General features: G+C 47.3%; 1 protein-coding gene across 1 annotated transcript; it reads right to left on the bottom strand.

Moving 5' to 3' along the window:
- Positions 1 to 3,439: 3,439 nt before the first annotated feature.
- Positions 3,440 to 12,971, bottom strand: LOC541777 (CENPCA protein). The gene is made up of 14 exons (NM_001111463.1): positions 12,834 to 12,971; positions 12,334 to 12,518; positions 12,147 to 12,232; positions 11,976 to 12,075; positions 11,460 to 11,647; positions 10,788 to 11,383; positions 10,508 to 10,690; positions 10,396 to 10,426; positions 7,549 to 7,631; positions 6,267 to 6,366; positions 5,372 to 5,445; positions 4,935 to 5,043; positions 4,735 to 4,842; positions 3,440 to 3,696 (listed from the first exon to the last, which is right to left on the bottom strand). Exons 1-14 carry the CDS (start codon positions 12,969 to 12,971, stop codon positions 3,572 to 3,574), a joined length of 2,106 nt encoding a protein of 701 aa, NP_001104933.1. The 3' UTR covers positions 3,440 to 3,571.
- Positions 12,972 to 72,089: the final 59,118 nt, after the last annotated feature.

The following is a 72,089-nucleotide window of genomic DNA, read 5'->3' on the forward strand; positions in this document are numbered from 1 at the left end:
ATCACAACTACAAGCCGGGTTAGCGTTAGAAATAGAAACGAGTCCGCGAGAGAGAAAGGGTGCAAAACAAATCGCAATCAAATAACGAGTGTGACACGTGGATTTGTTTTACCGAGGTTCGGTTCTCGCAAACCTACTCCCCGTTGAGGAGGCCACAAAGGCCGGGTCTCTTTCAACCCTTCCCTCTCTCAAACGGTCCCTCGTACCGAGTGAGCTTTCTTTTCTCAATCACTTGGAACACAAAGTTCCTACAAGGATCACCACAAGATTGGTGTCTCTTGCCTCAATTACAAGTGAGTTTGATCGCAATGAAAGAATCAAGAAAGCACGATTGAAAAAGCCAAGCGACAAGAGCGACAAATAACACACGGATCACTTTCTCTCTCAAGCCACTAATCACTAATGATCTCTTTTCTCAATTGTGAAACTTGAAGAGATGGAGGCTTTGAATGTGTCTTGGAATGGGTTGCTAGCTCTTGTATTGAATGTTGAAGGTTGGAATGCTTGGATTTTGTGAATGGAGGTGGTTGGGGTTGTATTTATAGCCACCAACCACTTCCTAGCCGTTGCTCCATTCTGCTGAGCGCGGACGGTCCGCCCGCCTGGTCCGGACGGTCCGCCCCTGTAGATCAACGGCTGAAAACGCAACGGTCAGCAGTAACGGCTATATCAACGGCTATATTGCATTTAATGCGTCGTCAGATGTCAGATAAAGCCAGTCGCGGACGGTCCGGTCGTGCACCCCGGACGGTCCGCGCCTGAGACCGGACGGTCCGCGCGGGGTCTCCGACGGTCCGCGCTCATCCTCCGGACGGTCCACAGTGCAGACTCGGATTTTTACATTGGTTCTGTCCGAGGGTCATTCTTGTGTCGCGGACGGTCCGCCGCAAGGGCCCGGACGGTCCGCGCTTGGCCTGTTTTTCCAAAAAGCTTCTCCTGTCCGGAATAATCTACGGTATTCCGGACAGTCGATTTAGTATAGTTATAGATGAACCTTTAGCACCTGTAGAACATATAATCTAGAGCAAACTAGTTAGTCCAACAATTTGTGTTGGGCAATTCAACCACCAAAATTATTTAGGAACTAGGTGTAAGCCTAATTCCCTTTCAAGTGTATAGATGAGACATTCTTTAAATATAGGATAGAGAAACAATTCACATAACTCCGCTAGAATCACTCTAAAAGTTAGTTTGGAAGCCACAAAACCAGAGGGGAACTAGCACTAAATGATGTTTTAGAATCTTCCTCGGAAACCAATAATCAAGGTTTTTGAATAAGTAGGGGATTCTAGCCCCTCTAATCCCCTCCGGGTTTTTTGGCTCCCAAACTAGCACTAAATGCGTTTTGGAATCTCTCTCGGAAACAAATAATCAAGGTGTTTTTAGTTTAGCTGTGAAAAAAAATGTGAGAAAAAAACTGAAAGTCGTTTGGTTCAAACTATTGTGAGTTGTCCACTGTAAACAAACTATATAGTGTTTATATATTCTGTTTAACTATATCTCTTAATCAATTTATCTAATTTAAAAACTGATTTCACATTTGCGTTCTTAATATTTTTATAAATAAATAAAATTTTGATTCCATTTATAATAAATTTTGTATTAAAATATTTTATTTCATTTACTATAACACTTAATTATTTTAATCGTATTTTAGTTTAAATTTATTATGTTTGTTTATTAATATAATGAACTTCGATAAGCACAAAAAATAGAGTCCAAACTGCTTTTAAATTTGTACCACAGAAAAGTTGTTTTTTAAAGTACATGCGGAAAAGTTAAACCTTTTAGTTCAGGTTTCAAAAGCAGAACCAAACACACCTTAAAATTTACCTCCCAAAGACCTATATTTAAATGACGTTTATACATCATCTCTCCAAAACTAATTAATGTTGAAGACCAGAATACCTCTGAGGAAATAAAGACGGACATATATTAGAAAAAGATAAAAATATATTGAGAAAAAACGACAATGTATTATAAAATATTATCTATCCACATTAAAAAAAACTCCCTCTATCTCTAAATAAATATATTCTTAGATCAAAGATTTTTGTCTACAAATAAACCAATCCCACAAAGGTTGAATGCTTCACCAACTCATTTATTTTTCTCGAAGTCTCCTCATATTTGGTCTTCCGATATAGTAGTGAGTTTCTGTAGTTGAATGTGTTTAATAAATGCAAACAGTGTATTTTTGGAGCAATTACCGATTAATATGTAACCACTCTAGTTAATAGAGGATAATATGATTTTTTTTTTCTTTGTCCAAAACTTGCTATGGATCTATTTATTTAGGAACAGTGAGGGCAAGGTCAATTATCTTTTAAGAAAATTTTAGGACGGGGAGAGTGCATATTTTGCTATTCTTTTTTTAGGTTGCCATACCCCTAACTCATGGATTCACTAATGCAAGACACGCTTTAGACCTCAAAAAAGATAGTCAAGTGTTGGCGGTTAGACAATGCTGCTAGCGCTGCTCAATGTCCCATGGTCCAGGCTATTGGTCCCTCACACCGATCCTTGCAGATATGTTGGCCAATGCTGCTAGTGCTGCTCAATGTTCCACGATCTAGGTCACTGGTGGTCTCACAGACCAATTTAGGCGCGGGGAAAGTGCGGGAGCAACTCGCGCTGGAGCAACTCAAGGAAATAACCTGATAAATGATGAAAAAAATGAAGGCGCGGTACCAAGCAGGGTTGGGGGTTGGGGCCAAGGACGAGACCGAGGTCGACACGGCTAGCGGTGTGCGCTAGGACTTTGGCCGATACCATGTCCATGCTTAGGTTCAGTGACCGACAGCGTCCGCGAACCGGATGATGCAGGAACAACGACCGACACAGGTCAATCGACACGCGACATGAGTGGAAACGGGCAGCAGTCGCAGGCCCAACAACAGTACAGCACGCAATGACCGAGGGACCGACAATACAGTAAGCAAGCTCCAACAAGCAAGGGCATAGCACCGTGGCCGGTGAAAGGAAGCTACGCACGGTCGAGGATAGAGAGAAACAAGAGAGAAGAGGATTAGTATAGGTGAGCGTCATGATCTATAATGCTAAGATTGGCGCCACAATCCATATTATTAAAGCTTGGTGCTATAAATATTGGCATCGACGCCACAGATCTTAACATCAAGATACTATCACACCACATGATACCTTGACGGCATGAGCCATAACACTGAATAAAAAAATCATAACATCATTATGATATTTAGGTGTGCTATCCTTTTTTTTACCTCCAATTACCCAAGATTTTTATCTGTGGTATCGCATCTTAAATCTGAAAACGAGAAGACAAACAAAATCAATTTTCAAGAGTCTGAACCTAAAACTGTCTTACTATCAAGTACCAATGTCAATTGACACCCTAGACTCCACGTATCGAGTAGCCGAATGGGTAGTAGCGCATCCAAACTAGATAGATACTCATCCATTTGATACCTGCCTAAGTTAACATGCATTTCGTTGTGCAGTACTGCAGTTCTACCAATACATGTCAACATCCCATAGTGAGGTGACAAAGCAACAGGTCACAAGGCGTGATCCTCTTTGGAAAATCTTGGCTTCAGTACCTTGCAGATTTAGCAACAAGATCTGAATACTGTTCAGGCACGAAAGATTTCACTTTCAATGATCTCTTGCCATCTTGGCCAGGAGAGTATGCTTTGATGCCAATAGCTCCATGCAAATCTGTAAAAAATATAAGTATTTGATTAGAAATATAGCTGTTCTATTATACACAAAATGAACATAGGGCCAACTGGTGAAACGCATAACAGAACTTTGAATAGTGTTATGTGATTATCAGTATTGAGGATGTCCATTCATTGATAGTAACTGAGAAATGATTAACAAGTCGTTATCCCCGCCCCCACCAATGCCCAACCTCACCGCCCTAATACCCCTCGTTGCCGGTCTCTTGCACCACGGCGACCACCTCCGTGGCTGCGGCTTCCCTCCCAGCAGCTTCTCTACCCGCAGCGCCGGTTTCCTCCTTGTCTCCACTTGTCCAAGTACCAGCGTTGGGTGGTGGATAGCCCAGCTTCTTCTGCCGGGGGGGTCCAGGGGGCCCAACCTCGTGGACGTGCTTTTGCAGCCTGCTCCTACGACCCTGCCTGTGCGAGCTGCTACGGCTTCTAACGCCCCCCCCACCAAGATCAAGTTGCGGACCGGCTGCTCTACTCCCACACCTCTGTCTCGCCACGCCGACAACGATGGACCGGCTGCTCTACTCCCATACATCTGTCTCGCCATGCCGACAAAGATGGATGGCACTGGCAGGTGGTTGTAGGCAAGAGCACGAGGTGTTTGTTGCTTAGTATGGATCAGTTTTTATATTCCTGTTTTTGGCCTCCGTAAGTGGCCTCTCTTTGTATTTGTCCATTTTAGACCTTCTTTACCTTCATTATTAATGTAATGAAGTGCAGTTCACTTGCGTGTTCGAGAAAAAAATTATGTCAGTATTAACATGGTGCCCAACTGGGATTTTATTGTTTGTTTCCACCACTGTTTTTTGTCTACAAGTACAGAGCAGGTTTCAATTTATTGAGTATCAAGAAATCTAGATGCACAAAGCTACTAGCTGTATTAAAATGACAGTCAGATGGCATTTTCCAAGTTGGTATGATGAATTTGCTGTAATATATTTGACCATAAATTCTGATACAAGTCTTGGTCATAAAAAAAAAATGTGCATAGCTGACACAAGTGCTAGATCAGTGTACGTACTGTCATGTATAGGCCCATATAGTAATCTTTCACCAAGCCAATACTCCAAAGGCCTTGAGCGTGTTCTTGAGCTTTTTCTCACTCCAGGCTGGCATGCAAGGTCAGCATCTAAGGATAGAAGTCCATGAGAATAGAAACGTAGGCCATCAGTATCCTTCTGAAAACAACTTTAAAAGTATAGAGTGTGAAAAAGTAAAGACCTCCAAGGATTTTTCTTTGATTCCTTTTTTTGGTCTGGTTTCTCCTTTGAGCTCCCTTTTGCCCCTTGGCACCATTTGGTGAGAGTGTGCTACTCGTAATTGTCTGTTTCTGAAAAACCAAACAAGCGTATGAATGTCGAGCTTCAGAGTAAAACACGCACATTATTAAAAAGGTGCGTGGAATATCTATGTTTGTTGCTGACTCCTGTGCTCGTCAGTGCATGCAACTTGAATAAAAAAAAATAGGGCCCTACACAAGTCATAGTCTGACCACATCTACAAAGTTCGACATGACCACTCATCCCTCATGCCCTGAATAATGCATGATTATCATGGTAAACGAGAAAAAAAACTACCTTTTTTGGCCACTCTCAGTATATTACTTCATAAGATTTTAAGACAAGAATTTCAGTATAGAAGCTAAAAAAGAAGTCTACCTCAATGTTGACATCGTCATTATGAGGTTGATTCTCCGATTCAAAATTTGTTTGGGGTATTTCCAGGGATTCACCTGTAAAGAAAATACACTTCATCACTCTAGACAAAAAGATTAAGCCGTTATACATAATCAAGTAATTTAACAAAGCTAAGTAGATAAGAGAATAATCAAATACAAAGGTATGCCACCAAGAAATGAAAAAAAAAAACAGAGAATAAGGCCCAGGTTGGCCAGGTGATGATGACCTTCAGCTGTATATACGCAGTTTTCCCCATAAGAAAACCTCGCTAGTAAAGGAGTGATGTGTCCCTTGAACGCAAGGAAATCCTAGCCCAAAAGTAGGTAAGAGAAGCATCCGATCATCTTTGCTATTCTCGCTGGCAAGGTTGTTGGGTATAGGATCCAAAACATGCTCTAAAAATGCTGCCCTTGTATAAGATTTAATCTAGTGGTACATGGAAGAAATGGAACATGATTGATCAAACACAACAAAAGCATGATTATGCTTATTTAAAGACCCCCGAACATCTCTAATACACCCATGCAGGTATCAGCCTAGCTAAGAACAATCAACAGTAATGGCCAATTAATAACTGAATGATGGTATTACAAGAATCCTCGTGGTGCACATGCATTATGCATTAGAAACTGCCCCTCCTGGTTCCAGATACAAGTCATTTAGCACTTTGATTTACAATTTCTGTATAACTATATAATATTAAACAAAGAAAGTCAGATACTATGACGATATTTTCCATGATGAATCTAGTAACACCAGCCATTAGTCAATCTATGTAATTTTTATACAATATTGATATTGACGAGCCAAGTATACATAGAATCGGAGGGAGTAACAAAGTATAAATATAAAGTAGAATTAGAAGAAGTAATACCAGCCACTTTCTTGCCCCTCTTTGACTGTTGCTTCCTTTTCCTTTCTTGAACTGCCTGTTGCTTCTTCTGTTTGGTCGGGGATAGATCAGGTGCCGATTTCTGAAAGTTCAAAGAAGACATGGATGGAATTTCTGGAACTTATCATTTATTTCTATAATAAAGCGTTTTAGTATTTTGGGAAAAATTAAGGTATAATTTGACAATTAATTTCTGTTAACAAAATCTGTTGATGCATCTGCTGTGATCTAAACATACATATGCTTTGAGCAATTGATAGAAAAAATTTGCTTTGGAAAATCCTAATACGCCCTACATTTGAGAACAGAGGAAGTATTAGAGCAAGGTTAATAATATATCTAATGACGGGCTTTATGATGTTGTCATATCACATATAGCCAACTAAAAGCCTATTCATATAATAACTCTAATGATATAAGTTGTACATTTAATAATGGGTCCAACTCTTTCTCTCACAAACTGTCTTAGAGTTTGTGATGCTTTCAGCTGGCTACTAGTGAGCAGCCCGCTTTCCTCCCCTCTTCATTTCTCTTTCTCCCATGTCATCGTAAATCTAACATGGTATCTCTTGTAGCCCGCCTACATCATCTTATTATACTTGCTCTTATACAACAAAAAATGTGACGAAGAATTGCACACAGGGTAAAATAACTACATCCCTGACGGTTGCTGCTTCACCTATGCTCATGTAAATAGAAGCATATAAAGGATGGCATCAAATGTTCAGATGAGATGTGACTATATTTAGGTACCACTAAGTGAACTAAACGCGCTAAGGTTATCTCCAGTAGCTTAGAGCTTACTCACCTTCATCTTCTATTTCAAACTCCACTATATAAACAGTGCAGTCTACAGTGCAAAACAATATTTTGTATGGCCATGTCCATGATCTGCTGACCATACCCTAACTCATCCCTCAGTGATGATCATTGCTGCTCAAGTGCTCGCCAACTTTAGCGGTTTGAATTTATTATTAAATATATTGGCATTTCTCCCTTATCAATTCTTGCCTAAACATGCTAACAGGACAGAAGCTCAGAACGCTAGTTTGGATTCCTTGTCTAACTTTGCTATTGGGTTGTGAGAGCAAATATTTCCTTGCTACTCAGGATAGCTAAATTAATCTTCTGCACCATCAAGGATGCTCATAATACATGGAGTGGTATTTATCTATATAACAGTGTAAAAATTAAAGCTCTTGACTAGGTTATTTACAGCAACAGTGATTCAAGAGAACATCGTCTAGGGTATATAAGAATCTACCTTAGTGCTTCCACCATGCATCTGAGCCTGATTCAGTGGATTAATATCTTCCTGAGGCATCTCCAACAACTGGCTTGACTTATCTGTGGAGAAAAAATATATGCTACAAACCTCAACAAACATGCTACAAATTTGACACTCATTGCCAGAATACCAAACAAAGATTTTCTGTTCCTACAAACTGCTATACATTGAAGTACTTGAATTTGTCAGTGAAAATTAAATTAATATTATAGCTGAATGGCAGGCCCGGTGAAGCGGTGACAGCTGTCTCATTGAGTCACCAGGTCTGCAGGTCACGAACCAAGAGTCCGAGGCATGCATGTATTGCCCCTCTCCTATCATTGTATGAATAGCTGGTCAATTCTTTAGCTGGAAAGTGAACCAATTGTCTCAGGTCGGTCAGAGAGTTTTGGTTCAATATGTACTCATCTATGTTAGTATACTCAGACATGGCTTTGGATCTTCCGCGATGAGCCATTAAGGTTATTTGATAAGATACAAACGGGCTTTCCTTGCAAGGGAAGAACACGAAAAGTGGACATAGTAAATAGTATTGTAGGTTGGTATTTCAAATCTTCAAAACTTGGGTTGGGCACTTCGAATGAGGTCGGTTTGCTATAGTTACAGAAAACAGAGCCTAACCGACCCTGGACAATCTTTCTAATTCACCTTCATCAATCTTTCCATGTTTTTTTTCTCCACAAATAGATGGATCCATGGCCGAATAACAGTTGAACCTGCAACCATGTCTTTGCACATGTGTCTAAACGTAGAGCAAACAAGAGAACAGTTGTAGATGCTTTAATAGACAAAAAATGGGTCTCTGACATTCAGGGAGCTCTATCTGCTAATGTCGTTGACGAATACCTTTATTCATGAAATCTCCTTGCCTACGTGTTGCTGCAGCCAGTGGAGGATGATTCTTGTATTTGGCAATTCTCTAATTCTAGACAATGTTCAGCAAGTTTTTCTTATAAAGGCTGTTTGGAATAGAGAAACAGATCCATTTCTACTGAGAAACACTAGAAACAACGGCAAACAGAATTTCTGGCGATAGAATCGGAGCCGAAATGTTTCTTGTTTTGTATGTGACCACGAAGATGGCAAAGGCTGGTCTCTACCCTCTAGTGATCCTAATTCCACCCCCGCCGCCCCTCCCTTTTCTAGTAGCGATTATTTTTTTCATAAATCCTTTTCTAGTGTAACAAGTTAAAATGGGTTAGTTGGAGTTGTTCGTCCACAAAAAAAATGAAATTCTTATAGCATACTTTTATTATATGATTTTTTATTAAAGTTTTGTTTGAGAAGAATCCAGTTAACAGCGAAATAGTTTTATGAAGTGTGAAGTGATTATGATTCATCATCTTGAGAGAATCTGGATTTAAAACGTTTAGAATCTGAATACCTACCTAACATATCCTAAGTGCAAGTGAAGCAACAGATGGTCAGGTTGAAGAAGGGATTCCCTTGTCATCTTAGGGTCTTGGTCGATTTAAAAGAATATCAGTTGATGCATTTTTATGGTATTTCTCCAAACCTAGCTGAAGCGCTTCTGCTAGCTAGTAAGAAAATGTACTTATGAAGTATGTCCAGGGCTCGATGAATTCCATATCTCTTTTCCCTTGCAACAGATTGAGGTTAGTTGCGTAGGTTGAGTTTGTTGTTTTGATAATCAAGCGTGTGAATGTAATCTAAGAGTCTCTAGCATGTGTGGTTGTGGGTATTTTTAAAGGTTCTTACCCCACCTTCCTTTAATATAATGGTGCACACGTCTCTAGCATGTTCAAGAAAATACGGAACAACTGCCAACAAGTATGGAACTATGGAAGACAGCATCAATAACCTAAACTGGTTAGTACTTTAAAGAAAGGAACCATAGGTACTGAGACATAATATTCCACCACGTGGTGAATATTGTGATAATGTTCATGATATATCTTTCTAACAATTTAGCGAATGCTAAATAGTTTATTTCCTTAATACTCCCTCCATTTCAAATTATAGGTCGTTTTGCCTTTTCTAGATACATATATTTTTATTATGTATCTATAGTTCTAGATAGTGTATAATCGTATATCCAGGTGCATAGCAAAAGCTATGTACCTAGAAAAAGACAAAACAACCTAGGCAGGAGTATGTGCTTTTGTGCTGTCTCTTTAAGCAGGGAACAATGTTGGATTTTCTTCTGCTTTAGGGTCTGTTTGTAATGGATTATTTTTATTGTGCGTGTGACTGAGCATTCAGGCGTACATGTGTGGACTGTACACAGTTGGCTGCCAAGCCCAAGAGGTTGGAGTAGAACAGGAATTGTTCTGAACTTCAGAAAATAACCACTCCAGACTTTAAAAATATCCCCTCCACGGAAAAGATGCAGTTCTAGAATAATGTTAAGTCAAATGATCTGAAATTTGATCAGATCTATATAAAAAGATACTAATATTTATCGTACAAAATAAGTATCATTAGATTTGCCATGGAATATATTTTCATAGTACACCTATTTGGAATCGCAGTATCGTGCAAGTTGAAATTATAATTATTATTTTCTACTCCATTCCAAATTACAAGACATTTTCACTTTTTTAGATACACAAATTTTACTATGTATCTAAACATAGTATATATCTAAGTGAAAATCTCTAAAAAGCCAAAACATTTTATAATTTAGAATGAAGGAAGTATAAACTTAATCAAATCTAAGATAAGACGGTGGTAGTAATAGTGCAAACTTTTAGCACAATGGTTGTGGGGTTTGGATACCAAAAAAAAACTGTAATAAATATGTTGCCTTTTCATAAGTCCTGGGGGTTTTGTTTAGCTGACATTTTCATAGAAAACAAGTACCTTGTAGGACACCACCCTCTTTGACCGCTTCCTGTGCCATGAAGCAAGAACCTAATCTCAGGATACATTCAGTAATCTATATTTTATAATAATAATTTGTACAGGCACTTACTAGATGTTGAATGCTATCCTCAGCTGCATGTGAAGTCCTACAGATACCATCTGGAGCCGCATGTCTACCTGGTTTAGTGACCAATTCTTCTGTCGAGCTGCCCTCCAAAGGATGAGAAGAAGAAACTTCTGTTTCATTAGTAGACCTGCCAATAGTTATATAGTCTATTGGCACATCATCTTCCTGCAGCACGAAGTAAATCGAGATATGTCATAGTCAATGGACCAAAACTTCAGTAATGAAGAAGTAAAAGGTGAAAAATGAGTTTAGTAACAAGCACCTCCACAGATATATTGCTCCTGTTACATGTCTCATTTTCTTTGGCAACTCCAACTTCTGTGTCTCTGTACAAACCAAGTGAGGAACCTCCAGGTTGCCTTTCATATGCATGATCAGGCAAGTTTGGTTCAGGATCAAGAACAGGGTCTGCTGCTCTGGCACCCAGATTTGGGGTCTCCCTGTCAACGTCACTTGCAGTAAAGTTCTCATCAGTCATCAGAACATCAGAAGAATAATGCACCAATGATGGTTCACCCATCACAATATCTGGTGACCCTTCAGATTCATCATCTGTGCATTTAGCATTTGCTGCACCTCCAGGAAACAAATGTTTCTCTAACTCTGAAATTCGATCTTGGCGAGTCTGAGGCAAATGACTTTCTGGAGGGTGGACCTTCATTGAACCTTTTTGTTCAGTATTGCTTCTTAGGGACCTAACTCCAAGAATGGAGTTACGAAGACTAACTCTTTCTTTCCTTGTTTCTTTAATCCCTAAGGTCTTCCGGATAAACTCTTCCTCTTCAGATTCATCTAAATCTTGGATTGAGGTCAGTATATAAGTCAAATCGTCACGGCCATCCTTCTCAGCTAATGAAACTGTAAATATGGAATTTACATTAATAAAATTTAAGTACAGATAATGGCAAACTAATTTAAACGAATGTTGTTTAACCTTCTTTCTCTGAAATAGCTTCACTAGATCTTGAGGAAACAGATCGTCCATTTTTGCCCGCAACAGCATGCATAACATCCTGTGACAACTGAGATCCTGTCATAGTTGCTGTTTGGGAAGCCGGTGCCTCATTGGGATCTTGAGTACCAACATCCTCAATTACCTTGAAACTGCGGACTGATTTTCTCCTGTCAATTAATAGGAATAATCATGGATCAGGTCATATTTCATCATGGATGCTTTTGAGCACATTGCAGGTAGGTTGAGAGCATGTTGGGTAAAGAAAAAGCAAGTATAATGTTTCCACATTGTCTGCCTCAACCAGTAGCAATAACATGTAGAATGAACGATATGGACGCACATACATCCAAACAAGCATGTTGCATAACACAAGTGAACAGAGAATATAGGTGAAATTTTATCTCACTCTCTTGTGAATAATCCTCTTACTAAGAAATAATACCTAATCGTTCACTCACAGAATATAGAAAGAGAGATAAGCAGCATACTGCATACCCACGTAAACCAGGCTGTCTAATGGGTTCATCTACAGGATCAAAATTCAATGTGCGTTTTTCTGCCTCTCCATTTAGCCGTTTGATCTCCTCCTCGGCTTCTGCAATAATGAACCGTTATTAGTGCATGCTTAATGCTGATCAATGAATCAATGGAAATGGTAAGAGTGACCTTCAAGCCGATCCAAGGTCATGAAGAATGTGATTGGATCTGAAATATTTGATAACTTAGATTGGTCCACAACAGGCACCGGTTTGCTGCGAAGAAAACGCATCAAGACAAGTCAGATGAATGATATTCAAGCTCACACTGCTCCTGGAGATCTATAGGAAGGTTGTTTGCCTAGCAAATAGCTTGCCTTCCAGTGTCCTTCATAGCAAACCGAGCCCGTTTACGATCCAGTGCTGGCCTTCTTCCCTGTTGCTCTTTGCTGCCATTTGCAGGAGGCCAGCCTTTCACTCCATCATCATGGTAGAGAGCCTGGATGTCCCCGTGCTCCTTCGGCACCATTGTAGCCTGCTTAACCAGCTCCTCAGACCCTTTCTACACGGAACGTTGTGAAACGCTGAAGTTAGCACTCAAGCAAAAGTAGTACAATGTTTATCCTGTTTGGCGCGATGAGGTATTTCCCTCTAAGGCAATATAAAGAAGGTAAAAACAGCTAGTAAGACCTAGAAAGCGGACATATCTCATCTCATGCTCTAAATGGAAAAAGGAATGCAGAACCCTAGATCCCTAGGGACTTTCGAGATGGACCTCCTTGTCATGCCACCCAGACCAAGCAACCGCAAGCACGCGTGGCGGCAAATCGAGCCTGGCTGTGGGTGCATGCCTCGAGCGAAGGGCGAGCGCACGTACCAGAGACCGGGCGAGTGCGATGGCCTCGAGGAGCGCGTCGCGGGGGTTCGAGGGGGAAGGCCCAATGGCGGGGCCAAGGGTCCGCGGAAGGAGTCGCGCAGTCGAGGAGATGGCGCAGAGGGGGTCGGCGGCGTCCATGCGGCTTTCTGAAGGGGCAGCGCCGCGCGTCGGTCACGCGGTCCCGCCGCCGCGCGGAGATTCGAAGCGATGCCGGAGTGAGTGGAACGCTGGCTGGGGAGGGTTGCCGGACCGGGAGTTCAAAAATTGAAACGGTAGGCTACTAGGCTGGATGACGGGAGAGTGAGGATGGGGAAGGGTAAGGCTATCCGCAACCGTTACCCCTAAATTTTTCCCCCTATATCACTTTTCTCCCCTATGTTTTTCCATATTTTTTCATCTCCCGCAGCGGTTCCCCCTAAATACTCCCATATACCCCACTACAACTATAAAATATCATTTTCTATATCAATTATTAATTTTTTATCTACTAACAATTACTCGTGGACCCACAGCACAGTGTTTAGGGTGATGAACAGTGACACGCTAGATCTTGGGGGGAGAGAAGGGGACCGACGCGTAGAGGGCACCGCTGCGACCGTGGGGTGCCCCCTACAGCGGGCATGCAAGGGAAGGGGGATGGCTAGTGTTTACCGCTGCGCACACCCTAAGGCCGTCGCTCCCCGCGAGCATCACCCTCCCCTACCACTGTAGCCATTGTCAATTTTATCATTATTATTTATGAGCATCGTTATATTGTCATCAAGTCCACAAATCATAGACACGTATGGTCTTATCAGTCATACACACGGGATGTCATAATAACAGACAACTAAAATTAAGAGTGGCAAAATCACAAATTTCTCCCATAGCGTGAGACTCCACTAGGGGTGGATATCGAGCTGGCTCGGCTCGACTCGACTCAAACTGGCTCGTTAAGATAACGAGCTGGCTCGGCTCGACTCGTTTGACAACTCGAGCTGGCTCGTTTAGCTCGCGAGCTAGTTCGATAATATCATGTCTAATGTCTACAAACGTATATAAAAACATGTAGCAAAAGAAAAAAAGGAGATCTATGCAGAAAAAAAGAATAGAGTTTGCAACTTAATATTCCACACTCAACAAAGAACAATATTAACTATAGTAGAGTACAAGATTAACTATTTTGGATCGGAGATTATTGTAATTTGACTAATTACTCTAACTCGTTTGTCTCGCGAGCCAGCTCGAGCTGGCTCGTTATCGTAACGAGTTGAAATACAAGCTCGACTCGTTACAAATTATAAATGTCGGAGAGGAAATTCTCCGACCGGGTGGCGGGACGCACCCGCCCTAAATCCTAAGATGAGGAGGGGCCTAAGCGTTTTGTCTGCTAGATGGATTCGGGATGAACACAAGAACACACAAGGGTTTAGAGTGGTTCAGGCCGTCGGAGCGTAATACCCTACTCCACTGTCTGTGTATTGTATCAGAGTCTGAGTAAATCTGCCTTGTAACGTCGTGTGCCCTCCCTTTTATAGCTCAAAGGGGGCACGTACAAGGGTGCTTGTCGGGGACCATAATTAGGGGTACCCCCAAGACTACTAAACTCAGCTGGTAATCACCATCAGCACAAGCTGCAAAAGCTTGATGGGCGCAATTCAGGTAAAGGTTCCGTCCACTCAAGGGACACGATCTCGCCTCACCCGAGCCCAGCCTCGGGCAGGAACAGTAAACCCAGACGGACTCACGCCTCGCCCGAGGGCCTCCTCAAGCAACGGGCGCACCTTCGACTCACCCGAGGCCCAGCTCGGGCAGGCTTCACGGTGAAGCAACCTTGGCCAGATCGCCTCGCCAACCGACCGTATCGCAGGAGCATTCAATGCAAGGATCGCCTGACACCTTATCCTGACGCGCGTTCCTCAGTCGGCAGGGCCGAAGTGACCGCAGTCACTTTGCCCCTCCACTGACTGACCTGACAGGAAAACAGCGTCGCCTGCCCTGCTCCGACTGCTGTGCCACCCGCCAGGGTGAGACTGACAGCAGCCGAGTCCAGCCTCAGGCGCCATAGGAAGCTCCGCCTCGCCTGCCTCCGGGACTCGGCCCCCGCCTCGACCTCGGAAGACGGTCTCCGCCTCGCCCGACCCCAGGGCTCGGACTCAACCTCGACCTCGGAAGACGGTCTCCGCCTCGCCCGACCCCAAGGCTCGGCCTCAACCTCGACCTCAGAGGAGTCACCGCCTCGCCCGACCTTGGGCTCGGACCGACCACGTTATAGGGGGTACATCATTACCCTACCCCTAGCAAGCTCAGGCTACGGGGACCAAGACCGGTGTCCCATCTGGCTCGCCCCAGTAAACAAGTAATGATGGCACCCCGCGTGCTCCCATGACGACGGCGGTTCTCAGCCCCCTACGGAAGCAAGGAGACGTCAGCAAGGTCCCGACAGCCCCGACAGCTGTGCTTCTATAGGGCTCAAGCGCTCCTCCGACGGCCACGACATCACATGCACAGGGCACTAACACCTCTCCAACAGCCACGTCGGCATGTACATAGGGCTCTGGCTCCTCTCTGTCGGACACGTTAGCATATTGCTACACCCCCCATTGTACACATGGGCCCTCTCCTTACATCTATAAAAGGAGGGTCCAGGGCCCTCGTACGAGGAGGTGGCCGCGCGGGAGGACGGGCTGACGGACAGGCTCTCTCTCTCCCTCGCGGACGCTTGTAACCCCCTACTGCAAGCGCATCCACCCTGGGTGCAGGACAACACGAAGCCGTGGTTTTCCCCCTCCTTGTGTTCCGTCTCGCGTCGACCCATCTGGGCTGGGGCACGCAGCGACAATTTACTCGTCGGTCCAGGGACCCCCCCGGGGTCGAAACGCCAATAGTTGGCGCGCCAGGTAGGGGTCTGTTGCGTGTTGACGAACAGCTTCCCGTCAAGCTCCAGATGGGTAGTCTCCAGCAACCTCTCCAGCCCGGGACGCTGCTCCGTTTCGGGAGTCTCGAGTTCATGTCCCTCGACGGCATCTACGACATGGTACTCCTTCCTCCGTCGCGCGACAACGACGGCCGTCAGCCCGCCCGATGGCGGCGGAATCGACGACGTCTTCCCCCCATGGCGAAAGAGCAGCATCCGGGTCTGTTCTGTCACCTTCCCCGCCGCAGGAGGAGGAGACGGGGCAACCATGCTAAGCAGGAGGCGGCACCTCGTTGGCTGTCGAGCGAGTCGACGACGCCGGCGCCCCAGCGGGGGACACGTCGGGCGTTGACCTCGCGTCTAAGACGAATATGAGCGCCATTTCCCCGCAACACGCCAACCCCAAGCGGACGGAGGACGCCAGCACGCCCGTGAAGGACTTGCTGGGTGTTAGCCTCGTACCTGAGATAACGGTGCAGTTCGTCCCCGACGCGACTTCGTCACCATCCGTCGATCAAGAGGTATCGTCCGTTTTCCACCCTGTGCCTTTTAGATTCAGCTTCGACCCACCAAGCGACCCCGCTTCGGTGGACGCTTTCATAAAGGCATATCCTAACCTTCCAGGGTACCATATGTGGTCAACCTGGGACCGACTGACAGCCGTCTCGACCTACGGGCCCCCTGGTTCCAAGGAAGATGACGAGCCCGACTCTGGTTGGGATTTCACCGGGCTCGGTAACCCCAGTGCCATGCGAGACTTCATGGCCGCGTGTGACTACTGCCTCTCCGATTACCCCGGTGGTGGCCACAGCCTTGACGACGAGGATTGTGGCCCAAGTCGCAAATGTTTCCACGTCGAACTAGGGGGTCTCGACGAAGGCAACCACCTTGGTATGCCGGAGGACGGCGATCCCCCTAGGCCTACGCCTCGCGTTGACATCCTTCGGGAGCTAGCTGTGGTCCCAGTCCCTACAGAGGGTCAGGACACACAGCTCGAGCAAAACCGTGAGATGCAGGCCAGACTTGACGAGGAAGCAGGATAACTTGTGCAGCTCCGGCAGAACATCGGGCGGGAGTGGGCAGGCCGAGCACCAGCTACAGAAGCGCGTCATCTGGCCCAGGACGTCCAGCACCGCATCGCTGACGATGCCAGGGCAAGGCTGCCCCTGGCTTCCAGTGGGGTCGGCCAGAACCTGGCAGCAGCAGCAATACTACTCCGAGCGATGTCGGAGCCATCCACCACCGAGGGGCGGCATATCTAGGGAGAACTCAAGAATCTCCTGGAGGATGCCGCGGTCCGACGGGCCGAAAGCTCTGCCTTCCGAAGGCAAGGGTACCCCCGGAGCATCGCGTCGCGACTTCCCTATTCATGCGGGAAGCCTCGATCCACACCGGGCGCACGCGGGACGCGACGCCTGCAGCCCCGGGTCGCCTCGGCAACGAGCACCACCGTCGCGACCGTCGAGCCCACCTCGACGAGAAGGTGCGCCGAGGCTACCACCCCAGCCGTGGGGGACGCTACGACAGCGGGGAGGATCGAAATCCCTCGCCCGAACCACCCGGTCCGCAAGCTTTCAACCGGGCCATACAACGGGCGCCGTTCCCGACCCGGTTCCGAGCCCCGACTACCATCACCAAGTACTCGGGGGAAACAAGGCTGGAACTGTGGCTCGCGGACTACCGGCTGGCCTGCCAGCTGGGTGGAACGGACGATGACAACCTCATCATCTGCAACCTCCCCCTGTTCCTCTCCGACGCCGCCCGAGCCTGGCTGGAGCATCTGCCTCCTGCGCAGATCTCCAACTGGGACGACCTGGTCAAAGCCTTCGCCGGAAACTTCCAGGGCACATACGTGCGCCCTGGGAACTCCTGGGATCTCCGAAGCTGCCGCCAGCAGCCAGGAGAATCCCTGTGGGACTACATCTGGCGATTTTCGAAGCAGCGCACCGAGCTGCCCAACAACACCGACTCGGATGTCATCGGCGCGTTCCTCGCCGGCACCACTTGCCGCGACCTGGTGAGCAAGCTGGGTCGCAAGACTCCCACCAGGGCGAGCGAGCTGATGGACATCGCCACCAAGTTCGCCTCTTGTCAGGAGGCGGTCGAGGCCATCTTCCGAAAGGACAAGCAGCCTCAAGGACGCCAGCAGGAAGACGTCCTGAGGCGTCCGCTCAGCAAAGAAGAAGGGCAAGAAGAAGTCGCAAGCGAAACGTGACGCCGCCGACGCAGTTCTCGTCGCCGCCGCCGAGCACAGGAACCCTCGGAAGCCTCCCGGAGGGGCCAACCTGTTCGACAAGATGCTCAAGGAGTCGTGCCCCTATCATCAGGGTCCCGTCAAGCACACCCTTGAGGAGTGCGTCGTGCTTTGGCGCTACTTCCATAAGGTCGGGCCCCCGGCGGAAGGTGGCAAAGGCCGTGACAACGACAAGAAGGAGGGCCACAAAGCAGAGGAGTTCCCCGAGGTCCACGACTGCTTCATGATCTACGGTGGGCAAGTGGCGAACGCCTCGGCTCGGCACCGCAAGCAGGAGCGCCGGGAAGACTGCTCGGTGAAGGTGGCGGCGCCAGTCTACCTAGACTGGTCCGACAAGCCCATCACCTTCGACCAAGGTGAAAGGGAATTAGGCTTACACCTAGTCCCTAATTAATTTTGGTGGTTGAATTGCCCAACACAAACAATTGGACTAACTAGTTTGCCCAAGTGTATAAATTATACAGGTGTAAAAGGTTCACACTAAGCCAATAAAAAAACCAAGTTTTGGATTCAACAAAGGAGCTAAGTGGGAACCGAAGGCCCTCTGGTCTGGGAGCACCGGACTGTCCGGTGTACACCGGACAGTGTCCGGTGCACCACCGGACAGTGTCCGGTGCACCAGAGGACTCCAACTCGAACTCGCCACCTTCGGAAATTTCCAGAGGCGCTCGCGCTATAATTCACCGGACTGTCCGGTGTACACCGGACAGTGTCCGGTGCGCCAAGGAGAAGCGGCCTCAGGAACTCGCCAGCTTCGGGAAACTCCAACGGCTAGTCCGCTATAATTCACCGGACTGTCCGGTGTGCACCGGACTGTCCGGTGCAACTCCGGAGCAACGGCTAGTCGGCGCCAACGGCTACCTGCGGCGCATTAAATGCGCGCGCAGCGCGCGCAGAAGTCAGGCGCGCCCATACTGGCACACCGGACAGTAAACAGTACCTGTCCGGTGTGCACCGGACACCCAGGCGGGCCCACAAGTCAGAAGCTCCAATGGCTAGAATCCAACGGCAGTGATGACGTGGCAGGGGGCACCGGACTGTCCGGTGTGCACCGGACTGTCCGGTGCGCCATCGAGCAGACAGCCTCCCAACGACCACATTTGGTGGTTGGGGCTATAAATACCCCAACCACCCCACCATTCATTGTATCCAAGTTTTCCACTTCCCAACTACTACAAGAGCTCTAGCATTCAATTCTAGACACTCCAAAGAGATCAAATCCTCTCCAATTCCACTCAAGTCTTTAGTGACTAGCGAGAGAGATTTGCCGTGTTCTTTTTGAGCTCTTGCGCTTGGATCGCTTTCTTTCTTTCTCACTTGCTCTTGTGATCAAAACTCAATTGTAACCAAGGCAAGAGGCACCAATTGTGTGGTGGCCCTTGCGGGGAAGTTTTGTTCCCGTTTGATTGAGAAGAAGAAAAGCTCACTCGGTCCGAGGGACCGTTTGAGAGAGGGAAGGGTTGAAAGAGACCCGGCCTTTGTGGCCTCCTCAACGGGGAGTAGGTTTGCGAGAACCGAACCTCGGTAAAACAAATCCGTGTGTCTCACTTACTTATTCGCTTGCGATTTGTTTTGCGCTCTCTCTCGCGGACTCGTTTATATTTCTAACGCTAACCCGGCTTGAAGTTGTGTTTATATTTGTAAATTTCAGTTTCGCCCTATTCACCCCCCCTCTAGGCGACTATCAATTGGTATCAGAGCCCGGTGCTTCATTAGAGCCTAACCGCTCGAAGTGATGTCGGGAGATCACGCCAAGAAGGAGATGGAGACCGGCGAAAAGCCCACTACAAGCCACGGGAACACCTCATCGGAAGAGTCCCGCACCAAAAGGAAGGAGAAGAAGAAGATCTCCTCCAACAAAGGGAAGGAGAAGAAATCTTCTTCTCACCACAAAGAGAAGAAGGAAAAATCTTCTTCCCACAAGTCGCATCGGAAAGGTGACAAGCATAAGAGGATGAGGAAGGTAGTCTACTACGAGACCGACACTTCATCAACATCGACCTCCGACTCCGACGCGCCCTCCGTAACTTCTAAACGCCAAGAGCGTAAGAAGTTTAGTAAGATTCCCCTACATTATCCTCGCATTTCTAAACATGCACATTTACTTTCCGTCCCATTAGGCAAACCACCAACTTTTGATGGTGAAGATTATGCTAGGTGGAGTGATTTAATGCGATTTCATCTAACCTCACTCCACAAAAGTATATGGGATGTTGTTGAGATTGGTGCACAGGTACCATCCGTAGGGGATGAAGACTATGATGAGGATGAGGTGGCCCAAATCGAGCACTTCAACTCTCAAGCAACGACAATACTCCTCGCCTCTTTAAGTAGAGAGGAGTATAACAAGGTTCAAGGGTTGAAGAGCGCCAAGGAGATTTGGGATGTGCTCAAAACCGCGCACGAGGGAGATGAGCTTACAAAGATCACCAAGCGGGAAACGATCGAGGGGGAGCTCGGTCGGTTCCGGCTTCGCAAAGGAGAGGAGCCACAACACATGTACAACCAGCTCAAGACCTTGGTGAACCAAGTGCGCAACCTCGGGAGCGTAAAATGGGATGACCATGAAATGGTTAAGGTTATTCTAAGATCACTTATTTTCCTTAACCCTACTCAAGTTCAATTAATTCGTGGTAATCCTAGATATACTAAAATGACCCCCGAGGAAGTAATCGGGCATTTTGTAAGTTTTGAGTGCATGATCGAAGGCTCGAGGAAAATCAACGAGCTTGACGAACCCACCACATCCGAAGCTCAACCCGTCGCATTCAAGGCGACGGAAGAAAAGAAGGAGGAGTCTACACCAAGTAGACAACCAATCGACGCCTCCAAACTTGACAATGAGGAGATGGCGCTCGTCATCAAGAGCTTCCGCCAAATCCTCAAACAAAGGAGGGGGAAAGATTACAAGTCCCGCTCCAAGAAGGTTTGCTACAAATGTGGTAAGCCCGGTCATTTTATTGCTAAATGTCCTATATCAAGTGACAGTGACCGAGGCGACGACAAGAAGGGGAGAAGAAAGGAGAAGAAGAGGTACTACAAGAAGAAGGGCGGCGATGCCCATGTTTGTCGGGAATGGGATTCCGATGAAAGCTCAAGCGACTCCTCCAACGACGAGGACGCCGCCAACATCGCCGTCACCAAAGGGCTTCTCTTCCCCAACGTCGGCCACAAGTGCCTCATGGCAAAGGACGGCAAAAGGAAGAAGGTAAAATCAAGATCCTCCACTAAATATGAAACCTCTAGTGATGAAAATGCTAGTGATGAGGAGGATAACTTGCGTACCCTTTTTGCCAATCTTAACATGGAACAAAAAGTAAAATTAAATGAATTAATTAGTGCTATTCATGAAAAGGATGACCTTTTGGATTCCCAAGAGGATTGTCTAATTAAAGAAAACAAGAGGCATGTTAAGGTTAAAAATGCTTATGCTCTAGAAGTGGAAAAATGTGAAAAATTATCTAGTGAGCTAAGCACTTGCCGCGAGATGATTGACAACCTTAGGAATGAAAATGCTAGTTTAAATGCTAAGGTTGATTCACATGTTTGCATTGTTTCAACTTCCAATCCTAGAGATAATAATGATGATTTGCTTGCTAGGATTGAAGAATTGAACATTTCTCTTGCTAGCCTTAGAGTAGAAAATGAAAATTTAACTGCTAAGGCTAAAGATTTTGATGTTTGCAAAATTACAATTTCCGATCTTAGAGATAAAAATGAGATTCTTCATGCTAAGATTGTTGAACTTAATTCTTGCAAACCATCTACATCTACCATTGAGCATGTCACTATTTGCACTAGATGTAGAGATATTAACATTGATGCTATTCATGATCATATGGCTTTAATTAAACAACAAAATGATCATATAGCAAAATTAGATGCTAAAATTGCCGAGCACAACTTAGAAAATGAGAAATTTAAATTTGCTCGTAGCATGCTTTATAATGGGAGACGCCCGGACATCAAGGATGGCATTGGCTTCCAAAGGGGAGACAATGTCAAACTTAGTGCCCCTCCTAAAAGATTGCCAAACTTTGTTAAGGGCAAGGCTCCCATGCCTCAGGATAACGAGGGTTACATTTTATACCCTGCCGGTTATCCCGAGAGCAAAATTAGGAGAATTCATTCTAGGAAGTCTCACTCTGGCCCTAATCATGCTTTCATGTATAAGGGTGAGACATCTAGCTCTAGGCAACCAACCCATGCTAAGTTGCCTAGAAAGAAAACTCCTAGTGCATCAAATGATCATAATATTTCTTTTAAAACTTTTGATGCATCTTATGTTTTGACTAGCAAATCTGGCAAGGTAGTTGCCAAATATGTTGGGGGCAAGCACAAGGGCTCCAAGACTTGTGTTTGGGTACCCAAAGTTCTTGTGTCTAATGCTAAAGGACCCAAAACCATTTGGGTACCTAAAGTCAAGAACTAAACTTGTTTTGTAGGTTTATGCATCCGGGGGCTCAAGTTGGATACTCGACAGCGGGTGCACGAACCACATGACTGGGGAGAAAAAGATGTTCTCCTCATATGAGAAAAACCAAGATCCCCAACGAGCCATCACATTCGGGGATGGAAATCAAGGTTTGGTCAAAGGTCTTGGTAAAATTGCTATATCTCCTGACCATTCTATTTCCAATGTTTTTCTTGTAGATTCTCTAGATTACAATTTGCTTTCCGTTTCTCAACTATGTCAAATGGGCTACAACTGTCTATTCACTGATGTAGGTGTCACTGTCTTTAGAAGAAGTGATGATTCAATAGCATTTAAGGGAGTGTTAGAGGGTCAGTTATACTTGGTAGATTTTGATAGAGCTGAACTCGACACTTGCTTAATTGCTAAGACTAACATGGGTTGGCTCTGGCACCGCCGACTAGCCCATGTTGGGATGAAGAATCTTCATAAGCTTCTAAAGGGAGAACACATTTTAGGACTAACAAATGTTCATTTTGAGAAAGACAGGATTTGTAGCGCATGCCAAGCAGGAAAGCAAGTTGGTGCCCATCATCCGCATAAGAACATAATGACGACCGACAGGCCACTGGAGCTCCTACACATGGACCTATTCGGCCCGATTGCTTACATAAGCATCGGCGGGAGTAAGTACTGTCTAGTTATTGTGGATGATTATTCTCGCTTCACTTGGGTATTCTTTTTACAGGAAAAATCTCAAACCCAAGAAACCTTAAAGGGATTCTTGAGACGAGCTCAAAATGAGTTCGGCTTAAGGATCAAGAAAATAAGAAGCGACAACGGGACGGAGTTCAAGAATTCTCAAATTGAAGGCTTCCTTGAGGAGGAGGGCATCAAACATGAGTTCTCTTCTCCCTACACCCCACAACAAAATGGTGTAGTGGAGAGGAAGAATCGAACTCTATTGGATATGGCAAGAACCATGCTTAATGAGTACAAGACATCGGATCGGTTTTGGGCCGAGGCGGTCAACACCGCTTGCTACGCCATCAACCGGTTATATCTTCACCGAATTCTCAAGAAGACATCCTATGAACTCCTAACCGGTAAAAAGCCCAACATTTCATATTTTAGAGTCTTTGGTAGCAAATGCTTTATTCTTGTTAAAAGAGGTAGAAAATCTAAATTTGCTCCTAAAACTGTAGAAGGCTTTTTACTTGGTTATGACTCAAACACAAGGGCATATAGGGTCTTTAACAAGTCCACTGGACTAGTTGAAGTCTCATGTGACGTTGTGTTTGATGAGACTAACGGCTCTCAAGTAGAGCAAGTTGATCTTGATGAGACAGGTATTGAAGAGGCTCCGTGCATCGCTCTAAGGAACATGTCCATTGGGGATGTGTGTCCTAAGGAATCCGAAGAGCTTCCAAATGCACAAGATCAACCATCCTCCTCTATACAAGCATCTCCACCGACTCAAAATGAGGATGAAGCTCAAGTTGATGAAATAGAAGATCAAGCAAATGAGCCACCTCAAGATGATGGCATTAATCAAGGGGGAGATACAAATGAGGAAGACAAGGAGGATGAGGAACAAAGACCACCACATCCAAGAGTCCACCAAGCAATTCAACGAGATCACCCCGTCGACACCATTCTCGGCGACATTCATAAGGGGGTAACTACTCGATCTCGTGTTGCCCATTTTTGTGAACATTACTCGTTTGTTTCCTCTATTGAGCCACACAGGGTAGAGGAAGCACTCCAAGATTCGGATTGGGTGGTGGCGATGCAAGAAGAGCTCAACAACTTCACTAGGAATGAGGTATGGCATTTAGTTCCACGTCCTAACCAAAATGTTGTAGGAACCAAATGGGTCTTCCGCAACAAGCAAGATGAGCATGGTGTGGTGACAAGGAACAAAGCTCGACTTGTGGCCAAGGGATACTCCCAAGTCGAAGGTTTGGATTTCGGTGAAACCTATGCACCCGTAGCTAGGCTTGAGTCAATTCGCATATTATTGGCCTATGCTACTTACCATGGCTTTAAGCTTTATCAAATGGACGTGAAAAGTGCCTTCCTCAATGGACCGATCAAGGAAGAGGTCTATGTTGAGCAACCTCCCGGCTTTGAAGACAGTGAGTACCCTAATCATGTCTATAAGCTCTCTAAGGCGCTTTACGGGCTTAAGCAAGCCCCAAGAGCATGGTATGAATGCCTTAGAGATTTCCTTATTGCTAATGGCTTCAAAGTCGGTAAAGCCGATCCTACACTCTTTACCAAAACACTTGAGAATGATTTGTTTGTATGCCAAATTTATGTTGATGATATCATATTTGGATCTACTAACGAATCTACATGTGAAGAGTTTAGTAGGATCATGACACAAAAGTTCGAGATGTCTATGATGGGGGAGTTGAAATATTTCTTAGGATTTCAAGTAAAGCAACTCCAAGAAGGCACCTTCATTAGCCAAACAAAGTACACTCAAGACATTCTAACCAAGTTTGGGATGAAGGATGCCAAGCCCATCAAGACACCCATGGGAACCAATGGGCATCTCGACCTCGACATGGGAGGTAAGTCCGTGGATCAAAAGGTATACCGGTCGATGATAGGTTCTTTACTCTACTTATGTGCATCTCGACCGGATATTATGCTTTCCGTGTGCATGTGTTCAAGATTCCAATCCGACCCTAAGGAATCCCACCTTACGGCCGTAAAACGAATCTTGAGATATTTAGCTTATACTCCTAAGTTTGGGCTTTGGTACCCTCGGGGATCCACATTTGATTTGATTGGTTATTCGGATGCCGATTGGGCGGGGTGTAAAATCAATAGGAAGAGCACATCGGGGACTTGCCAGTTCTTGGGAAGATCCTTGGTGTCTTGGGCTTCAAAGAAGCAAAATTCGGTCGCTCTTTCCACCGCCGAAGCCGAGTACATTGCCGCAGGCCATTGTTGCGCGCAACTACTTTGGATGAGGCAAACCCTGCGGGACTACGGTTACAAATTAACCAAAGTCCCTTTGCTATGTGATAATGAGAGTGCAATCAAAATGGCCGACAATCCCGTCGAGCATAGCCGCACTAAGCACATAGCCATCCGGTATCACTTTCTTAGGGATCACCAACAAAAGGGAGATATCGAGATTTCTTACATTAACACTAAAGATCAATTAGCAGATATCTTTACTAAGCCACTTGATGAACAAACTTTTACCAAACTTAGGCATGAGCTCAATATTCTTGATTCACGCAATTTCTTTTGCTAGATTGCACACATAGCTCATCTATATACCTTTGATCATGTCTCTTTTATATGCTATGACTAATGTGTTTTCAAGTCTATCTCAAACCAAGTCATAGGTATATTGAAAGGGAATTGGAGTCTTCGGCGAAGACAAAGGCTTCCACTCCGTAACTCATCCTTCGCCGCCACTCCGCGCTTCTCTCCATCTTTAGGGGGAGAACTCAAAGCAAAAGGACTTCGTCTTTGGGGAGAGAGTAAGCCCAAAGCAAAAGGACTTCGTCTTTGGTATAATCTTAACTCATTTATTTATGACCAAAGAGGAAGATACCACTTCGAGGGCTCTAATGATTCCGTTTTTGGCGATTCATGCCAAAGGGGGAGAAAGTAAGAGCCCAAAGCAAAAGGACCGCACACCACCACCAAATTCAAAAACTTAAGTGTTGAATATTTTTCAATCGATATCCTTTTGTGTTCAAAAAGGGGAGAAAGTAGTATTTCAAAATGATATATCAAAACCCTCTTGAACACTAAGAGGAGAATCTTATTTAGGGGGAGTTTTGTTTAGTCAAAGGAAAAGCTTTTGAAATAGGGGGAGAAAATTTCAAATCTCGAAAATGCTTTGCAAAATCTTATTCATTTACCTTTGACTATTTGCAAAAGATCTTTGAAAAGAATTTACAAAATGATTTGCAAAAACAAAACATGTGGTGCAAGCGTGGTCCAAAATGTTATATAAGAAAGAAACAATCCATGCATATCTTGTAAGTATTTATATTGGCTCAATTCCAAGCAACATTTACACTTACATTATGCAAACTAGTTCAATTATGCACTTCTATATTTGCTTTGGTTTGTGTTGGCATCAATCACCAAAAAGGGGGAGATTGAAAGGGAATTAGGATTACACCTAGTCCCTAATTAATTTTGGTGGTTGAATTGCCCAACACAAACAATTGGACTAACTAGTTTGCCCAAGTGTATAAATTATACAGGTGTAAAAGGTTCACACTAAGCCAATAAAAAAAACCAAGTTTTGGATTCAACAAAGGAGCTAAGTGGGAACCGAAGGCCCTCTGGTCTGGGAGCACCGGACTGTCCGGTGCACCACCGGACAGTGTCCGGTGCACCAGAGGACTCCAACTCGAACTCGCCACCTTCGGGAATTTCCAGAGGCGCTCGCGCTATAATTCACCGGACTGTCCGGTGTACACCGGACTGTCCGGTGTACACCGGACAGTGTCCGGTGCGCCAAGGAGAAGCGGCCTCAGGAACTCGCCAGCTTCGGGAAACTCCAACGGCTAGTCCGCTATAATTCACCGGACTGTCCGGTGTGCACCGGACTGTCCGGTGCAACTCCGGAGCAACGGCTAGTCGGCGCCAACGGCTACCTGCGGCGCATTAAATGTGCGCGCAGCGCGCGCAGAAGTCAGGCGCGCCCATACTGGCACACCGGACAGTAAACAGTACCTGTCCGGTGTGCACCGGACACCCAGGCGGGCCCACAAGTCAGAAGCTCCAACGGCTAGAATCCAACGGCAGTGATGACGTGGCAGGGGGCACCGGACTGTCCGGTGTGCACCGGACTGTCCGGTGCGCCATCGAGCAGACAGCCTCCCAACGGCCACATTTGGTGGTTGGAGCTATAAATACCCCAACCACCCCACCATTCATTGTATCCAAGTTTTCCACTTCCCAACTACTACAAGAGCTCTAGCATTCAATTCTAGACACTCCAAAGAGATCAAATCCTCTCCAATTCCACTCAAGTCTTTAGTGACTAGCGAGAGAGATTTGCCGTGTTCTTTTTGAGCTCTTGCGCTTGGATCGCTTTCTTTCTTTCTCACTTGCTCTTGTGATCAAAACTCAATTGTAACCAAGGCAAGAGGCACCAATTGTGTGGTGGCCCTTGCGGGGAAGTTTTGTTCCCGTTTGATTGAGAAGAAGAAAAGCTCACTCGGTCCGAGGGACCGTTTGAGAGAGGGAAGGGTTGAAAGAGACCCGGCCTTTGTGGCCTCCTCAACGGGGAGTAGGTTTGCGAGAACCGAACCTCGGTAAAACAAATCCGTGTGTCTCACTTACTTATTCGCTTGCGATTTGTTTTGCGCTCTCTCTCGCGGACTCGTTTATATTTCTAACGCTAACCCGGCTTGAAGTTGTGTTTATATTTGTAAATTTCAGTTTCGCCCTATTCACCCCCCCTCTAGGCGACTATCACAAGGCAACCACCCCGACCGCGTATCGAGCCCAAGGAAGTACCCGCTCATTGTCGATCCCGTCATCGGCAACATCAGGCTTACCAAGGTCCTCATGGACGGAGGCAGCAGCCTCAACATCATCTACGCCAAGACCCTCGGGCTCTTGTAGATCGATCTGTCCACGATCCGGGTCGGTGCGGCGCCCTTTCACGGGATCATCCCCGGGAAGCGCGTCCAACCCCTTGGGCAACTCGATCTGCCCGTCTACTTCGGGACTCCCTCCAACTTCCGAAAGGAAACCCTCACGTTCGAGGTGGTCGGGTTCCGAGGAACCTACCACGCGGTGCTGGGGAGACCATGCTACGCCAAGTTCATGGTCGTCCCCAACTACACCTACTTCAAGCTCAAGATGTCGGGCCCCAACGGGGTCATCACCGTCGGATCCACGTACCGACACGCGTACGAATGCGACGTGGAGTGCGTGGAGTACGCTGAGGCCCTCGCCGAATCCAAGGCCCTCATCGCCGACCAGGAGTGCCTCTCCAAGGAGGTGCCAGATGTGAAGCGCCACGCCGGCAACTTCAAACCAGCAGAGACGGTTAAGTCCGTCCCTCTCGACCCCAGCAACGACGCCTCCAAGCAAGTCCGGATCGGCTCCGAGCTCGACCCCAAATAGGAAGCAGTGCTCGTCAACTTTCTCCGCGCGAACGCCGAGGTTTTTGCGTGGAGTCCCTCGGACATGCCTGGCATACCGAGGGATGTCGCCGAGCACTCGCTGGATATCCGAGCTGGAGCCCGACCCGTGAAGCAGCCTCTGCGCCGATTCGACGAAGAAAAGCGCAGAGCCATAGGCGAGGAGATCCACAAGCTGATGGCTGCAGGGTTCATCAAAGAGGTATTCCATCCCGAATGGCTAGCCAACCCTGTGCTTGTGAAAAAGAAAGGTGGGAAATGGAGGATGTGTGTAGACTACACTGGTCTAAATAAAGCATGTCCGAAGGTTCCCTACCCTCTGCCTCGCATCAATCAAATCGTGGATTCCACTGCTGGGTGTGAAACCCTGTCATTCCTCGATGCCTACTCAGGGTATCACCAAATCAGGATGAAAGAGTCCGACCAGCTCGCAACCTCTTTCATCACACCTTTTGGCATGTACTGCTATATTACTATGCCATTTGGTTTGAGGAATGTAGGTGCGACATACCAAAGGTGCATGGACCACGTGTTCGGAGAGCACATTGGCCGAACGGTCGAGGCTTACGTCGATGACATCGTAGTCAAGACGAGGAAAGCCTCCGACCTCCTCTCTGACCTTGAAACGACATTCAAGTGTCTCAAGGCGAAAGGCGTAAAACTCAACCCCGAGAAGTATGTCTTCGGAGTCCCCCGAGGCATGCTCCTGGGGTTTATCGTCTCCGAGCGGGGCATCGAGGCCAACCCGGAGAAAATCGCGGCCATCACCGACATGGGGCCTATCAAGGACTTGAAAGGAGTACAGAGGGTCATGGGATGCCTTGCGGCTCTGAGCCGCTTCATCTCGCGCCTCGGCGAAAGAGGCCTGCCCCTGTACCGCCTCTTAAGGAAGATCGAGCGCTTCACTTGGACCCCCGAGGCCGAGGAGGCCCTCGGGAACTTAAAGGCGCTCCTTACAAGCGCGCCCATCCTGGTGCCCCCCGCTGCGGGAGAAGCCCTCTTGATCTACGTAGCCGCAACCACTCAGGTGGTCAGCGCCGCGATCGTAGTCGAGAGACGAGAAGAAGGGCATGAATTGCTCGTCCAGAGGCTGGTATACTTCATCGGTGAAGTACTGTCCGAGACCAAAACCCGCTACCCGCAAATTCAGAAGCTATTGTACGCGGTAATTCTGACGCGGCGAAAGTTGCGACACTACTTCGAGTCTCATCCGGTGACTGTGGTGTCATCCTTCCCCCTGGGGGAGATCATCCAGTGCCGAGAGGCCTCGGGTAGAATTGCAAAGTGGGCGGTGGAGATCATGGGCGAGACAATCTCGTTCGCTCCTCGGAAGGCCATCAAGTCCCAAGTCTTGGCGGACTTTGTGGCTGAATGGGTCGACACCCAGCTTCCAGCAGCTCCGATCCAACCGGAACTCTGGACCATGTATTTCGACGGGTCGCTGATGAAAACAAGAGCGGGTGCGGGCCTGCTCTTCATCTCACCCCTCGGGAAGCACCTCCGCTACGTGCTGCGCCTCCATTTCCCGGTGTCAAACAACATGGCCGAGTACGAGGCTCTGGTTAACGGGTTGTGCATCGCCATCAAGCTAGGGGTTTGGTGCCTCGACGCTCGTGGCGACTCGCAGCTTGTCATCGACCAAGTCATGAAGAACTCCCACTGCCGCGACCCGAAGATGGAGGCCTACTGCGACGAGGTTCGGCGCCTAGAAGACAAGTTCTACGGGCTCGAGCTCAACCACATCGCTTGACGGTACAACAAGACTGCGGACGAGCTGGCTAAGATAGCCTCGGGACGGACAACGGTTCCCCCGGACGTCTTTTCCCGAGACCTACATCAACCCTCCATCAAGACCGACAACACGCCCGAGCCCGGGGAGGCCTCGGCCCAGCCCGAGGCACCCTCGGCCGCCGAGTGTGAGGCGCTGCGCATCGAGGAAGAGCGGAATGGGGTCACGCCTAATCGAAACTGGCAGACCCCGTACCTACAATATCTCCACCGAGGAGAGCTACCCCTCGACAGAGCCGAAGCTCGGTGACTGGCGCGGCGCGCCAAGTCTTGCTGGGTAACGAAAATGAGCTCTACCACCACAGCCCCTCAGGCATCCTTCAGCGATGCATATCCATCGCCGAAGGTCAGGAGCTATTGCAAGAAATACACTCGGGGGCTTGCGGTCATCACGCAGCACCTCGGGTCCTCGTTGGAAACGCCTTCCGACAAGGTTTCTACTGGCCAACCGCGGTGGCCGACGCCACTAGGATTGTACGCACGTGCCAAGGGTGTCAATTCTACGCAAGGCAGACACATCTGCCCGGTCAGGCCCTGCAAACAATACTCGTCACCTGTCTGTTTGCTGTGTGGGGTCTGGACCTCGTTGGTCCCTTGCAGAAGGCACCCTGGGGCTTCACGCACCTGCTGGTCGCCATCGACAAATTATCCAAGTGGATTGAGGTCCGACCCCTAAGCAGCATCAGGTTCGAGCAGGCGGTGGTGTTCTTCACCAACATCATCCATCGCTTTGGGATCCCGAACTCCATCATCACCGACAACGGCACCCAGTTCACTGGCAAGAAGTTCCTGGACTTCTGCGAGGACCACCACATCCGGGTGGACTGGGCCGCCGTAGCTCACCCCATGACGAATGGGCAGGTAGAGCGTGCCAACGACATGATTCTATAGAGACTTAAGCCGAGGATCTACAACGACCTCAACAAGTTAGGCAGGCGATGGATGAAGGAACTCCCCTCGGTGGTCTGGAGTCTGAGGACGACGCTAAGCCAAGCCACGGGCTTCACGCTGTTTTTTCTAGTCTATGGGGCCGAGGCTATCTTGCCCACAAACTTAGAATACGATTCCCCGAGGACAAGGGCGTACGACGACCGAAGCAACCAGACCAGCCGAGAGGACTCATTGGACCAACTGGAAGAGGCTCGGGACATGGCCTTACTACACTCGGCACGGTATCAGCAGTCTCTGCGATGCTACCACGCCCGAGGGGTTCGGTCCCGAGACCTCCAGGTGGGAGACTTGGTGCTTCGGCTACGACAAGACGCCCGAGGGCGCCACAAGCTCACACCTCCCTGGGAAGGGTCGTTCATCATCGCCAAGATTTTGAAGCCCGGAACATACAAGCTGGCCAACAGTCAAGGCGAGGTCTACAACAATGCTTGGAACATCCGATAGCTACGTCGCTTTTACCCTTAAGATGTTTTCAAGTCGTTCATATACCTCGTTCTCTTTACATACACAAATAGAGTCTAACCGTCAAGGAAGAGTCAGCCTTGCCTCGGCAAAACCCGACCCTCCCTCGGGGGCTAGAAGGGGGGAACCCCCTCTGCGTCAAATTTTTCCTCGAAAAAAGTCTTTCTGCCAGAACATCTTTTGCGCTTTTCGACTACTTCGATAGTGGGATCCTGAAAACGACGGAGTACACAAAAGCGGCAAGGCCAACCGAGCCGAGGGACTCCTACGCCTCCGGGATACGGATACCTCACTCATCACCTTCTGCGATAAGTAACTCACGCTCGGATAAGCGATTCTACTGACCGAACAAGTCTTAACGCTCGAAAAGTCTTCTACCAAAACGACTTTCGTGTTTCCCGACTATATCAGTAACAGAGCCCCGCGAAACGAATAAGAGCGCATGTAAGCGGCAAGGCCGACCGAGCCGAGGGACTCCTACGCCTCCAGGATACGGATACCTCACTCGTCGCCTTCCGCGAAAAATAACTCTTACTTGGATCAGCGGTTCTGCTACTGACGAACAAGTCCGGATACTCGAAACAGGAGGAAAAGAAACACAACTTTATAACACGACAATGATATGTTTGGGCCTCGGCGGCCGCAAAAAACATACGCACACTACAGACAAATTGTTCCTGCAGGTTCAGACATCAATAGAGGGAGCAGCAGCACCCTCGGCGTCGACTCCACCTTCGGCGGAATCTGACCCGGCCTCGGACAGCGACACGGTCGGAGGATCTCCACCTCGAAGGAAGATGTCAGCACCGCGCCTGGGCCATCGCCGCCAGGGTCTCCTCTAGGAACCCTGTCCCAGCAGACGGCTTGACCGGCCGCTCCGTAGCCTCAGCCAGATGTCCCCCGAGGACATCAGTCCGGCTCATGGCCTCGGTAGCCCGACTCCGGGGTTGGTCCTGCCAGTGAACAACCTGGTCGGGTTCCAGCCGCCGCTGCTACGCCTCCTCGGCCTGGGAAGTCCCCTGCTCCTGGGCCGACGAAGCTTCTTCTCGAGCCGACTCCGCCTCTGTCCATGCTGACACCGCTGCCTCCGGCTCCGGCTCATCGCAGAGCGGCCGAGGGTTTCTTTAACTAAGCAAGAGAAGCCTTGGGTGGCAAGGCCGGCCAAGCTGAGGGACTCCTATGCCTCCGGGATACGGATACCTCACTCATCACCTTCCGCACAGGGCAACTCACACTTGGTTAAGCGGTCCAGCTAGCCAACAGGCGAGTCCTGGTGCTCGAAATGAGGAAGAAACACGGTATTGCACTCAAATACCTGGATGTTCAGGCCCTGACAGCCACAATGAACAGACACTGGCACTCAAGGTGCCATTACAAACGGAACTCTGGTTCCACTCCCGCGGGTATGAACAACCTCCACATCGGAGGGCCTGCAGGACGACAAACTCCGGGTGACTCGCCGGCGACCTCTGCAGCAGCAGCGATGGTCCCAGGGCGAACGCTACCGCTGGAAGGCTCTCGTTCGCGTCCCCTCGCGGAGGACGAGAACCAGATATTAAAGCCAAAGAGCCGGAGGCCCGGAGCGCAGATGGCGCCGACGATCTCGTCGGCGGAGCAACCTTCTCCGGCTGCCACCACCTCAGCACCGACGGCGGCGTCCACCTGCCCACCAACACCGCACCAGCAAGCGCCGACCGCCCCAAAGCGCACCGGCAGGTCCTCACCCCCGTCCTCGCCACGAAAACGAGAGCGGGGCCGTCCCAGAACACGATTACCGCCCTCACGGCGTACGACGTGTTGTGAGACCCTCCGGTGCGGCCGACCACAGTCGCCCGGACAGAGGATGAAATGCTGCACCCTGGCCGAGCAGCAGAAGTTCACCTTCCCCCCGCATGGCTGGAGGACGCCTCCTCCGCAGAGCTGGAGGATGGTTTCCACCCCAGATGCTGGAGGAAGAAGCGGGACGCCAGCCCACGCGAAGGCAGGCCCCGGCTCGCCCCCCCGCCCCGGCAAGGATGCTGAAGATCCTTGAAGCTGAGGGCGGGGCAGAGGCCGCAGCCCGGCTTGCTTCTCCCCACCATCGAACCGGTGGTCACCCTCCTGCATGACCATTGGTGAGGGGATGCAGCCGGGCTGCCTGATGAAAATCCTTGAAGCCGAGTAATGGCTGAAAGGTGCCAACCTCCGCGAAGTTGCGCTCCTCCAACAGCAGCAAGACGAAAGCAACACGGGCACTCCCCATCTGGGGGCTCGGAAGGTGGAAGGGCGCAATGCATAATGGGAGTGCGAAGGCGTGGCTACCACCTAGGGGGTCGATCCCTTTTTAAAGGCGACTCTCCCCACTCGCGTCCTCAGGCGTCACGGACTAAGTCTCCACCAACGCGCTCCAGGGTCCTCCCCCTACGACACGGGGGCTGGGTCCCACACGTCATGCAAGCTGGCCCGGACAGAAGAAGCCAAACCGCCGCGCGCGGAGCGTGTAACCGCCCAGCGGTTACAAGCACTCCTCCATCTTCGCCTAAACCAGCGGGTGAAAGGGCGGACCGCCATGCAGGCGGCATGCAACTGCACCACGGGGACGCACCCTTTCGACTTCGACGCATCCAGCACGGAGGCCCAGGCCCACACGTCATGTAACCGGCGCGCCGGTTACTACGTGCGAAAAACTGCACCGCCACTTGCGCCAGTACCGCGCCTTCTCGACTGCGGAACCGGTGCCGTGACTCGAGGCAACCCTGTGCATGGCCCAACAGTGCCAACCAAGCACATCGGTCACAGGTCAGTCAGCCGCGGGAGAAGGCGCGACGATCGATATGGCCAAAAGTGGGCCGGTAGTAATGGCGACAGCAGGCGGGCGAAAGCAGCAACCAAATCGTCTGCAGGCTCACGTCCCCTCCTGGAGCAACAGGGGAGCCCTCTCCCACGACGTGAAGACGACGCGCCCGTGTTCCGTCCCTCGAACGGCTCGCGCAACGGCTGCCTCGCGAACCACCCGTCCCGTGGTATTAACTTCGCGGCAGGGCAGGCGACACCTTTGGCAGGTGAAGCAGGCGACGTTTCACCTCCGCCATGATGACCGCGTCAAAAAAAGGTGTGCCACATCGTTTAATTTCGTATCCTTTTCCTCTTCCCCTTTCTCTCTCTTGCTACAGGGACCGGGAAAGGGGATACTCTGAAAGGGATCCTTCTCCGCGAAGGAAGCGGGCCCCGAGCCCTCCTACTGATCGGAGGTTCGAAGGCTGACCCCTCGGAAGGGTTCGACAGCCGCCTCAGAGCACTCGGGCTCCGCGCCCACTACTGATCAGAGGTTCGAAGGCTGGCCCCTCGGAAGGGTTCGATAGCCGCCTCAGACCACTCGGGCTCCGCGCCCACTACTGATCAGGGGTTCGAAGGCTGGCCCCCCGAAGGGTTCGACAGCCGCCCCAGAACACGCAGAGCGAGGGATGACTCTGGGTACGTTCGATACATGGCCGAGGCTCGGGCTACGCTCCTGAGGTACCCTAGGACATTTCCGAGACCAGCAGGAGCGATTCTGTAACGAAATCCCATCAGAGGGAGGCATCGAGCCCTTGGACCCTATCAAATGGGACCGGGTCCGGCAAATCACCTGTAGGTACTTTTGGAGCGCACCTCTGGGCCACTAGCCGACCCTTATCGAATGAGGCACGGGCGTCCACTCGGATCACCCGTTAGCAACTCACTGGAGACACCATGTTCGACGCCCTCCGAGGGCAACATGGCGCTTTCCCCCCTCCTCCTTGCGGAAAGGCGACAAAGAGGCGTATGATAAAAGCCGAGTCCGTCCTTGACCGTCCTCTCGCTCTATGCAGAGGCTCGGGGGCTGCTCTCGCAAACTTGGCTACGGCCAAACCGTTGACAGCGTCAACATACCAGCCCGAGAACTCGGAACCTGACCATGCACCCGGGCTACGATCAGATCGCATGAGGGAACAACCAGACCGGCTGAAGCGTCACGAAAGGCACTAAGACCTCGGAGGAGTCAAACCACTCCTTCGAGGCCTCGGGGGCTACACCCGGCGGGTGCGCTCGCGCGCACCTACTGGAACAAAATGTAACCGAGAAAGGCCGGTCCCCTTGCAAAAAAGTGCGACAAAACCTCCAAGCGAGTACCAACACTCCCTTTGAGGCTCGAGGGCTACTGTCGGGGACCATAATTAGGGGTACCCCCAAGACTCCTAAACTCGGCTGGTAATCACCATCAGCACAAGCTGCAAAAGCCTGATGGGCGCAATTCAGGTAAAGGCTCCGTCCACTCAAGGGACACGATCTCGCCTCGCCCGAGCCCAGCCTCGGGCAGGAACAGTAGACCCAGGCGGACTCACGCCTCGCCCGAGGGCCTCCTCAAGCAACGGGCGCACCTTCGACTCGCCCGAGGCCCAGCTCGGGCAGGCTTCGCGGTGAAGCAACCTTGGCCAGATCGCCTCGCCAACCGACCGTATCGCAGGAGCATTCAATGCAAGGATCGCCTGACACCTTATCCTGACACGCGTTCCTCAGTCGGCAGGGCCGAAGTGACCACAGTCACTTCGCCCCTCCACTGACTGACCTGACAGGAAAACAGCGTCGCCTGCCCTGCTCCGACTGCTGTGCCACCCGCCAGGGTGAGGCTGACAACAGCCGAGTCCAGCCTCAGGCGCCATAGGAAGTTCCGCCTCGCCCGAGCTAGCTCAGGCTACGGGGAACAAGACCGGCGTCCCATCTGGCTCGCCCCGGTAAACAAGTAATGATGGCACCTGAAAGGGAATTAGGCTTACACCTAGTTCCTAAATAATTTTGGTGGTTGAATTACCCAACACAAACAATTGGACTAACTAGTTTGCTCTAGTGTATAAGTTATACAGGTGTAAAAGGTTCACACTTAGCCAATAAAAAGATCAAATATTGGATTCAACAAAGGAGCAAAGGGACAACCGAAGGCACCTCTGGTCTGGGGCACCGGACTGTCCGGTGAACACCGGACAGTGTCCGGTGCACCAGAGGACTCCAACTCGAACTCGCCACCTTCGGGAATTTCCAGAGGCACTCGCGCTATAATTCACCGGACTGTCCGGTGTACACCGGACAGTGTCCGGTGCTCCAAGGAAGAGCGGCCTCCGGAACTCGCCAGCCTCGGAAAAACGAGCGGCTGCTCCGCTATAATTCACCGGACATGTCCGGTGTACACCGGACTGTCCGGTGCAACTCCGGAGCAACGGCTATTTCGGCGCCAACGGCTACCTGCGACGCATTAAATGCGCGCGCTGCGCGCGCGGAAGTCAGGCGTGCCCATACTGGCGCACCGGACATCCAGGCGGGCCCAGAAGTCAGAACTCCAACGGTCGGAATCCAACGACATTGGTGACGTGGCTGGGGCACCGGACATGTCCGGTGTGCACCGGACTGTCCGGTGCGCCATCGACAGACAGCCTCCACCAACGGTCAAGTTTGGTGGTTGGGGCTATAAATACCCCAACCACCCCCACATTCATGCATCCAAGTTTTTCAGCTTCCAACCAATATACAAGAGCTAGCATTCATTGCAAAGCACACCAAAAAAAGATCAAATCCTCTCCCAACTCCATACAAAGCCTTAGTGACTAGAGAGAGTGATTTGTAGTGTTCATTTGAGCTTTTGCGCTTGGATCGCTTCTTTTCTTTCGCATTCTTTCTTGTGATCAAACACTCACTTGTAATTGAGGCAAGAGGCACCAATTGTGTGGTGGCCCTTGCGGGAAGTTTGTTTCCCAAGTGATTTGAGAAGAGAAGCTCACTCGGTCCGAGGGACCGTTTGAGAGAGGGAAGGGTTGAAAGAGACCCGGCCTTTGTGGCCTCCTCAACGGGGAGTAGGTTTGAGAGAACCGAACCTCGGTAAAACAAATCCGCGTGTCTCACTTCATTATTCGCTTGCGATTTGTTTTACGCCCTCTCTCGCGGACTCGTTTATATTTCTAACGCTAACCCGGCTTGTAGTTGTGTTTATATTTGTAAATTTCAGTTTCGCCCTATTCACCCCCCTCTAGGCGACTATCAATTGGTATCAGAGCCCGGTGCTTCATTAGAGCCTAACCGCTCGAAGTGATGTCGGGAGATCACGCCAAGAAGGAGATGGAGACCGGCGAAAAGCCCACTACAAGCCATGTGAGCACTTCATCCGAAGAGTCCCGCACCAAGAGGAAGGAGAAGAAGAACTCCTCCAAAGGGAAGGAGAAGAAGTCTTCTTCACACCAAAAGGAGAAGAAGGAGAAATCCTCTTCTCACAAGACGCGTCGGAGTGGGGACAAGAAAAAGAGGATGAGGAAAGTGGTCTACTACGAGACCGATTCTTCATCGCCATCCACCTCCGGCTCCGACGCGGCATCCGTCACTTCTAAGCGCCAAGAGCGTAAGAAGTATAGTAAGATCCCCCTACACTACCCTCGCATTTCTAAACATGCACCTTTGCTTTCCGTCCCATTAGGCAAACCACCAACTTTTGATGGTGAAGATTATGCTAGGTGGAGTGATTTAATGCGATTTCATCTAACCTCACTCCACAAAAGTATATGGGATGTTGTTGAGTTTGGTGCACAGGTACCATCCGTAGGGGATAAAGACTATGATGAGGATGAGGTGGCCCAAATCGAGCACTTCAACTCTCAAGCGACAACAATACTCCTCGCCTCTCTAAGTAGAGAGGAGTATAACAAAGTGCAAGGGTTGAAGAGCGCCAAGGAGGTTTGGGATGTGCTCAAAACCGCTCACGAAGGAGATGAGCTCACAAAGATCACCAAGCGGGAGACGATCGAGGGGGAGCTCGGTCGGTTCCGGCTTCGCAAAGGGGAGGAGCCACAAAACATGTACAACCGGCTCAAGACCTTGGTGAATCAAGTGCGCAACCTCGGGAGCAAAAAGTGGGATGACCACGAGGTGGTTAAGGTTATTCTAAGATCTCTTATTTTCCTTAACCCTACTCAAGTTCAATTAATCTGTGGCAACCCAAGATATACACTAATGACCCCCGAGGAAGTAATCGGGAATTTTGTAAGTTTTGAGTGCATGATCGAAGGCTCAAGGAAGATCAACGAGCTTGATGATCCCTCCACATCCGAAGCTCAACCCGTCGCATTCAAGGCGACGGAAGAAAAGAAGGAGGAGTCTACACCAAGTCGACAACCAATCGATGCCTCCAAGCTCGACAATGAGGAAATGGCGCTCGTCATCAAGAGCTTCCGCCAAATCCTCAAACAAAGGAGGGGGAAAGACTACAAGTCCCGCTCCAAGAAGGTTTGCTACAAGTGTGGTAAGCCCGGTCACTTTATAGCTAAATGTCCATTATCAAGTGATAGTGACAGGGGCGACGACAAGAAGGGGAGAAGAAAGGAGAAAAAGAGGTACTACAAGAAGAAGGGCGGCGATGCCCATGTTTGTCGGGAGTGGGACTCCGACGAAAGCTCAAGCGACTCCTCCGACGACGAGGACGCCGCCAACATCGCCGTCACCAAAGGGCTTCTCTTCCCCAACGTCGGCCACAAGTGCCTCATGGCAAAGGACGACAAAAAGAAAAAGGTTAAATCTAAATCCTCCACTAGATATGAGTCCTCTAGTGATGATAATACTAGTGACGAGGAAGATAATTTGTGTACCCTTTTTGCCAACCTCAACATGGAACAAAAGGAAAAATTAAATGAATTGATTAGTGCTATTCATGAAAAGGATGACCTTTTAGATTCCCAAGAGGACTTCCTTATTAAAGAAAATAAGAAGCATGTTAAGGTTAAAATGCTTATGCTCTAGAAATTGAGAAATGTGAAAAATTATCTAGTGAGCTAAGCACTTGTCATGAGACAATAGACAACCTTAGAAATGAAAATGCTAATTTATTAGCTAAGGTTGATTCTCATGTTTGTATTGTTTCAACTTCCAATCCTAGAGATGATAATGTTGATTTGCTTGCTAGGATTTATGAATTGAACATTTCACTTGCTAGCCTTAGAAATGAAAATGAAAAATTGCTTGCTAAGGCTAAAGATTTTGATGTTTGCAATGCTACAATTTCCGACCTTAGAACTGAGAATGATATGTTACATGCTAAGGTTGTTGAATTAAAATCTTGCAAGCCATCTACATCTATAGTTGAGCATGTATCTATTTGTACTAGATGTAGAGATGTTGATATTAATGCTATTTATGATCACATGTCTTTAATTAAACAACAAAATGATCATATAGCAAAACTAGATGCTAAAATTGCCGAGCATAACTTAGAGAATGAAAAATTTAAATTTGCTAGAAGTATGCTCTATAATGGGAGACGCCCTGGCATCAAGGATGGCATTGGCTTCCAAAGGGGAGACAATGTCAAACTTAGTGCCCCTCCTAAGAAATTGTCCAACTTTGTTAAGTGCAAGGCTCCCATGCCTCAGGATAACGAGGGTTACATTTTATACCCTGCCGGTTATCCCGAGGACAAAATTAGGAGAATTCATTCTAGGAAGTCTCACTCTGGCCCTAACCATGCTTTTATGTATAAGGGTGAGACATCTAGCTCTAGGCAACCAACCCGTGCTAAGTTGCCTAAGAAGAAAACTCCTAATGCATCAAATGATCATAACATTTCTTTTAAAACTTTTGATGCATCTTATGTGTTGACTAACAAATCTGGCAAAGTAGTTGCCAAATATGTTGGGGGCAAGCACAAGGGGTCAAAGACTTGTGTTTGGGTACCCAAAGTTCTTGTGTCTAATGCCAAAGGACCCAAAACCATTTGGGTACCTAAAGTCAAGAACTAAAATTGTTTTGTAGGTTTATGCATCCGGGGGCTCAAGTTGGATACTCGACAGCGGGTGCACAAACCATATGACAGGGGAAAAGAAGATGTTCTCCTCCTACGAGAAAAAACAAAATCCCCAAAGAGCTATCACATTCGGGGATGGAAATCAAGGTTTGGTCAAAGGTCTTGGTAAAATAGCTATATCTCCTGACCATTCTATTTCCAATGTTTTTCTTGTAGATTCATTAGATTACAATTTGCTTTCCGTATCTCAATTATGCAAAATGGGCTACAACTGTCTCTTTACTGATGTAGGTGACACTGTCTTTAGAAGAAGTGATGATTCAATAACATTTAAGGGTGTGTTAGAGGGTCAGCTATACTTAGTAGATTTTGATAGAGCTGAACTCGACACATGCTTAATTGCTAAGACTAACATGGGTTGGCTCTGGCACCGCCGACTAGCCCATGTTGGGATGAAGAATCTTCATAAGCTTCTAAAGGGAGAGCACATTTTAGGACTAACCAATGTTCATTTTGAGAAAGATAGGATTTGTAGCGCATGCCAAGCAGGAAAGCAAGTTGGTGCCCATCATCCACACAAGAACATCATGACGACCGACAGGCCACTTGAGCTGCTCCACATGGATCTATTCGACCCGATTGCTTACATAAGCATCGGCGGGAGTAAGTATTGTCTTGTAATAGTGGATGATTATTCTCGCTTCACTTGGGTATTCTTTTTGCAGGAAAAATCTCAAACCCAAGAAACCTTAAAGGGATTCTTAAGACGGGCTCAAAATGAGTTCGGCTTAAGGATCAAGAAAATTAGAAGCGACAACGGGACGGAGTTCAAGAACTCACAAATTGAAGGCTTCCTTGAGGAGGAGGGCATCAAGCATGAGTTCTCTTCTCCCTACACGCCACAGCAAAATGGTGTAGTGGAGAGGAAGAACCGAACTCTTTTGGACATGGCAAGGACCATGCTTGATGAGTACAAGACCTCGGATCGGTTTTGGGCCGAGGCGGTCAACACCGCCTGCTACGCCATCAACCGGTTATATCTACACCGAATCCTCAAGAAGACATCTTATGAACTCCTAACCGGTAAAAAGCCCAACATTTCATATTTTAGAGTCTTTGGTAGCAAATGCTTTATTCTTGTTAAAAGAGGTAGAAAATCTAAATTTGCTCCTAGGACTGTAGAAGGCTTTTTACTAGGATATGATTCAAACACAAGGGCATATAGAGTCTTTAACAAGTCCACTGGACTAGTTGAAGTTTCTTGTGACGTTGTGTTTGATGAGACTAACGGCTCTCAAGTAGAGCAAGTTGATCTTGATGAGATAGGTAATGAAGAGGCTCCATGCATCGCGCTAAGGAACATGTCCATTGGGAATGTGTGTCCTAAAGAATCCGAAGAGCCTCCAAATGCACAAGATCAACCATCCTCCTCCACGCAAGCATCTCCACCGACTCAAAATAAGGATGAAGCTCAAGTTGATGAAGTAGAAGATCAAGCAAATGAGCCACCTCAAGACGACGGCAATGATCAAGGGGGAGATGCAAATGATCAAGACAAGGAGGATGAAGAGCAAAGGCCGCCACACCCAAGAGTCCACCAAGCAATCCAACGAGATCACCCCGTCGACACCATCCTCGGCGACATTCATAAGGGGGTAACTACTAGATCTCGTGTTGCACATTTTTGTGAGCATTACTCTTTTGTTTCCTCTATTGAGCCACACAGGGTAGAGGAAGCACTCCAAGATTCGGATTGGGTGGTGGCGATGCAAGAGGAGCTCAACAACTTCACTAGGAATGAGGTATGGTATTTAGTTCCACGTCCTAATCAAAATGTTGTAGGAACCAAATGGGTCTTCCGCAACAAGCAAGATGAGCATGGTGTGGTGACAAGGAACAAAGCCCGACTTGTGGCCAAGGGATACTCCCAAGTCGAAGGTTTGGATTTTGGTGAAACCTATGCACCCGTAGCTAGGCTTGAGTCAATTCGTATATTATTAGCCTATGCTACTTACCATGGCTTTAAGCTTTATCAAATGGACGTGAAAAGTGCCTTCCTCAATGGACCAATCAAGGAAGAGGTCTATGTTGAGCAACCTCCCGGCTTTGAAGATAGTGAGTACCCTAACCATGTCTATAAACTCTCTAAGGCGCTTTATGGGGTCAAGCAAGCCCCAAGAGCATGGTATGAATGCCTTAGAGATTTCCTTATTGCTAATGGCTTCAAAGTCGGAAAAGCTGATCCTACTCTATTCACTAAAACTCTTGAAAATGACTTGTTTGTATGCCAAATTTATGTTGATGATATTATATTTGGGTCTACTAACGAGTCTACATGTGAAGAATTTAGTAGGATCATGACACAAAAGTTCGAGATGTCTATGATGGGGGAGTTGAAGTACTTCTTGGGATTTCAAGTGAAGCAACTCCAAGAGGGCACCTTCATTAGCCAAACAAAGTATACTCAAGACATTCTAAACAAGTTTGGGATGAAGGATGCCAAGCCCATCAAGACACCCATGGGAACTAATGGGCATCTCGACCTCGACACGGGAGGTAAGTCCGTGGATCAAATGGTATACCGGTCGATGATAGGTTCTTTACTCTATTTATGTGCATCTCGACCGGATATTATGCTTTCCGTATGCATGTGTGCAAGATTCCAAGCCGATCCTAAGGAAGCTCACCTTACGGCCGTAAAACGAATCTTGAGATATTTGACTTTCACTCCTAAGTTTGGGCTTTGGTATCCTAGGGGATCCACATTTGATTTGATTGGTTATTCGGATGCCGATTGGGCGGGGTGCAAAATCAATAGAAAGAGCACATCGGGGACTTGCCAGTTCTTGGGAAGATCCTTGGTGTCTTGGGCTTCAAAGAAGCAAAATTCGGTTGCTCTTTCCACCGCCGAAGCCGAGTACATTGCCGCAGGCCATTGTTGCGCGCAATTGCTCTGGATGAGGCAAACCCTACGGGACTACGGTTACAAATTAACCAAAGTCCCTTTGCTATGTGATAATGAGAGTGCAATCAAGATGGCGGATAATCTCGTCGAGCATAGCCGCACTAAACACATAGCTATTCGGTATCATTTTCTTAGGGATCACCAACAAAAGGGAGATATCGAGATTTCTTACATTAATACTAAATATCAATTAGCCGATATCTTTACCAAGCCTCTTGATGAACAAACTTTTAACAAACTTAGGCATGAGCTCAATATTCTTGATTCGCGCAATTTCTTTTGCTAGATTGCACACATAGCTCATTTGTATACCTTTCATCGTGTCTCTTTTATATGCTATGACTAATATGTTTTCAAGTTCATTTCAAACCAAGTCATAGGTGTATTGAAAGGGAATTGGAGTCTTCGGCGAAGACAAAGGCTTCCACTCCGTAACTCATCCCTCGCCGTCGCTCCGTGCCACTCTCCATCTTTGGGGGAGAAAGCAAAAGGACTCCGTCTTTGGTATAATCTTAACTCATTTATTTATGACCAAAGGGGAAGAAAGTACTTCGAGGGCTCTAATGATTCCGTTTTTGGCGTTTCATGCCAAAGGGGGAGAAAGTATGAGCCCAAAGCAAAAGGACCGCACCACCACCAATTTCAAAAACTTCGTGTTTCCAAGAATATTATCAATTGGTATCCTATTGTGTTCAAAAGGGGGAGAAAGTAGTATTTCAAAAATGATATATCAAAACCCTCTTGAACACTAAGAGGAGGATCTCTTTTAGGGGGAGTTTTGTTTAGTCAAAGGAAAAGCATTTGAAACAGGGGGATAAAATTTCAAATCTTGAAAATGCTTCATAAAAACGTATTCATTTGCCTTTGACTATCTGCAAAAGAACTTTGAAAAGGATTTACAAAATTGTTTGCAAAAACAAAACATGTGGTGCAAGTGTGGTCCAAAATGTTAAAAACAAAGAAACGATCCATGCATATCTTGTAAGTATTTATATTGGCTCAATTCCAAGCAACCTTTACACTTACAAACTAGTTCAATTATACGCTTCTATATTTGCTTTGGTTTGTGTTGGCATCAATCACCAAAAAGGGGGAGATTGAAAGGGAATTAGGCTTACACCTAGTTCCTAAATAATTTTGGTGGTTGAATTACCCAACACAAACGATTGGACTAACTAGTTTGCTCTAGTGTATAAGTTATACAGGTGTAAAAGGTTCACACTTAGCCAATAAAAAGATCAAATATTGGATTCAACAAAGGAGCAAAGGGACAACCGAAGGCACCTCTGGTCTGGGGCACCGGACTGTCCGGGCACCACCGGACAGTGTCCGGTGCACCACCGGACAGTGTCCGGTGCACCAGAGGACTCCAACTCGAACTCGCCACCTTCGGGAATTTCCAGAGGCACTCGCGCTATAATTCACCGAACTGTCCGGTGTACACCGGACAGTGTCCGGTGCTCCAAGGAAGAGCGGCCTCCGGAACTCGCCAGCCTCGGAAAAACGAGCGGCTGCTCCGCTATAATTCACCGGACATGTCCGGTGTACACCGGACTGTCCGGTGCAACTCCGGAGCAACGGCTATTTCGGCGCCAACGGCTACCTGTGACGCATTAAATGCGCGCGCTGCGCGCGCAGAAGTCAGGCGTGCCCATACTGGCGCACCGGACACTCAACAGTACATGTCCGGTGCGCCACCGGACATCCAGGCGGGCCCAGAAGTCAGAACTCCAACGGTCGGAATCCAACGACATTGGTGACGTGGCTGGGGCACCGGACATGTCCGGTGTGCACCGGACTGTCCGGTGCGCCATCGACAGACAGCCTCCACCAACGGTCAAGTTTGGTGGTTTGGGCTATAAATACCCCAACCACCCCCACATTCATGCATCCAAGTTTTTCAGCTTCCAACCAATATACAAGAGCTAGCATTCATTGCAAAGCACACCAAAAAAAGATCAAATCCTCTCCCAACTCCATACAAAACCTTAGTGACTAGAGAGAGTGATTTGTAGTGTTCATTTGAGCTCTTGCGCTTGGATCGCTTCTTTTCTTTCGCATTCTTTCTTGTGATCAAACACTCACTTGTAATTGAGGCAAGAGGCACCAATTGTGTGGTGGCCCTTGCGGGAAGTTTGATTCCCAAGTGATTTGAGAAGAGAAGCTCACTCGGTCCGAGGGACCGTTTGAGAGAGGGAAGGGTTGAAAGAGACCCGGCCTTTGTGGCCTCCTCAACGGGGAGTAGGTTTGAGAGAACCGAACCTCGGTAAAACAAATCCGCGTGTCTCACTTCATTATTCGCTTGCGATTTGTTTTGCGCCCTCTCTCGCGGACTCGTTTATATTTCTAACGCTAACTCGGCTTGTAGTTGTGTTTATATTTGTAAATTTCAGTTTCGCCCTATTCACCCCCCCCTCTAGGCGACTATCAGCACCCCGTGTGCTCCCATGACAACGGTGGTTCTCAGCCCCCTACGGAAGCAAGGAGACGTCAGCAAGGTCCTGACAGCCCCGACAACTGTGCTTCTACAGGGCTCAAGCGCTCCTCCGACGGCCACGACATCACATGCACAAGGCACTAACACCTCTCTAACAGCCACGTCGACATGTACATAGGGCTCTGTCTCCTCTCTGCCGGACACGTTAGCATATTGCTACACCCCCATTATACACCTGGGCCCTCTCCTTACATCTATAAAAGGAAGGTCCAGGGCCCTCGTACGAGGAGGTGGCCGCGTGGGAGGATGGGCTGACGGACAGGCTCTCTCTCTCTCTCTCCCTCGCGGACGCTTGTAACCCCCTACTGCAAGCGCATCCACCCTGGGCACAGGACAACATGAAGCCGCGGTTTTCCCCCTCCTTGTGTTCTGTCTCGCGCCGACCCATCTGGGCTGGGGCACGCAACGATAATTTACTCGTCGGTCCAGGGACCCCCCGGGGTCGAAACGCCGACAGTGCTGAGCCCCGACATGTGGGCCCAGGAGCAAAACGGAGAGAATACATTATAGAAGTATCTAATGCGAGTACGCTTGAGCAATCTCCTGGTGCCATGATATCCGTGGTCCACGCAGTGTTGATATGCGGCTGCTTCCTCGGTAACGCGCGAGTGATGATGAGCATAGTGCACGCAGCAGTATGGGCGTACTGCCTGCCAGTGGAATGGACATGCACGCCGCCTGCGGAATGGACTGGTCGCCGCCTGCCCGCGGAATGGACAGGTCTCATTAAATGCGGAGGCGGCACATCACCTGCCAGTGGAATGGATAGGGCTCAATAAATGCCGAGGCGACACATCGCCTACTAGTGGTCTGGACAGGCGGCGTGCCTTATCCGCAATAAATGCAGAGGCTGCGCAGCCCAGAGGCCTTACGTCAGGCTCTGCCCGTTGGCTTACGTCACATGCATCATGCCACGTGGCAGCATCGGGGCTCTGCCTGAGCGGGGAGCAGAAGTGTATATGGTAGGGTCCGGACACGTGTCGGCTCTGGACCCTCGCCTGGCCTTGATTAAGGCCTGGTATTCTCTGTCCCATAATCCCAGGACCCTGCTGTGAGTGGCCCGAACCTCACACAGAGGGTCCAGAACCCATCCTAGGGGTCTGATTTGCGCCCGTGGAGGTCCCGGACCTTACCTAGAGGCCTGGTCTGTATATACAAGGGTCCGACACTTTTCCATGGAGGTCCGGACTCACTGTTGATCACTTAGAGTATATCATCTTCTCTGGCCACGTGGCGGTCCCAGAGACGTCCACGTGGTGGGGTCGGGTGCTGTTGCTGGCCTAGAGTAGTCGACCGAGGCTGGGGCGAGCCATGGTCTGGTCCCACGCACAGCTTCTTTACCACGCGACTAAAGATAGTCGCGTGGGTACTGCGTCTTCATATGGTAGTAAGGGGTACCCCTGTTTTATGGTACTAACAGTGGCCCCCCGGGCTCACCTCAGGGGAGGATGCGAGCCTGCAGGTGGGGCCAATAGCCTGATTGGTGATTGGCGCGCCGCTTCTATGCGCCTACTGACGTACTCGCCGTTAATCCGCCTTTGGTCAAGCCAACTGCCATATTTGTTCCCGCGGCTGACTGACCCACGGCCCCCACGCCTGGATGGTTTCGCCGGGCCACGCGCGAGGTGCCTCGATACCGCTGCATTGGTTTAAAGAATCACCTTCTCTGTCTTCTGCCGCGGCCCCGAGGAAGCGCACTACCGGCGCGTGCGGCGGTTCGTCTTCTCTGCACCCGGGAACCGACACACAAGACTGGGCTGTTGTTTCTTGCAGTGGAGATGAAGAGGCGTGCTACCGCGGGCGGCGATTTGCTTTTCGGGCGCGCGCGTCGATTCGCCTTTTCCGCACCAGGAGTTCAGCGCATAATCCGTATGACTTGTGGACCTGGGCCCCCGTGTCATAGAATGGGTCGCCTGGGCGTCAGGTGCGCGTCGGTCGAGATTTCCTGTAGCGTCTCGGGGCACGAGCGGGAGAGTTTGCCTTGAAGAGGGATTCACCCCGCGTGTAGCAGTTACGCTTTCGCATTTTCTCCCAAATGTTGCGCCCTTTCGCCTTTGAGCTCTCTGCTCCCTCTTTGCATTCGCGCTCTTTTGCTTTCCGCCGCCATAGTTGCCATGGCTTCGCTAGTTCATCCTGAGCGTTTCCAGTTTAAGGGGGCGCTCAACCTGGTGCGCCACCTGCTCGGATGGAGCGTGTCGGCGTTCGCCGGGAGGATCCGCGTCGGCGCCATTCCCCTTGGCAATCTCGCCGCCGGAGAGTTCGTGTTGTTTGTCTCCTACCTCTCCTGCGGGTTGGCGCTGTCGATCTCGCCTTTCTTCCTGCTGCTGCTGGAGGAGCTCGGGCTCCAGCTTCAGCACCTCATGCCCCACTCCATCCTCCAGGCGACCATTTTCGCCCACCGCGGGATCCGGATCTCCGATGCGCCGGCTGGAGGCCCCCAGTCTAACGGTGTGGCTCCCAGCGCCCCCGCCGTGGCTCCCAGTGCCCCCGCCACGGCCCCCCGCCCCTTGGACAAGGGCAAGGGGGCTGCTGGTAGTTCCTCCGCCCGGGTGGCACCGGGGGGGGTCGGAGGCAGATCTCGAGTTGCTCACTTTTGTGAACATTACTCTTTTGTCTCCTCTATTGAGCCATACAGTGTAGAGGATGCACTAAGAGATTCGGATTGGGTGCTGGCTATGCAAGATGAGCTCAACAACTTCATGAGGAATGAGGTATGACATTTAGTTCCACGTCCTAATCAAAATGTTGTAGGTACCAAATGGGTATTCCGCAACAAGCAAGATGAGCATGGCGTGGTGACAAGGAACAAAGCCCGACTTGTGGCCAAAGGTTATTCACAAGTCAAAGGTTTGGACTTTGGTGAAACTTATGAATATTACTTGTCTATGCTACTTACCATGGCTTTAAGCTTTATCAAATGGACGTGAAAAGTGCCTTTCTCAATGGACCAATCAAGGAAGAGGTCTATGTTGAGCAACCTCCCGGCTTTGAAGATAGTGAGTACCCTAACCATGTATACAAACTCTCAAAGGCGCTTTATGGGCTCAAGCAAGCCCCAAGAGCATGGTATGAATGCCTGCGATATTTCCTTATCACTAATGGCTTCAAAGTCGGTAAAGCCGATCCTACACTCTTTACTAAAACTATTGCAAAAGATTTGTTTGTATGCCAAATATATGTTGATGGTATCATATTTGGGTCTACTAACAAACCTACTTGTGAAGAGTTTAGTAGAATCATGATACAAAAATTCGAGATGTCTATGATGGCGGAGTTGAAGTATTTCCTAGGATTTCAAGTTAAGCAACTCCAAGACGGCACCTTCATCAGACAAACAAAGTACATTCAAGACATACTTAACAAGTTTGGAATGAAGGATGCCAAGCCCATCAAGACACCCATGGGAACAAATGGGCATCTCAACCTCGACACGGGAGGTAAATCCATAGATCAAAAGGTATATCGGTCGATGATAGGGTCTTTACTCTATTTATGTGCATTTTGACCAGATATTATGCTTTCCGAATGCATGTGTGCAAGGTTCCAAGCCGATCCTAAGGAAGTTCACCTTAGGGCCGTGAAAAGAATCATGAGATATTTAGTTTACACGCCTAAGTTTGGGCTTTGGTACCCCAAGGGATCCACTTTTGATTTAATAGGATATTCAGATGCCGATTGGGCAAGGTGTAAAATTGATAGAAAGAGCACATCAGGGACTTGTCAGTTTCTGGGGAGATCCCTGGTGTCTTGGGCTTCAAACAAACAAAACTCAGTAGCTCTTTCCACCGTCGAATCAGAGTACATCGCCGCAGGCCATTGCTGTGCGCAATTACTTTGGATGAGGCAAACCCTCAGGGACTATGGCTACAAATTGACCAAAGTCCCTCTCCTATGCGACAATGAGAGTGCAATCCGCATGGCGGATAATCCCGTTGAACACAGACGCACTAAGCACATAGACATTCGGTATCACTTTCTAAGGGATCACCAACAAAGGGGGGATATCGAGATTGCTTATGTTAGCATCAAAGAACAATTAGCTGATATCTTCACCAAGCCATTAGATGAGAAAACCTTTAGTAAACTTAGGAATGAGCTAAATATACTTGATTCTCGAAACTTTGATTGAAACATTGCACACATAGCTAAACATTGCACACTAAGTCGTAGATTGAAAGGGAAATGGAATACTCGACGAAGACAAGGCTTCCACTCCACTCTACCGGTATCATTCATCCTTCGTCGTCACTCCACATCACTCTTCGATTGGTATAATATTTTCACTCATATTTACTTGTACCAACAGGGGAGAAAATAAATAGGACTCTCAAAGTCTCCGTTTTTGGCGATTAATGCCAAAGGGGGAGAAAGTATTAGCCCAAAGCAAAAGGACCGTACCACCACCATTTTAAAACTTTATTTCGAAAGTTGTTCAAATTGGTATCTAACTATGTTTTTCAAATAGTTTTCAATTGTTTAGTATTTTCAAAAAATGGTAAAACCCTCTTGAAAACTAAGAGGAAAATTTCATTCAGGGGAATTTTATTTAGTCAAGGAAAAGCATTTGAAACAGGGGGAGAAATTTCAAATCTTGAAATGCTTCTTGCAATCTTACTCATATACCTTTGACTATTTGCAAAAAGATCTTGAAAAGATTTTCAAAAGGAATTTGCAAAAACAAAACAAGTGGTGCAAGCGTGGTCCAAAATGTTAAATAAAAGAAAACAATCCATGCATATCTAGTGAAACTAAAAATTGGTTTAATTTCAAGTAACCTATGCACTTACCTTATGCAAACTAGTTCATATCTGCACTTATATATTTGCTTTGGTTTGTGTTGGCATCAATCACCAAAAAGGGGGAGATTGAAAGGGAAATAGGGTTAACCTTTTCCCAGTATTAATTTTGGTGGTTGAATGCCCAATACAAATAATGGACTAACTAGTTTTCTCTAGAGTATATGATCTAAAGGTGCATAAAGGTTCAACACAAACCAATAAAAGATTAAAGATAGGGTTCAATTACAAAGGGGCAGGGAACCAAGTGTGCCCTGGTCTGGCGCACCGGACTGTCCGGTGTGCCACCGGACTATGTCTGGTGCACCAGGACCGTACAATCCCAAACCAGCCACTCTCGGGTTTTCGCCACCGCGCTTCGCTATAATTTACCGGACTGTCCGGTGGGCCACCGGACTGTCCGGTGCACCAGCGGAGTAACGGCTATCCAGCGCAACGGTGCCTGACATCGCTACAATGAAGAACAGTGCGCATAGAGTCAGAGCGCATAAGTCAGAGGCGCACCGGACAGTGAACAGTGCCTGTCCGGTGCGGCACCGGACTGTCCGGTGCGGCACCGGACTGTCCGGTGCCACTAGAGGACAAAGCCTCCAATGATCGACAGCTCTCGAACCCTAACGGTTGGGTGATGTGGCTGGCGCACAGGACTGTCCGGTGCGCCCATCGACAGCAGCCACCCCTAACAGTTGTTTGATGGTTGAGGCTATAAATACCTCCCAACCACCACCACTGCAAGTATCCAAGTCTCCAGCACTTCACATTCAATACAAGAGCTAGTGCATTCACTCCAAGACACATTTTCAATAGAATCAAAGCCTCTCCAAGTCCAAAATACATTCCACTCACCTAGTGACTTGAGAGAGAGTTTGTTTGTGTTCTTTGCGCTCTTGTTACTTGGATCGCTTTCTTCCTTCCTCATTCTTGTTCTCAAGTGACTTGTAATCAAAGCAAGAGACACCAAGTGTGTGGTGGTCGGGTCTAAGTGACCAGTTGGATTAAGGAGAAAGCTCACTCGGTCTAGGTGACCGTTTGAGAGAGGGAAAGGGTTGAAAGAGACCCGGTATTTGTGACCACCTCAACGAGGACTAGGTTCTTTAGAACCGAACCTCGGTAAAACAAATCACTGTGTTCACCCGCTTAATTTCTTGGTTGATTTGTGGTCCCCTCTCTTTCGAACTCGGATTCATTTTTAACGTTAACCCCGGCTTGTAGTGTGTGCTTAAGTTTATAATTTTTAGATTCCGCCTATTCACCCCCCTCTAGGCGACTTTTAGTTTCTGGCACTGATGTAGGGATCCATGTCCGTCAGTGAGTACAGGAACAAATTTTTGTAGTTTCCTCGCTATGCAACCGAAGATGTCAACACCGACGCAAAAAAGGCAGTACCGGTTCATGCGAGGTTTGGTTGATCCTCTGCATTACCAGCTGATGAATCACACCTTCTCCACCTTCCAACATCTGATTAACAGAGCAATCGTGACTGAAAGAAAGCGTAAGGAGATGGAAGACCGGAAGCGTAATATGAGTGGACCCTAGTCCGGGAGCAATAGTCACCCCCATTTCTCAGGCAGTTCATCTCAGTAGTACAAGCATGACCACTCGATGGGATATCAGCAGCAGAACAACAGCAGCAGACTCAGAGGCAGTATTAGCAGCCACAGTAGTACCATCAGAAAAGTCACCTAGGAGGAAATCAGTACCAGAGGCAGAGTAATCAGGCACCTCGCCTTCCTGCCCCAGCAGCTAATCAGAACAACCAGGCAACCCTAGTGCAAGGAGGAGGCAGAAGATGCTTCCATTGTGGAGAGCAGGTCCATTGGGCGATGCAATGCCCGAAGAAGATGGCTCAACAGTCAGCTCCGAATGCCCCAGCAAGGCAGAATGCACCACAACAGGGAGCGGGTAATCGCGACCAGCCACATATCCAATATGGAAAGTTGAACCACTTGGAGGCTAATATAGTTAGGGATACCCTAGGAGTGGCAATAGGTACGTTCTCAGTCGAATCTCATCATGTAAATGTGTTGTTTGATACTGGAGCCACACATTCTTTTGTGACTGCATCATGGGTAGAAACACACAGCATACGAGTAACACCAATGTTCCTGCCTACGAGGGTAAGTTCAGTTGGTGGGAGGATCAAAACAGATAAATTATGTCTAAAATCAAGAGTCGGAATAAGGGGGATAGAGTTCCCCGCCAATCTGGTAGTAATGGGTACCTAGGGCGTAGACATAGATGTCATTATAGGGATGAATTGATTGACGAAGTATCAAGTAGGCCTTAGCTGTGATAATAGTACTGTGGGGTTGGTGTCCTCATCGAGAGAAGAAGTAGTGGTGAAGTTGATCTTGTCTGAACCAATGAAGGGAAGCTATCACCACATATATATTGATAGTAAGGAAGCCAATTCGCTTAAAGTCTTTAGAGTAGTATCAGAATTCCTAGATGTGTTCCCCGAGAAGCTACTGGGCATGCCACCTGAGAGAAAAGTTGAGTTTGCCATAGAGCTTATCCCAGGCACCGCCCTATTTCTAAAAGAGCCTATAGAGTGTCCAGACTAGAACTAGTGGAACTCAAGAAGCATATAGAAGAGTTGTTGGAGAAGGGCTACATTAGACCAAGCAACTCACCTTGGGCCGTTCCAGTGCTGTATGTAGAGAAGATGGATGATACTAAGAGGATGCACATAGATTACAAAGCCTTGAATGAGGTCACCATCGAGAACAAGTACCCCCTACCAGAACAGAAGATCTGTTCGACCAGCTGAGAGAAGCTAGTGTGTTCTCAAAGAAAGATCTGAGGTCAGGTTAACATCAGCTCAGAATCCGACCTTCCGATGTACCGAAGACATCATTTACCACCAAGTATGGGTTGTATGAATTCATAGTGAACTCTTTTGGTCTAACAAATGCGCGACCTTTCTTCATGTATCTGATGAATAGCGTGTTCATGGATTACCTGGACAAGTTTGTGGTGGTGTTCATCGATGATATTCCCATATACTCTCAGAGCAAGGAGGAGCATGTGAATCATTTAAAGATGGTATTGCAAAGGCTACAAGAGCGCCAGTTATATGCCAAGCTGAGTAAGTGTGAGTTCTGGATTCATGAAATCTTGTTATTGGATCACATCATAAACAGAGATGGGTTAGTTGTGGATCCAAAGAAGGTAGCAGATATTCTAAACTAGAAAGCACCAAAGGATGTTCGTGGAATCAAGAGTTTCATTGAATGGCCGGATACTACCGGCATTTCATCGAAGGTTTTTCAAAGATTGTGAGACCTATGGTAGCCTTGCTAGCAAATAAAATTGAATTTAAGTAGACCTAGAAGTGTCAAGAGGCCTTTGAAGCGCTGAAAGAGAAGTTGACTATAGTGCCTGTTGTTGGTCACTTGTTCTCAAATGTTGTGGACAAAGAACAAGGCAACACAATTATTAAAGATTAAGGACCTTAGTCCTCCGAATCATTATCTCCTTTCGGGAAGGTCATGAAGGAGACACCTTCACCATTTACAAGAATAATAATCCATAGAAATAACATGTTTCATATTCATCGTCTTATTCATTCATGTATCTATTTCATAATATATACACTAGCTGGATGCCCGCGCGTTGCAACGGGAATATATAATACCAGTATACTACGATAACTTATATACAAAATATGTGTTATATTGTTATGAGAAAATGTTTCATAATCAATTTGTGATCCTAGCCATACATAAATTTTGTTATTTTAATCTAGTTATTTCACCGCTACATTGCAACCATCAGTATCATGCAGACTTCGATATATGCCACGATTTATATGATCTCATCATTGGAGAGCACGTTCCACACATGCCGGAAAAATTCCCTCGTACATCGTTAGTCATCAGACACGCACCACTATATGCTCTTGCTTAAACAAAAAGGTAAGTGTGTATGTGTTTGCGAAGAGAATTAAAGGCAGGCCGGCACAAAAGCTACCCTGACGGTGACGAGGATGACGAACTGGTCACTGTTGTCGATCCTCCTCTGTGTCACCTCCGGCGCCAAGATGACGCCACAATCCTCGATATAGTAGTCGTCGAACGCACGCGACATGACGAGTACCGATGACTCTTGGTTGGGCTGCCAAACGAAGTGCACCCCGGGCTCATCAGCGAGGTAGTACCCCTGGCCGTTGCACCACCGGATGCGCTATTCCACTACATACATCATGTTCGAGGACACTCACACAACGTCAGCAACGTCCATCGTCCCAGCGCACAAGAATTCATGTTCGGTCAGTAGCGACTTACGTGGCAGGTTGGGCTTCAGGTGGACGATGAGCTGGACGGCGTGATGGCGTCGTCGTCGAATGCGGTGTCCAGAACAACATGAGAGTCGTCGACGTTGGCGACAACCATGAGGCCCCCTGCTTAACGATGGACAGCGTGGTGCAGCTGCTCTGGACCGCGTCCAAGCGGCGGCTTCGTGGGAGCTTGTCGTACACAGCGGCGCATGCGACCACGTAAGACTGCTTTTAGAGGTCGAACTGACAGTCGCCAAGCTTATTCTCGTCATCGATGAGCGACGACAACGCGAGTGCCTCCTGCTCATGGAGTTTGTTTGGGGTTTGAAGTAGGAAACATGGATTCATGTCTGGCGTTGGTTTATGAAAATGACTCACAAGTCTGATCCATGGAAAAAAATATTACAAAGAAAAAATTTCACACATGCAAAAAAGGGAATTTAAGTATAATGCATTATTCAAACAAAAGAAATAGCATGCAAAGCTCTTCTTTAAATAATATTACCTCCATCCAAAAATATAATTCAAGAATATCGGTGATACTTATCTACTACTACGCATTGTGCAATGGTAGCAAGTGAGCTTGGAGAGAGATGTAGTAGATGTGTTTCCTATCATAGATGTAGACATAAACACATATAGGTGGGTGCCCGTGCGTTGCAACGGAAACATTTAATATCATGATAACTTATGAACAAATGTGTGTTATACTGTTATGTGAAAATGTTTCGTAATTAATTTGTGATCCTAGCCATACATAAATTTTATTATTTCAATCTAACTATTTCATCACTACATTGCAACCAACAGTACCGTGCAGACTTCTATACATGATAGCTGAATGCCCGTGCGTTGCAACGGGAATATATAATACCAGTATACTACGATAACTTATATACAAAATATGTGTTATACCGTTATGAGAAAATGTTTCATAATCAATTTGTGATTCTGGCCATACATAAATTTTGTTATTTATAATCTATCTGTTTCACCACTACATTGCAACCATCAGTATCATGCAGACTTTGATATATATCACGATTTGTATGGTCTCATTATTGGAGAGCACGTTTCACACATACCAGAAGAAATTCTCTCGTACATCGTTAGTCATCGGACACGTACCACCATACGCTTTTGCTTAAACAAAAAGGTAAGTGTGTGTTTGCAAGACTAATGGTCAAACATCGTATAACCATAAAGTTAGAATACTATATTAATATATTAAATAAATTAATCCAATAGACATAGATTAACCCAATTAACATAGGATAAATAAATATCTAATTATAAAAGTATGAAACATGGTATAATCAATGTTGTTACTGCGTAGTAAATATTCATACGAGACTAACACAACTGGAACGATTTAATTTGGAATTAAAATGGGGAAGTTACGAATTTCCAAAGTTTCTATGTATTTGATATAGGATTAATTAGGAAATCAATTTTATTGTTGTTTTCATGACAAAACATAGGTATTATGTGATAAAAATATTATTATAGAATTATAGAAATTGGAATGAACTCGTTTGGATTTAATATGAAATTTTCATGAATTAAATGGTTTTCTGCAATTATTTTTAAACTAAAAATCAATTTCTAAACTCCTTTTCCCTATTTTCTTTATTTCCTGGACTGTGTCCCAAATTCCAGAAAGATCAGGGGCCAAGCTATAAATGTTTTTCTAGACTCAGTGAGCATACAGAGTGGACGGTGGGTTAAACACAAAAAACGTCTTAGTTGAAGTTGTACACAATTCAACATGAGTCATGTTGGTTAGAGGGTGAAAGGTTAGACATTCTGCTCAATAGATCCAAGGTTCGATCCCTAGGCAGCCATAGTTTGATTTTTTTTTCTGCGCGCGGAACGGGGGAGGGCAGAACGACAGACTACTCTTATCTTCTTAATAAGTAGTATAGATTCATGAATATTAACAGAATTTACATTACATTGATACCTTCGGCTTGATCAAAGATGATGACGCGAGAGCCAGTACAATTCAGCGTGAACAGTATGGGGGTATTGTTCACCTATTTATAGGCACGAGACACAGCCCGGGTAAAAATAAATTTATGACCTTATCATGTACTCATAATCATAACATAAATCATCAGGGATTAACTAGTCTTCGGCTCGGCATCATGCTTGACCTTCGTCGCCATCTTGAGCTGAAGCTGTCATCCTTCGGCTGTACCTTCGGCATTTGTTGTTATCGCTTTCAGACAATGTCTTCATCTCGAGGACCTTCGGTGGGGAAGAATATCCTTAACATCACCTTACAAACGATATCTTTGTCTTGAGGACCTTCGACGGAGAAGAAGACCCCCAACAATAGCCCTTCGCGGTGCTAGATCATTTTTCCATAACGAGCTCGATCCGCAAAAAACACGAAGGCTTCTGGATGCTGAAGGTCCGAAAACACCTTCCCTGATCTTGTTATTAAAAAACAAATATAAACCATACGACGCTTACAGGTCCACCGATCAGCTAGTGAGCGCGTCTCGGCGGTTCTTCTTCTTCACCTACGAGGCTATATAAACATATGAGTTGGTGAGAAGTTACCACAATATTAATTGCTTCTATGTCGTTGTGCTGCTGAATTTTTTACCGAAGTTGAAGCTTCCTTCTTTATGTGAACTTGTTGTATAAGCATCAGACAAATGTTAAGTCGTTTAAGTGTAGCTTCGTTTGTTAAAACTGACAACTGAAATGGCTAGAGTGCGGTCCACTGCTATAGTAGCACGTGAAGGAGAAGAGGCTGGGGCTTCTGAGACAGCCCCCATCTCAGAAATGATGAGGCGTTCTGGGTTGATTGTACAAGAAGAAAAAGAACCAGTTCCAACAGAGGATGTTGTTGATGCCGAAGCTAAACCAACCGTCACCGAAGCTCACAGTGAAAACGAAGATGATGATGGCATTTTAAGTCTGTGCAAACCCATCCATATTGAGTTCGGGAAATCCATAGTTAAAGCAGAAGATCTGGTTTTAATGAAAAAATTAGGATATTTTGGAGAGAATGATGACGAAATAGTTTAGTTTGCTGGGGAAGAGGTGATTCCAGAACCAAAAGATGATGAAGTCGTAGTCTTCAAAAGCTTCTTCAGAGCAGGACTTCGGTCTCCCCTATACGAGATGATTGGTGAGGTTCTAAAGAAGTTTGAGATTTACCTTCATCAACTCACCCCCAATGCCATAGTTAGACTTAGTGTGTACATATGGGCTCTCTGAAGCCAAGGGAAATGTGCCAACACTGAAGGGTTTTATCGGGTGCACGAAGTCCACTATCAGACAAAAGCTAAAGATGACGGGCTACACAAGAACTTTGGATGCTACAACTTTGCATACCGAAAGGATACCAAGGCTCATGTGATTGGTTATCGCACTAAGTGTCCGACTGGCTGGACGAATGAATGGTTTTACGTGAAAGCTGACGAGAAGAAGAGGGAGAAGCTTATGAGTATGGTGATGAGTCCCTTGAGACTGAGCTTTGGCATGACACGACCTCTGTGCAATATGCAGCTCGGCTCTCCCTGCCAATTAACCGAGGTGGAATTTAGGGTGTTGCAGAGCATATTAGCACTCGGGATTTAGCGCAAGAATACTTGGCCAATAGAACTTTTCCGATGTCTGGTGGGTGGGGAATGTCGAAGAAAAAATAAGGGAATAAATATGAACTTGTACGGATTCCGTACCGCTTCAAATTTCAAAAAGTTTTGGCAAGTCGTGCGCCGAATGGTTGGAGCTGATAGAGAAGATGTGTAATGAAATTCTTGGAAAATATACAAAGAAGGAAGATCAATTAATGACAGACGCCTTCGACACACGGGAGAAGCAGAGACTAAATCGGGTGATGGATGCCCTAGGCTTCGAGTACCCTGACTATGAAAGGCTTGACGAAGAAGCCGGGGGATAGAAGAGAAAAAGGGTTGTGAGTCGAGCAGTCCCAGTCTTTGTTTATCTGGCTTATGATCACTAGCGAGTCACCATATACCATCAGTTTCTTGATGTCGAGTGATACGACGATGCTTAGCCCGTGAATCAGTGCTTCATACTCTGCCGCATTATTTGACGATGGAAATAGTAGCTGGAGTGCGTACTTGAGTTGCTCACCTCCAGGAGTAATAAAGAGAATCCTTGCACCCACTCCTAGCAGCTTCAACGAGCCATCAAAGTACATTCTCCACACCTCAGTAACTTCTAGGCTGTCCAGGACCTGGTGCTCAGTCCACTCTGATACGAAGTCAACCAGCGCCTAAGTCTTTGTTGCCGTGCGGGGGGGCGAAACTCTATGTAGTGAGCTCCCAGCTCGCACGCCCACTTGGCTATCCTTCCAATAGATTCTTTGTTGTGGAGAATGTCTCCTATTGGAAATCCTGTGACTAATATGACTTTGTGGTTGTCAAAGTAGTGACGGAGCTTGCGAGCGGTTAGGAGTATCGCGTACATCAGCTTATAGACTTGAGGATACTTTATCTTTGAGGGCCCGAGGACTTCACTAATGAAGTAGACTGGATGTTGCACCGGGTATGCATGTCCTTCCTCCACTCGCTCGACTACTAACATGGTGCTTACCACGTGAGTCGTGCAGGAGATGTATAACAGCAGATCTTCCGCCAACTAACTCGGCGAAGCTTGGTGTGGCGGTTTGAGCACTGGTGGTCTGGTCAAGAATTCTTTAGTGCCTCTAGAGCTTCCTGTGCCTCCATGGTCCACTGAAACTTGTCTACCTTTTTGAGCAATTTGTAGAATGGCATGCCTTTCTCTCCTAGCCTTGATATGAACCTGCTCAGGGTTGCCATGCATCCAGTAAGCCTATGCACCTTTTTTGTGATCGTGGCGCTTCTATTCTCATGATGGCCTCGATCTTTTCTAGATTAACTTCGATTCCTCGGTGGCTAACAATGAATCCGAGTAACTTTCCTGCTGGTACTCCGAAGACACACTTTTCTGGGTTAAGCTTCCACCGTAGCGCCTCAGCTGTTGAAGACCAGTTGCAAATCTTTGATGAAGTTTTCTAAATTTTCTGTTTTGATTACCACATCATCGACGTAGGCTTCCACCCGCTTGCCCCAGTGATCGACTAAGCATGTTTGGATGGCTCTCTAGTAAGTTGCTCTCGCGTTCTTAAGGCCGAACGACATGGAGGTATAGCAGAAAGCTCCAAATGGGGTGATGAAAGCAATCTTCTCCTCATCTTCTTTTGCCAGGCTGATCTGATAGTATCTAGAATATCAATCTACGAAGGACAGCATAGAACAACCAGCAGATGAGTCGACTATCTGATCTATTCTAGGGAGCCCAAAGGGATCCTTCGGACAATGTTTGTTGAGATCGGTATAGTCGACGCACATGCGTCAATCCACTATTTTATTTAGTACAAGAACAGGATTCGCTAGCCACTCGGGATGCAGCACCTCCCTAATGAACCCTGCAGACACTAAGCGGGCTAACTCGGCGCGAATAGCTTCTCTTTTATTAGGTGTGAACGACGCAGCTTCTGTCGAATCGGCCTTGCTTGAGGATAGACCTTCAATTTGTGCTCGGCCATTTCTCTCGGGACTCCCGGCATATCCGCAGGTTGTCATGCGAATACGTCCCGGTTATCTTGCAGGAACCGGACGAGCGCACTTTCCTATTTGTCGTCGAGGCTAGAACTGATGATGGCAGTCTTGCGCTCATCGGCGAATCCCAGGTTGATCCTCTTAGTCTCCTCAGTCGGCCGCATAGAGGTCACGACTTGAGCTTCGTTATTGGGTATTGTGAGTGAAAGGGAAATAAGGTCAAACCTTTTTCTAAATGATTTTGGTTATTGAATTGTCCAACACAAAAAATTGGACTAACTAATTTGCTCTAGATTATAAGTTCTACAGGTGCCAAAGGTTCAACACAAACCAATAAAAAGTCCAAGAAAGGGTTCAAATAAAAAGAGCAAAAGACAACCGAAGGCTGCCCTGGTCTGGCGCACCTTCGGTGCACCACCGGACAGTGTCCGATGCACCAGGGAGATCAACTCCGAACTTGCCACCTTCGGGTTTCTGGGATTGCCTCTCCGCTATAATTCACTGGGCTGTCCGGTGTGCCATGCGGAGTAACGGCTACAGCGCCAACGGTCGTCTGCAAAAGGTGAACAGTGAGCTACAGTGAGCGGACTGGGCGCGCAGAAGTCAGAGTAGGCGCAGATGGCGCACCGGACAGTGAACAGTGAATGTCCGGTGCACCACCGAACTGTTCGGTGGCCCCACTTGTCAGAGCTCCAATGGTCGAACCCTAACGGTTGGGTGACGTGGCTGGCGCACCGGACTGTCCGGTGCGCCCGTCGACAGAAGCCTTCCCCAACGGCCACTTTGGTGGTTGGGGCTATAAATACCCCCCAACCACCACACTTCAAGGCATCCAAGTTTTCAGTCAACACATTCAATACAAGAGCTAGTGCATTCAATACAAGACACAAATAGAGTGAATCAAAATCTCTCCAAGTCCCAATTCCACTGAAAGCAATAGTGACTAGAAGAGAGAGTTTTGTCGTGTTCTTTTGAGCTCTTGCGCTTGGATCGCTTTTCTTCTTCCCCATTTCTTGTTCCTAAGTTCTTTGTAATCAAAGCAAGAGACACCAATTGTGTGGTGGTCCTTGTGGGGACTTAGTGTCCCAATTGGTTGAGAAGAGAAGCTCACTCGGTCTAAGTGACCGTTTGAGAGAGGGAAAGGGTTGAAAGAGACCCGGTCTTTGTGACCACCTCAACGAGGAGTAGGTTTGCAAGAACCGAACCTCAGTAAAACAAATCACCGTGTCATCCTCCTTTTTCCCATAATCAAACATTCTCCCACAAGAGACCAACTTTTGACAAAAAGAGACACTTAGAGTATTTTGACAAAACAAAAGTTCTAACTCTACTATTTTCAAAATTCTCAAGTGGTAGCTGATCCATTTGCTTTAGCCTTAATTTCTCCCCCTTTGGCATCAAGCACCAAAACGGGATCATTTTTGGCCCTGTTAACCTCATTGCCTCACCAAAATTGTCAATTAAGAGCAAAAGGCAAGAAGAGACATGGAGATGAACTTGGAGTAAGTTACCCTCTCATCGGAGTGCAGTGGAAGTCTTTTATGGTCCAAGTCCACCCTTCCCTTTCAATACACCTTTGAGACTAATTTAAGAAAACTCAAGCACATGGTTAGTCTCAAAGGATCAAGTTGTAGCACATCTCCCCCTAAATATGTGCATCACTCACACAGGGACTTTTGAGGTCCGGGGATTGCTTTGTACAACTTGATCACCATAATTAAGCAACAAAATGCATAAAGAAACATGATCAAAGGCATAGAACACATGTATGCTATAAATCAATCCAAGTTCCGCGAATCTAAGACATTTAGCTCACTACGCATCCTGCAAAAGGTTGACTCATCTAGAGGCTTGGTAAAGATATCGGCTAGCTGGTTCTCGGTGTTAACATAAAACACTTCGATATCTCCCTTTTGCTGGTGGTCTCTTAAAAAGTGATGCCGGATGTCTATGTGCTTAGTGCGGCTGTGTTCAACAGGATTATCCGTCATGCGGATTGCACTCTCATTGTCACATAGGAGTGGGACTTTGCTCAGATTGTAGCCAAAGTCCCTGAGGGTTTGCCTCATCCAAAGTAGTTGCGCGCAACACTGTCCTATGGCAACATACTCGGCCTCAGCGGTGGATAGGGCAACAGAAGTTTGTTTCTTAGAACTCCAAGACACCAGGGACCTTCCTAAGAATTGACACGTCCCTGATGTACTCTTCCTATCAACCTTGCATCCAACATAATCGGAGTCTGAGTATCCAATCAAGTCAAAGGTAGACCCCTTTTGGATACCAGATCCCGAAGCAAGGCGTAGCAACTAAATATCTAAGGATTCTCTTAACGGCCACAAGGTGACACTCCCTTGGATCGGATTGAAATCTAGCACACATGCATACGCTTAGCATAATATCCGGTCTACTAGCACATAAATAAAGTAAAGACCCTATCATAGACCGGTATGCCTTTTGATCAACGGACTTACCTCCTTTGTTGAGGTCGACATGTCCATCGGTTCCCATTGGAGTCTTTGCGGGCTTGGCGTCCTTCATCCCAAACTGCTTGATCAAATCTTGCGTGTACTTCGTTTGGGAGATGAAAGTGCCGTCCTTGAGTTGCTTCACTTGGAACCCAAGGAAGTAGTTCAACTCGCCCATCATCGACATCTCAAATTTTTGAGTCATAACCCTGCTAAACTCTTCACAAGACTTTTGGTTAGTGGAACCAAATATTATGTCATCGACATAAATTTGGCATACAAATAAGTCACCATCACAAGTCTTAGTGAATAAAGTTGGATCGGCTTTCCCAACCTTGAAAGCATTAGCAATTAGAAAATCTCTAAGGCATTCATACCATGCTCTTAGGGCTTGCTTAAGTCCATAGAGCGCCTTAGAGAGCTTACACACGTGGTCGGGGTACCGTTCATCCTCAAAGCCAGGGGGTTGCTCTACGTACACCTCCTCCTTGATTGGCCCATTGAGGAAAGCGCTCTTCACATCCATTTGGAACAACCTGAAAGAATGGTGAGCGGCATAGGCTAACAATATCCGAATAGACTCTAGCCTAGCCACAGGAGCAAAAGTCTCCTCAAAGTCCAAACCTGCGACTTGGGCATAAACTTTTGCCACAAGTCTAGCCTTGTTCCTTGTCACCAGTCTGTGCTCGTCTTGTTTGTTGCGGAACACCCACTTGGTTCCCACAATGTTTTGCTTTGGACGTGGCACCAGGGTCCAAACTTCATTTCGCTTGAAGTTATTGAGCTCTTCCTGCATGGCCAACACCCAGTCCGGATCTAGCAAGGCCTCTTCTACCCTGAAAGGCTCAATAGAAGAGACAAAAGAGTAATGCTCACAAAAGTTAACTAATCTAGAGCAGATAGTTACTCCCTTGCTTATATCACCCAAAATCTGGTCGACGGGATGATTTCTTTGAATCGTCGCTCGGACTTGAGTTGGAGGGGCTTGAGGTGCTTCTTTCTCCATAACATGATCATCTTGTGCTCCCCCTTGATCAGATGCCTCTTGATGAACCTGTTCATCATTTTGAGTTGGGGGATGCACTGTTGTTGAGGAAGAAGGTTGATCTTGCTCCTTTTGTTCATGTGGTCGCACATCTCCAATCGCCATGGTGTGTATTGCGGTCGTTGGAACATCTTCTTCATCTACATCATCAAGATCAACTTGCTCTCTTGGAGAGCCATTAGTCTCATCAAATACAACGTCGCTAGAGACTTCAACTAAACCCGATGATTTGTTGAAGACTCTATACGCCTTTGTATTTGAATCATAACCTAACAAAAACCCTTCTACAACTTTGGGAGCAAATTTAGAATTTCTACCTTTCTTCACTAGAATATAACATTTACTCCCAAATACACGAAAGTATGACACGTTGGGTTTGTTACCGGTTAGAAGTTCGTACGATGTCTTCTTCCGGAGGTGATGAAGGTAGACTCGGTTTATGGCGTGGCAAGCCGTGTTCACGGCTTCCGACCAAAACCGCTCGGGCGTCTTGAACTCTCCAAGCATTGTCCTCGCCATGTCTATGAGCGTCCTGTTCTTCCTCTCTACCACACCGTTTTGCTATGGTGTGTAGGGAGCGGAGAACTCGTGCTTGATTCCTTCCTCCTCAAGGTATTCCTCCACTTGAAGGTTCTTGAACTCGGACCCGTTGTCGCTCCTTATCTTCTTCACCTTGAGCTCAAATTCATTTTGAGCTCTCCTTAGGAAGCGTTTAAGGGTCCCTTGGGTTTCTGTTTTATCCTGCAAGAAGAATACCCAAGTGAAGCGGGAAAAATCATCAACTATAACAAGACCATACTTACTTCCCCCGATGCTGAGGTAGGCGACGGGTCCGAAGAGGTCCATATGCAGCAGCTCCAGGGGTCTTGATGTGGTCATCATGTTCTTGCTGTGATGAGCATTTCCCACTTGTTTACCTGCTTGACAAGCTGCACAAGGTCTATCTTTTTCAAAAGTTACATTTGTTAGACCTAACACATGTTCTCCCTTTAGAAGTTTGTGAAGGTTATTCATCCCCACATGTGCTAGACGACGATGCCACAACCAGCCCATGCTAGTCTTAGCAATTAAGCATGCATCTAGACCGGCCTCTTCCTTTGCAAAATCAACTAAATAGAGTTTGCCGTCTAGTACACCCTTCAAAGCTAATGAACCATCACTCCTTCTAAAGACAGACACATCTACATTAGTAAATAAGCAATTATAACCCATATTACAAAGTTGACTAACGGACAACAAGTTATACCCGAGCGATTCAACTAAAAACACATTAGAGATGGAATGCTCGGATGAAATAGCTATTTTTCCTAGTCCTTTAACCTTGCCTTGATTCCCGTTACCGAATATGATTGAATCTTGGGAATCTTTGTTCTTGACGTAGGAGGTGAACATTTCCTTCTCCCCCGTCATATGGTTTGTGCATCCGCTGTCGATAATCCAGCTTGAGCCCCCGGATGCATAAACCTGCAAGGCAATTTAGGCTTGGGTTTTAGGTACCCAACTCTTGTTGGGTCCTACAAGGTTAGTAATAATATCCTTAGGGACCCAAATGCAAGTTTTATCTTCTTTGCATTTTGCCCCTAATTTCCTAGCAACCACTTTCTTATTTTTACATTGAAGTACAAAATCAGTGTTGCAGGCATGAATAATAGTAGTATTTTCGTTATGCATTTTCCTAGGCAGATGAACAAAATTTCTCCTAGGCATATGGTGAATAACACTTTTCCTGGGCAAATCTCTACCATGCACAAAGGAAGAACTTGAAGCAGTTATGGCATGTGAATCATAAGCATCACAACTCCTATTATGATAAGCATTTCTAGAATATTTTCTATCATAAATAAATGCATGATTCTTTTGACTACTATTAGCCATAGGAGCCTTCCCCTTTTCCTTGTTGAAAATGGGAGCTCTTTGGCTTGTTAAGTTCTTGGCTTCTCTCTTGAAGCCAAGCCCGTCCTTAATTGAGGGGTGTCTACCGATGGTGTAGGCATCCCTTGCAAATTTTAGTTTATCAAAATCATTTTTGATAGTCTTAAGTTGGGCATTAAGACTAGCCACTTCACCATTTAATTTTGAGATGGAAATTAAGTGTTCACTACAAGCATCAACATTAAAATCCTTACACCTATTGCAAATCACAACATGTTCTACACAAGAGCTTGATTTATTAGCTATTTCTAACTTAGTATTTAAATCATCATTAATACTCTTTAAGGTAGAAATAGATTCATGGCATGTAGATAATTCACATGAAAGCATTTCATTTCTTTTAACTTCTAAAGCAAGAGAATTTTGCGCACTAACAAATTTATCATGCTCTTCATATAAAAGATCCTCTTGCTTCTCTAACAATCTATTTTTCTCATTCAAAGCATCAATTAATTCATTGATCTTATCGATTTTAGTTCTATCTAAACCTTTGAATAAGCTTGCGTAGTCTACTTCATCATCACTAGACTCATCATCACTTGAAGAAGCATACGTAACAGTACTTCGAGTACTTACCTTCTTTTCCTTTGCCATGAGGCAGGTGTGATGCTCGTTGGGGAAGAGAGACGATTTGTTGAAGGCTGTGGCGGTGAGTCCTTCGTCGTTGGAGTCGGACGAAGAACAATCTGAGTCCCATTCTTTTCCAAGGTGTGCCTCGCCCTTAGCCTTCTTGTAAACCTTCTTGTTCTCTCTCTTCCCATTCTTTCCTTGTTCCTGGTCACTATCATTGTCGGGACAGTTAGTAATAAAGTGACCAATCTTACCACACTTGAAGCAGGAGCGCTTTCCCTTCGTCTTGCTCTTGTTGGGATGCTCCTTGCGACCTTTGAGCGTCGTCTTGAAGCGCTTGATGATGAGGGCCATTTCATTCTCATTTAGCCTGGCCGCCTCAACTTGCGCCACTTTGCTAGGTAGCGTCTCCCTACTACTTGTTGCTTTGAGAGCAACGGTTTGAGGCTCGTGGATCGGCATTGGGCCATTTAACGCCTCATCAACATATCTTGCCTCCTTGATCATCATTCGCCCGCTTATGAACTTTTCGAGTATTTCCTCGGGCGTCATCTTGATGTACCTAGGATTCTCACGAATAGAGTTTACAAGATGAGGATCAAGGACAGTGAAGGACCTTAGCATAAGTCGGACGACGTCGTAGTCCGTCCATCTCGTGCTCCCATAGCTCCTTATCTTGTTGACCAGGGTCTTGAGCCTATTGTACGTTTGAGTTGGCTCCTCTCCCCTGATCATCGCAAACCTTCCTAGTTCGCCTTCCACCAACTCCATCTTGGTGAGCATGGTGGCGTCGTTCCCCTCATGCGAGATCTTGAGGGTGTCCCAAATCTGCTTGGCGTTATCCAAGCCGCTCACCTTATTGTACTCTTCCCTGCACAAGGATGCTAAAAGAACAGTAGTAGCTTGTGCATTTTTATGGATTTTTCATTGATAAACATGGAGTTATCCGAACTATCAAATTGCATTCCATTTTCTACTATCTCCCATATACTTGGATGAAGAGAGAACAAGTGGCTACGCATTTTGTGACTCCAAAATCCGTAGTCCTCTCCATCAAAGTGTGGAGGTTTACCAAGTGGAATGGAAAGCAAATGAGCATTGGAATTATGCGGAATACGAGAATAATCGAAAGAAAAGTTCGAGTTAACCATTTCTTTTTCTCCTCGTATTCGTTGTCCTTTTGAGAAGAGGAAGATTCGTCGCTGTCGTAGTAGACAATCTTCTTGATGCGCCTCTTCTTCTTTCCATCCTTCTTCTTTTGACTCGAGCCGGAGTCATTGGCTTTGTCGTCCCTTGGCTCGTTGAAGATGGACTCCTTCTCGTTGTCGTTGACCACCATCCCCTTTCCCTTAGGATCCATCCCTTCGGGCGATTAGTCCCTTTCTTGAAGAGAATGGCTCTGATACCAATTGAGAGCACCTAGAGGGGGGGTGAATAGGTGATCCTGTAAAAACTTGAAACTTATAGCCACAAAACTTGATTATGTGTTTGTAGGCTAAATAACGAGCTCTTGTGAACACAAGTATCACAGAAAAGCAATCACAAAAGACACGCGAGTTATCCTGTGGTTCGGCCAAGTACAACACTTGCCTACTCCACGTTGTGGCGTCCCAATGGACGAGGGTTGCACTCAACCCCTTTCAAGTGATCCAAGGATCCACTTGAATACCACGGTGTTTCTTTCTTTCACTATATCCAGTTTGCGAGGAATCTCCACAACTTGGAGCCTCTTGCCCTTACAAATGATGATCACAAAGAAGCATGGATGTAAGGGAGGGAAAAGCAACACACACAAGTCTCAAAAGCAACAGCTCAAACACGCACACTAGTCACAACTTGAGCTCTAAGTTCACACACGGAGTTCTCAACTCAAGAGGAGCTCAAATTGCTATCACAAAGAATCAAACGTGCTATAATGAAGTCTTGGTGCTTAGAGATGATCAAAGAATGCTTGGTGTACTCCTCCATGCACCTAGGGGTCCCTTTTATAGCCCCAAGGCAGCTAGGAGCCATTGAGAGCAATCCAGGAAGGCAATTCTTGCCTTCTGTCGGGTGGCGCACCGGACAGGTACTGTTCACTGTCCGGTGCAGATCACCTTCCTAAACTGACGCAGTCGACCGTTGAAGATTTGGAGCCGTTGGCGCACTGGACACTGTCCGGTGCCCCCATCAGACCGTTGGCTCGGCCACACGTCACGCGCGGATTGCGCGGCCAACCGTTGGCTCACCGGACAGTCCGGTGATTTATAGTCGTACACCGCCGTCGAGTCCTGAGAGCGGACTGTTCATCGTGACTGGTCCTAGCACATCGGACACTGTCCGGTGCACCACCGGACAGTCCGGTGCACCCAGACAGAAGCTGTCTTTAGCTGTACACAGCCAACTCTTTTCCAAATTGTTTTCTCCTGTTTCTAGCACTTAGACACAATACATTAGTCTTCAAAACAATGTACTAAGTCTAGAAACATACCTTGCACCTTGATTTGCACTTCTTTAGTCTTTGGCACAATTTAACACTTAAACCATTTGTGTTGGGCACTTAATCACCAAAATACTTAGAAATGGCCCAAAGGCACATTTCCCTTTCAGCATCGGAGCGGCGAGAAGAAAAAGAAAATGAAGAAGGTGGTATACTACGAGACCGACTCTTCATCACCTTCCACATCCGGCTCCGACGCGCCGTCCATCACTTCTAAGCGCCATGAGCGCAAGAAGTTTAGTAAGATTCCCCTACGCTACCCTCACACTTCTAAACGCACTACTTTACTTTCCGTACCACTAGGCAAACCACCAGTTTTTGACGGTGAAGATTATTGTATGTGGAGTGATAAAATGAGGCACCATCTAACCTCACTCCACGCTAGTATTTGGGACATTGTTGAGTTTGGAGCGCAGGAACCATCCGTGGGGGATGAAGGCTATGACTCGGACGAGGTAGCCCAAATCCGGCACTTCAACTCCCAAGCCACTACTATACTCCTCGCCTCTCTAAGTCGAGAGGAGTATAATAAGGTGCAAGGGTTGAAGAGTGCCAAAGAGATTTGGGACGTGCTCAAGACCGCACACGAAGGAGATGAGCTGACCAAGATCACCAAGCGGGAAACGATCGAGGGGGAGCTCGATCGATTCATGCTTCACCAAGGGAGGAGCCACAAGCCATGTATAATCGGCTCAAGACCTTGGTGAACCAAGTGCGCAACCTCGGGAGCACCAAATGGGATGACCATGAAATGGTCAAGGTTATTCTTAGATCACTCGTTTTTCTTAACCCTACTCAAGTTCAATTAATTCATGGTGATCATAGATATAAACTAATATCTCCCGAGGAAGTGATAGGGAAGTTTGTGAGCTTTGAGATAATGATCAAAGGCTCCAAACAAATCATCGAGCGAGACACCACCTCCACACCCGAGGTGCAACCCGTCGCATTCAAAGCGACGGAAGAGAAGAAAGAAGAGTCTACGTCAAGTAGGCTCCCCATCGACGCCTCCAAGCTCGTCAATGAGGAGATGGCTTTAATCATCAAAAGCTTTCGCCAAATCCTCAAGCAAAGGAAGGGGAAAGACTACAAGTCCCGTTCCAAGAAGGTTTGCTACAAGTGTGGTAAACCCGGTCACTTTATAGCAAAATGTCCTATTTCTAGTGACAGGGGCAACGACAAGAGAGGGAAGAAGAAGGAGAAGAGGTACTACAAGAAGAAGGGCGGCGATGCCCATGTGAAAGGGAAATGTGCCCTTGGGCCATTTCTAAGTGTTTTGGTGATTAAGTGCCCAACACAAATGGTTTAAGTGTTAAATTGTGCCAAAGGCTCAAGAAGTGCAAATCATGGTGCAAGGTATGTTTCTAGACTTAGTACATTGTTTTGAAAACTAATGTATTGTGTCTAAGTGCTAGAAACAGGAGAAATCGATTTGGAAAAGAGTAGGCAGTGTTCAGCCAAAGATAGCTTCGGTGGGTGCACCGGACAGTGTCTGGTGCGCTAGGACCAGTCTCGGTGAACAGTCCGCTCTCGGGATTCGACGGCGGTGTACGACTATAAATCACCGGACTGTCCGGTGGTGCACCGGACTGTCCGGTGAGCCATCCACGGCGATGTCGTCGCTCTCGGGAAGCGATCAACGATGTACGACTATAATTCACCGGACAGTCCGGTGCAGTCCGGTGGTGCACCGGACTGTCCGGTGAGCCAACGGTCGACTGCGCCAACGGTCGGCCACGCAATCCGCGCGTGACGCGTGGCCGAGCCAACAGTCTGATGGGGGCACCAGACTGTCCGGTGTGCACCGGACAGTGTCCGGTGCGCCAACGGCTCCAAAACTTCAACGGTCGGCTGCGCCAGAATAGGAAAGCAATCAGCACCGGACAGTGTGTGGTGGTGCACCGGACTGTCCGGTGCACCACCCGACAGAAGGCAAGGATAGCCTTCCTGGATTGCTCTCAACGGCTCCTAGCTATCTTGGGGCTATAAAAGGGACCCCTAGGCGCATGGAGGAGTAAACCAAACATACTCTAAGCATTCTTGATCATTCACACTCCGTCTTTGCGCACTCGATTGACATTCTTAGTGATTTGAGCTCTGTTCTAGTGGTGAACCTTGTGTTATTCATTTGAGCTCAAGTCTTGGTTGTGTGTGTGCGTATTGTTGTGGATTTGTGCGTGTTGCTTCCCTCCCTTACTCTAGTGCTTTCATTTTTTATCCTTATTGTAAGGGCGAGAGACTCCAAGTTGTGGATATTCCTCGCAATCGGGAAAGAGTAAAGAAAGAAGAACACCGTGGCATTCAAGTTGATCATTGGATCACTTGAGAGGAGTTGAGTGCAACTCTCGTCCATTGGGACGCCACAACGTGGAATAGGCAAGTGTTATACTTGGCCGAACCACGGGATAAATCCTCGTGTCTCTTGTGCTTGTTCTCACTGTGTCTATTGTGTTTCACAAGAGCTCTCCTTAGCCACTTGATTTCATTGTGCTAACTCTTAATCAAGTTTTGTGGCTTTAAGTTTTAAGTTTTTACAGTATCACCTATTCACCCCCCTCTAGGTGCTCTCAATTGGTATCGGGGCCGTTCTCTTCATGAAAGGGACTAATCGCCCGAAGAGATGGATCCTAAGGGAAAGGGGATGGTGATCAACGACAAGGAGAAGGAGTCCTTCATCAATGAGCCAAAAGACGACAAGCCCACTGACTCGGGCTCAAGTCAAAAGAAGAAGGATGGAAAGAAGAAGAGGCGCATCAAGAAGATTGTCTACTACGACAGCGACGAATCTTCCTCTTCTCAAAAGCACGACGAATACGAGGAGAAAAAGAAAACGGTTAACTCGAACTTTTCTTTCGATTATTCTCGTATTCCGCATAATTCCAATGATCACTTGCTTTCCATTCCACTTGGTAAACCTCCACACTTCGATGGAGAGGACTACAGATTTTGGAGTCACAAAATGCGTAGCCACTTGTTCTCTCTT

This window comes from Zea mays, chromosome 3, assembly GCF_902167145.1.
Source record: "Zea mays cultivar B73 chromosome 3, Zm-B73-REFERENCE-NAM-5.0, whole genome shotgun sequence".
NCBI lineage: Eukaryota > Viridiplantae > Streptophyta > Magnoliopsida > Poales > Poaceae > Zea > Zea mays.

What these genes read in the sequence shown, in the direction of transcription:
- LOC541777 (NM_001111463.1), bottom strand. Translation starts at nt 12,971, where the DNA reads ATGGACGCCGCCGACCCCCTCTGCGCCATCTCCTCGACTGCGCGACTC. An exon ending in GACCTTGGATCGGCTTGAAG is followed by an intron (nt 12,076 to 12,146) that starts GTCACTCTTACC and finishes TCATTATTGCAG; the next exon opens with AAGCCGAGGAGGAGATCAAA. An exon ending in TGCATGGTGGAAGCACTAAG is followed by an intron (nt 6,367 to 7,548) that starts GTAGATTCTTAT and finishes TTGAACTTTCAG; the next exon opens with AAATCGGCACCTGATCTATC.